The sequence below is a fragment of the Calliphora vicina genome, chromosome 2 (genome assembly GCF_958450345.1).
Source record: "Calliphora vicina chromosome 2, idCalVici1.1, whole genome shotgun sequence".
NCBI classification, from domain to species: domain Eukaryota; kingdom Metazoa; phylum Arthropoda; class Insecta; order Diptera; family Calliphoridae; genus Calliphora; species Calliphora vicina.
The window spans coordinates 1,041,047-1,113,135 of record NC_088781.1 but is presented as its reverse complement, the minus strand read 5'-3'; the positions used below and the strand labels follow the sequence as shown (position 1 = coordinate 1,113,135).

The 72,089-nt window shown below is 28.1% G+C and overlaps 1 protein-coding gene across 2 annotated transcripts; it reads left to right on the top strand.

The window, feature by feature from the left end:
• Positions 1 to 44,577: 44,577 nt before the first annotated feature.
• Positions 44,578 to 57,764, top strand: LOC135951724 (protein FAM107B). 2 transcript variants are annotated; one of them, XM_065501417.1, is made up of 3 exons: positions 44,578 to 44,803; positions 56,084 to 56,345; positions 56,938 to 57,764. In XM_065501417.1, exons 1-3 carry the CDS (start codon positions 44,749 to 44,751, stop codon positions 57,218 to 57,220), a joined length of 600 nt encoding a protein of 199 aa, XP_065357489.1. In that variant the 5' UTR covers positions 44,578 to 44,748; the 3' UTR covers positions 57,221 to 57,764. The 2 variants fall into 2 exon arrangements, with proteins under 2 accessions (XP_065357489.1, XP_065357488.1); XM_065501416.1 differs by having other exon boundaries at positions 44,603 to 44,803; positions 56,929 to 57,764.
• The last annotated feature ends 14,325 nt before the right edge of the window (positions 57,765 to 72,089 follow it).

Sequence of the window (72,089 nt, the reverse complement as noted above, 5' to 3'; positions counted from 1 at the left end):
AAAAAAAAAGGAAAAAAGACGAATATGACTTCGTACTGGAAAATGGTCTGCAAATAATTCAAAAACCGTCGAATGAATACCAAATGTTTTGCGACTTTGTCGCTTCAGAACTTTGAGAAGGTTTGAGAAAAGCTGGGAGCAAGCATAAACTTAAAAGATTAATTCAGCAGGCTATTCTAAAAGTGACGGACGAAGACGATGAGGCCAACTCCGTCAAGCAACTACTTAGTTCACATACAACTGGGCTTGAAGCTCCAATACATATACGCAATTAAAATTTTTGGAAAATATTTTTTATATAAATTATTTTTATTTTAATATTTACCTTCAGAGTCATGTTTATACTGTTTATATCAACCTCTACTGAAAGCTGTACTCACATTGTGTGGAAACACGTCTGCAATTTCTTGCAGCAAGTTCGTCGCAATAACTTCAACAAACTACTTCTGGATTTTTATTAAATTTGTTTATATTGAAGTCAGCTGTTTTATGACTTCTCAAAAATAAACCACTTAACTAACTGTCTAAAATGCTGATGTAAACGGTATAGTTTGTGAAAGTAGCTTATGATCATAAACTAGTTTGAAAATTACAAGTGTAAATGCACTATTAGAAGTTAAAGATTTATTTTCCTCTTTTTTTCTATACCACTGTGTGTCGCTTACGATAAAATTCTGTAAAATGTAAACATTGACTTACGATAAAATCTTACCCCCTATAATTTTGAAGTAATTAACAATTTTGATATTCTGAGAACGCTAAAACATCAGTCGCCCCATAAAATTTTAATTTTTGCAATAAAAAAAATTTAGAAAATGTCGTTTATGATAATTTGGCGCTAAGGGCTTGATATACATATTATGAGACCTATGAACAAATATTGTTATATTTATAATCATGATATGATCACAAATACATACTCAGGTCATGTCATCTAATAGGTTTAAAAATTATATTATGATTGAGCTGGAATCATAAGATCGTTGGCACCAACCATAATATGATTGTACTACAAACATAATGAGATTCAGCTATGGGACACAGTCTCAGGCACAAATATAGACATAATTCAAAGACGCCAAAAGCAATTTCTACGGATGTTCGCAATTACATTGCTTAATAGAATTACGTATTTAATTTCGATGACGATATTGTTTGAAAATTAACTTTCCCCAAATATTGAACCACCACTGTTTTTGTCAGCATCAATTCGTAAACAAACGAATGTACATCGTCTGTGCTGAAAGTGTGATGTGTACAGTGACGTTAAAAATTAATGAGCACTCTCAATGTCAAATATGGAAACTAAATATTTCAAACGCAGTTAAAAAAACACACTAAAGCGAGTACGAAACTTGCTCTCACCAATACGTTGTTTAGAAAAACAAGCACAATTAAAGCGATAGCGACTTAAACAAATTTGTAGTGATTATTTAAATAAGTTTAAAAATAAATGTATACTCTGACACCCAAATTCATAACCTTATTTTAAATAAAAAAAAAATTATATATATGTTAATACATATTAAAATTAGATTAAGAATGTTAAATAAAAAATTAATAATAAAACGATAATTAGTAAAATATTTTAATAATAATATCAGATTCAGCCTGCTGTTAATCAATAATTTATTTATGGCGAATCATATCCAACATACTATAATTTAATTCCGTGCTAACTATAAAAACAATTTCATTTAATGATTCAATAAGGTATTAATTATATAAATTATATTATAGGCATAAACTAAATTATTATAAATACCTTGATGATTTAGAATATTGAATTAGGAATTAATTTTTGTAAATTAAATTAGTATTTGATGACATTCGGAAAAAAGTTTAAGCAATTTAGAAAAATTACATTTTCAATGAATCGCCTTTCGCTTTAATTTGTATGCATTAAACACACTCAATGCATTAAACACACTCAAGACAACAGGCTACACGAACACAAATACTGCTGGATTCAGTTGTAGTCGTGTGGCAGCTACTGAATTATTTTAAAGACGACAGCTACAAAGTAAACAGCTGATTTATAATTCAGTGGTGCCACTTTAATAAAAAATAACCGTACAAAATTTCAAAGTAATTAAGATTTAAACAATTATTTTTATAAAATATATATATATGGTTATAATTAATTATGTACCTGTTATTAATTTATTTCAATACGGTTATCAGAAACTTCTCTTAATAAGTAAAAAAAATATATTTTTATTAGCACTAATTAGATATTCATATTTTATTATAATAATAGCAACACTATTTCTGTTTTGTAGTTGACAAAAATAGAAATTAGCCTAATTCGGCTACATGAGTAGTCGTGTGGTCGTGTAGCTATGCTGTCGTCAAAATAATCGTCTTCATATAAATGTGTGTATTTTATTTTTGACAGATTGAAGTTGGTAGCCTGATGTCTTGAATGTGTTTAATGCATAAATCCAAAAAAGAACTCTCTTTAAATAGGAATGTGAGCAGTCAAGGCGAATTCATCCAAGGTGGTGTCAGTTCTACAAAAACAACGATTGGTCTTAACAAATGTCAAAAAACCAAAATGAAAAATTAAACAAATAAATATTTAAGCTTAATATAATGTACATAATTGAATAGTGAGGGCTTTACTTATTTATGTAAACAATAAATATTTTGTTAATAAGCATAGAATATGTAGATATTTAAAAAGAAAAACATGCTTTGACAGTTGTTAGAACCAAAAAGCGAAAAAAAAATTATCAGCTGTTTGACTGACTCCACCTTGTATAAATTCGCCTTGTGAGCAGTATTACATTGACGTTTACAAAAGAAAACGAACGATAAAAAGTAAAAATCAAAACAAAAACAAAATAAATGAGAGAAAGAAGATGAAAGAAACTGAAAAACGAGGACAAAAACACCAAAAGAGAGTTGTTTATGGAAAAATACAAAACTAAATGACTGAATACATGACATGCACTCACACAAATCCATTCGAATACACAAGACATTTCGGTTAGAAAACAATTTCAGAAATATGAAAGAAAAAAAATACTGAATCGAAATGAAATGAATTGTATATGTGCGACGGACGACACTAGATTTGGAAACGTTGAAATATGAGTTTTTAGTAAATATTAAGACAGCAAAGTGAACACATTGAGCTGAGCGTTTTGCTTAAAGGCGTCGTGCAAAATTGAATGTATGGAAACTTAACGGCTACGCGATTTTGAATAAAACAACAAAAAATAAATAGAAATTTTAAATACATATGTACATATGTATAAAACAAATTAAACAGAGTGAAATTTTCGAATTTATTAAATATGTAAATTGTGTATAGAGAATATGTATATGTATAAGCTCTTATTGGGAATTTAAAGAAAGAAAAAAGTTGTAAAACCACAAAATTGTTGATAAGAAAAATATTATTTAAAAATAAAATTCTCCCGCCTTAAAATTGTGTAGTTTTAAAAATTTTAATTGTGTTGAGTTTTCAATTAAAACTTTAATTATTAACAACAACAAAAAATAATTAATTAAAGTACGTGTTCTTTATAGTGAAAACAATAAAAACTTAAATTTTTATTGTAAAGTTATTCTTTGATTGTAAATACATACATATAAAATAAATTAAAAATCTACTATAAAACCTGAACCAAAACATTTGGACGCCATTGTTGTTGTTTTCCTGCTTAATTGCAACAACCCCTGCCTGCTGCTCCATTCATCATCATCATCAACAACAACAATTTGTTCTTTTGCTACAGATTCTAAAGGATTTATTCTTGTGACTTCTTTGTGCATATTTGCCTTGTGGAAAAATAAAGTAAGTTTGTCCTGTGTGTAAAATAAAATCAATTTTTGTTTACGGCATCTTTGTGTGCGCATTGGAGTTCCATAAACAATAAAATGTCTAGACAGTGTTAAAATATGCTACTTAGCAGGCTGCCTAACTTAACTGCCTGGCTGGCTTCAAACAGCTCGCTCGCTCCCTTTGAACCTCTTTTCAAACTCTAAAACCTAAATCCTGTTTGGCTAACCCTAGCGGAGCCTGTTTGAAAACATGGTCGTTAAAAAGTTATCTGTTTATTTGAAAAAATCTGTTTAAACTCGTTTACTTACTTCTTCTTTTCTTTTTCCAAATATCTTTAAGTACTGAGAAGTTCTTCTCCTTTATGTATTTATTTCCTTCTTCTACATCTTTCCATATGTTTATCCATCAAATCCATTTTTGTCTCAATGTGTTTTTTTCATCTTCTTATTTTTGGCAGAACATCCCTATTTTAAGGCTTCTGTTTATTTTCTTAAAATTTTGGCTGTATTTAAAAAAAATCCCTAAAAATAAAAATCTCCTACTTATTTTGTTGTTTGTTAAAGATTTGTTTTATTTCGTTCTTCTAACTCTCGAATTTCAATTTCTCAACGTTTCTTGCATTTTCTTAGTCCCTTGATATTTTTTCTTGTTTCTAAAAGTATCATTTCATTCATTCGCACTAAATCAACTTTCGAAAACAGAAACAAACCACCACACCAATTTTTCAGCTCGTAAATTATCCGAAAAGACATTGTGGTTTTATTTGTCAAAATTTGAAACTTATTTTACCAGGCATTCAGAATTTTTGGTTGTATTCCATATTTCTCTTACATTCTGCCATTCATTGTTTTTCATTTCAGTACTATAAGTTTCTCACCATATTTTTTTTTATTACATTGGTTTCTGTGTTTTTTGTTATTTTCCTGTATTTGTTGTTTTGGTTGGGATTTCATCCATCGCATTTTCTGTTTTGGACACGAGTTTGCTCACAAATAACAAAAGAAAAGAGAGAACAAAACACAATAAATTGAAAAAACCTCCACAAAAAAATATAAACAACATGCATATGTGAAATTACCTACAAACCCCAGAGCCCCCACCCAACCAAACTTTCAGCATTTTGTGTACAGTCCAAACAGATTAGAGAGCACTGTGGATTTGTAGAAAAGTTTTTGTATACAAAAATATGGATATATTTTCCGAGAAACAGTGAAGTTCCAAAAGTTTTTTTTGCCCGTTCTAGGGTTTCTAATCGGGACAATTTTGCCGCTAATTTTTTTCTGGAAATTGTTTGTCTTTGACGAAATTTTGAACCATGTTGTGGCGTAATCTAGCCTACAATAAAATATTTGTTGGCCGTGTTGGCTATATTGTTCATAATTTCCCGAACTTTTTCCACTGGAAATCTCGATCTGAATATTTTAAAAGATAATTTGAAAGCACTATCAGTACTATCGGACTATCAGTTCTCCCAGACAACGACAAGAATGGTGCAATAATGGTGCAGAAACTACAGAAAAACTGTCTTTTTGCTGCTAAAGGATACCACATTCCATATTAAGGACATCATCATAATATGCATTTAATAAATAGATATCTAAATTTATTTAAAGAGTACGGATAATTTTTTGAGTTAATATTTTGAACTATTTATAATTTTTTGTTAAAAATAAATGTGAATCTTTTTTATTTTACTACTACTATTAATTGGCAATTTTAATAATCACTTGTTGGACTTTTAAAAGACATTTACTTTATTCGAATCGGTTAAATATTTTTTGAATCATAATCAAATGTAACCATAATCAGCTGTGCGTTTATATTTTCCGGATTTTTCGATCTATCAGGAAATTTTACAGCTTTATGTCGCAGACTGTGATTCAAAAAAAGAAAATGGAAACATAAAATTGTCCTATCCATTTTTGGCGCAATTATTAAAGGGATCGAACTATTCCATATTTAAACCTAGGAAAAAATTATTCCTCAACTAAAGACGAGTGCTGCATATTATAAAATGAAGCCACAACTACATAATTTCACAATATCCAATATTTTAACACAAGAATTGGACAATTATGTTTGGGATGAAACAAATGGATGTCTAGTAACTTCCGTTTTTGGGACGTGTCTTATTAAAAACTTGTAATTGTTTACTCAGATTTGTGCAATTAATAAAGCAGGTACGAAAAGTTCCAGCACCCTTACAAGCTCAGCATTTGCACTACGACTATTTTTTATCAAAAAAGAAAGTTCAATTCTGATTTAATCCTCTTATTTTCATGAATTATTTTCTTTTATTGTTTAAACCTCAATTATTATAATAATATCTCATTTTCAACTCAGTTTCAAAAAGCCCTAATTTAATTTTTTCTTCAAAAATATCAATGAAAAAAGGGCCTATATTAGATAACTTCATGAAAATAAAAAAAAAAAAATTTTAAATGAGAAACAAAATGTGTTGTCCCTTTTTATTAAAAATTGCATCAAAACTTTTTTTGCATCTAAAATTTTATTGATTTTATTAAGTTTTTTCCACCTCATGTATATTAAGCCATCGATATGTATGTATATAGTAGGGTGATCGGCCCGATTTTTAATAACCGGTTTTTTTGGTTAAGTCGTTTTCGGTTTTTTTGAAAAGCTCACATTTCGAATATCGAAGAAACCGGGTTTTTCTCCTCGAGTAACCGGTTTTTTTCCAAAAGTGTGTTTTTATCAGTTTTAGTGTATTAAAATCTTTAAAAAATATTCAAAATCCAAAAAACTTAAATAAAAGTCGTAAAATATCAACCACTCAAAAAACTCAATTTTATTTTCAAAATGTGTCAAATTTGACCCGAATATCATAAGAAAACAATAACTTTGGTATTTACAAGGGCATCCCAGTTTTCATACAAATATACAGCCCAATTATGAAAAAAATTCCCCGGGAGTTTTTTTTTCCCTTTTGGTTTTTTTAACATGGAATTTGAAAAATTAAGAAAAGGGAAAAACTCCAGGGGAATTTTTTTTCATAATTGAGCTGACAATGTTTAGCAAGTATGATGAAAAGAGACGGATATATGTTAGTGCTACCAAAGCTCTGAAAACATTTAACTTAATTGTGTGTAACAAAAATTTAAGATTTTAGCTCCAGGTCAAATTTGACCAGATTTGTGATTCTAAAACGTAGTTGTTGATATTTGAAATTAAATAAAATTCATAAAATATCAAACACTCACTTTTAGAAAAAATTTAATTTTAATATCAAAATGGGTCGAATTTGACCCGAACCTTGTGAACGTTAAAAGAAGTAATCAAAATTATAATTAAAAAGTTTTTAAGTATTTTAAAAAGGCTTATTTTTTCTAATTAGAATACATGTATATTCTTTATCATAAGTGAGATGAAATCTTTAATATAAAATAAAACTTATTTTCTTCTTATTTCTAGGCGTTTTAATATTTTGCCAAAAAATCGGATAATCGGTTATTATTAAAAAAACCGAAACTGAAACCGGTTTATATTAAATTGCAATTTTTCGAAGAAACCGAAAACCGGTTTCTAAAAAATGTCGAAAAATAGATCACCCTAGTATATAGTGAAGGTATAATAAATAGTATAACAAACTTATGTGTCGATTATGGATGGCAACCGAACCTCAGTTGCGTTGCCAGAGGGCAACCACAAATTTCTAGTTTCCATTTGGCAATAGAAAATGATGATGACAACGCAACTGAAGTTCGGTTGCGATCCATAATCGACCCATTATACTTTTGTATCGGTCACTTTGGATCGCTGTCATTCAAATAGCGGCCATTTACAAAAATATTGTTAAATTTGCAATATTTCTTTTAACTCGGTAAATTTCTTTGTGTAGGCCCCATTAAAAGCTTTTTTTGTTTTAAACACATAACTACAAAGACTCTCCCAATTTTGTATGAACTCAAACTACTGTTGCACATTAGAGCCATAAATAAACAAGGCCACAGTTACGCAAATTTCTTTATATTGACTGACATGACAAGCAGTAGACGGACGGCCTCAAAATGGACCGTCAGTTAGACAGACAGACAGATAGACAAACAAGCCAATATTACTGGGTTCATTATACAAAAATACGGCACAAGCACAGTCTGCACAGTGTGCGATGTGTAAATCTCTCGCAATACCTAAATGTTGTTACATTTAAAACATTTTTTTTATATGATATGAACGAGTTTGTTTGTACATTAACTAGATGTTTACGTTCATACTTACTTACGTATTTACATACATACGTCTAAATACAAACGTTTGTATGAAAGTATGCAGGAAAATATGTACATCTTACAATAATATTTACATAGTAATAGAGCTGTCATAATTTACACATACATTTATTTGTTTTATTTTATTTTTTTTTTGTTTTAACTCTACATTCATACTTATTAACAATTTACTTTTACGGGGGAATAAACATGTTATAAAAAAAGTACCACTGCGTAATGAAAAACAAACGTTAGGTACATATATTATGACGTTAGGTCGAAATTTCGTTTATTTCCGCTTTCATCATTGTCATCTATTTTCCAAAATTTTACTATTTCGTTCATAACTTTAACATTTTATTTTTCGGCACGGGTTGCGCTTCTTAGAACAAGCTAAAAATTTGTTTGGTAGTATTTAATATTTTTTTAATTTTAATAGAAAATAGAAAGAATTTCTGAACAGCAATATTATGAAGATCAATAAAACGCAATTGTTATATTGTTATATTAGTATTTAAAATTGGTTTATAATTGAATTTGCTGTTTTGGGCAAGGCGAATTCATACAAGGTGGTGGTAGTTCTACAAAAACAACAAATGGTTTTAACAAATGTCAAAAAACATAAATTAAAAATTAAACAAATATGTATTAAAACTAAATATATTGTAGATAATTGAATAGTCACGGCTTTACTTATTTATGCAAAATATAAATATTTTGTTAATTAGCTTAGAATATATAGATATTGAAGTATAAAAACAAGCTTTGACAGATGTTAGAACCAAACAAGCGAAAAAAAAAGTAATCAGCTGATTGACTGACTCCACCTTGTATAAATTCGCCTTGGTTTTGGGTTTATTATAATTTATTTCTTTTGTTGACGTTTCGCTTGCATTTGACACACAAGTACTGGAAATATTCCAGTAAGAACAGAAACGGGCTACAGGATATTTATAGATAGGGATATTGATATGATTATGTTGTAGCTTCATTTATTTGTAACTAAAAAAACTGTCGATTTAAAAACCAGTTGAATTTTGAACTAAAACGAAGAAAATATAGATTTTTTTTAATGTTGTATTTTGCTTTTCAGCATTTAAATTAGTCCAGTTCACACATTAATTGAAAGAAGTGGCATAAACTACACAAAAAAAAAAACCAAAAATGTAGCAACGTCACAGATATAAAAAATGCATGTAAAAACAGTATATGGGGAAATACACATAAACTCTTTTGTACTGCTGCTCGAGTATGCAGTTGTTGTATTTGATTAAAATTTTATTTTAAAAAATAACAATACACGTACTTGTATGAAACATTAATTATGTTATTAAATTCATGATGCATCTAATCGCTAGTGAGCCATTACACACAATACAGGCGATGAGACGCCGACGTTATTATATTTTAACACTTCAAATACGGTTTAACGCTTGCAGCTTATACTGTTATATAAGCTAACTATGTCATACTCTATAAATGTTGTTTTATTTTAATAATTTAAAAATTACTTGGGATTGCCACATAACATTACAAAAATGATTATAATCCATTTAATGTTTAAACCCGTGCGCGCATATTTAATTTTGGTGATTTTTTCTACATATTTAAACAATATGTAGGTACTTAAATATTTAAAGCAAAAACGAATTATACTTTAAAGTTCATAAAACTAATCGTATTTTTATTTTTTTTCAATGAGTTTATTTTATGTATGTGCGAGCAGATTTTGGCTCAAATAGTCCCAAATATGTATATTTAGAATAAAACCGAAAACTACATGTGCAATCATTTTGTATTGTTTTGCATTGTGCGTCTTCATATGCTATGAATAAATAAATTGAAATAAAAAAGGCAAAAATGTAAGTATGTACTCGCCGTTGGGGTTTTTCGGCATGAGTATTTGTTTATTTTTTCAATAAAATAAAATTTTTGTTCATATATGGTCATGTTTAAAAGCGAAAAACTGGCAGTAAATAAAATAATTGAGAGGAGCGATGACGATGGCGACAACAACTATGACAGGAAAATATGTATAAAAAAAATAAATAAACTATAACAGTCATACACTGTTTCCAAAGGAAGAAAATATAAGGAAAAAATATATAATATAGTTATGATAATTGATGATTTAATTTCGAGTAAATACAACATTTGTTCTGGGAAACAGTGTACTATAATGTTTGACCATAAAAACGAAATACTGTATAAATAACATTTATTTTTAAACTTTGTATCCCCTCATAGTTAGATACATATGTATGTATGTATATTAGGGTGGGTCGATTTTGTTCACGAAAAATCGTATAGCAGAAACGCAACCTACTGAAAATTCCCCAAGAAACCATAGGTCTAAAATCAAAGCCAATGATATTTCTGTATATATAAGAGACGAAATGCGCAAGATAGGATTTGATTTTAGACCTATGGTTTCTTGGGGAAAATTTCTTTGAATATTCAGTAGATTGCGTTTCTGCGTCCATATAAATCGACCCGGCCTAATGAATATACATTAGGGTGACATCGTTTGTATGGAAACAAGGAAATATTTCCAACTAAAAAGAAAACCTTGAACATTTTGAGCAGTGGCAATAAAATTTAAAAATAAATGTGATTAAAAAAGCTTTGGTGAGTTATTAATGATTACAGTGACACAAATATGCGACATTGAATATTTTCAAAAATCTTGTATAAATTTTTATTTTTATTAAAGAACATACAATTTCCTAAATATTGGTTGATATATTCCTTATATTTTCTTTATCTACTAGTCTCATTAATGATTTCAAAATGCATGTTTGGTAATGCAGTACTCGTCAATGCAGTGTCGAAAAATATATTCCAAAACGGCTTCATTCTAGTATTTATTGGAACAACCCTAATCTATATACATGCACGAGAATAATACTATGAACGTTAAATATTTAGTAGAGTAAAAGAAATTCCACCCCAAACAATAACAACAAAAACAGTAACAATAAACACTTTCGCTAAAAATATTACTTATCAGCTGATTTTTGTATTATTTAATAAAATAAATGGGAGTAAAAAAAAATAATAAATACATACATACTTACAAAAGAATGATAATAAAATTGAATAAAGACCGAAATGTGAATGCCTTAATAAACATTTTTAAAAAAGAAATTAACATACAAAGCCACATTTACAACCATATCATAAATATGGTTGCCACAAACATATATATGTTTACTGTAACCATATATATGGTTGAGACAATCATGTGAATCGTAAGTTAACCATATTATGGTTACCACAATCATGTAAATGGTTACTGTGACTATAATATAGTTAAAAAACTTGTAACACTATATAAATGGTTACAGTAACCATGCCCAATTATATTTTTTCTCTGCGTGTATGACCAATTATGTACCGATCGCCATGAAATTAGGACGCGTAATTTATTTCCATATGAAACTAATTTGTGATGAATTCTGTCGGGATACCAACACTTTTAGAAGTTAAAGTAATTTTTAGGTGTGGGCCCTATATGGGAGCTATGGTGAATAATGAAACGATTCACACTCAATTTTTAGGTGTGACATATTTATGATTGTAGTGTAATTAAATAATATTCATCCTCTGGGTAATGTTATAACAGCATTAATATTATTTTAATTTAACTATTAATTTTGAAACGAATCCAAATAGAATTTCTCAAATATTTAAAATTTGGTAGGTTGTGGTAGTTTTTGATAGTTTTTAATCAGAAATTTGGTAGGACAAATATTTTATGAGTGGCAACGCTGGATGTGGTAGTAAATTTTACACTCTATTTTTTAACTTTTTTGAAACTAAACCAATGTGTATGGGCTATAGCAATCGGCTATGTATTAATTGTATTAAATCTGAATATGACGAATGATAATTTTATCTCAAAAGATTGATTGTTATTTTTTTATATATATATAATACCTATATATTGAAATATAATAATGAAATTTTTTTTAACCTCCATTTTCTTAAAGAACAAGTAAATGATATACCTATTTTTTTGTTGGTGTAAAAGAGGCTTGTGAAATAAAGTAATTTTTTTTTAATAAATTTTAAATTGTTTCCTTGTTTTTGTTTTATTAATTATTTTAGAAGCAATCAAACTTGAATAATATAAGAATACAATTATGTATTATAATATATACCCATTCAAAATAAGATGTAAAATCAATCTGGTGTATAATTTACACCACATCTTAATATACGTTAAAAAATTTCACGTCATAAGTTAAAGGTTAAAGTGTATTTCTTCGTGGACTTAGTTCTTCGTGGATAGTTTCTTCGTTTATTAAATTATTTACTGGATTTATGTAAATTGTGTGATTATATATCGATGTTAATACAGTAGTTTTGACTTACCTGCCTTTCACTTAAGAGCATTTTGCATAACTTGTGTTTTGTATATTTATTTACCAAACTCCATATAAATTCGTTAATGTAAGTGCATTGTTCATACCTGCATATTTAAGATAAGTGCATAATAATAAGTGCTATAACTGGTTTTCATGAAATTTCATTTAGCTGCCTAATACAAAATTAAATCAAAACAAAATAAGGAAAATACGATTTTGAAAAAATGAGAAGTTTGCAACTTCTTAATAATTTTTAAACGTAGCTAAAATAACAAATTTGTCGTTATGTTTAGACGGAAAAATCACAAAGCTTCATGTGAATTATTTGCCGTTAGCTGCTTTTTTGGGCAGTAAACTTAAATGCACTTACCAGCATCAATGAGCACGTAAGTGCATTAAGGTTAACTGCATTTTTATCTTACCTGCACAAAATATCGTGCAAAGTTGGTTGTGCAGGTAAGTCAAAATTACTGTATAAACTTTAGGATGATTTTTTGGTCTTAGGTAATTTATTTATGAAAATAATATTAAATATCTAAAAAATGCCAAAATAAAATTTGTTTATTTTTTATTTGACAAATTCAATTTTGACAAAACCTATGATGCACTTGTCAGCAAGAAATATTGTGTTTGTTGTCGAAACGCTCTCACCTTAATTATTACATCATGATACATATGTATGTATGTATGTATGTAGTATATGTATACAATATTTATTTTGAAGCCTAATACTTAATTTATTTTACCCAATGCGGACTGATTTTTTAACATGAATGTCACTTATAAATTTCAATTTAGCCGTGACACTTTAAACAAATAATAAATCGTCAATCCAGCAAAAAATTGTTGTTTAAGCAAAACAAAAAACAAGCAAGAACCTAAAACTATCAAAATTGGTAAATTGTACTAATGAAATTTACATAATCGGATTTAGTTTTATTATTAAAAATTAAAAATAATTTCAGACAAAAATAGTCGCTCGTATTAAAGGCAAAATGAAAACTAATGAACTTTTTCAACAGTAACCACCAGCAAAATAAAACAGTTTTGTGCAAAAATTCCAACAAAAGTAAGCGTGTAAGCAGAAAATCAGCAACAAAAAAACACAAAAACTCACACAATTTAAAATTTATTACAACCCTCGGAAAAAATACAAGAAGATAAACAATTGTTTAAACGTCATACATATGTACATATATATTTAAAAGTGTGTATCTGTAGCTGTATCTACATCAGCATCAACATCTGTATCGGTATCTATATCTGTACTCTGTACGAGTATTTAGGTGCCATGCCACACACATGAATTGTGTGTGAATTAGTATCTACCTTTTTTACTGAATCGTACATCGATGTACGTACTGGGTGTATAGCGATGAGTGTACTTGTAGTTTGAGGCTGGGAACAGGGGAAGTGAACGAGAGCACAATACAAACATTTAAGTTCTCCAATTTTTATCTACGCCATCATCATAATCACAATCATCAGCTTTGCCTGTGGCCATCATATACATTTTCATGTTTTTTCCTCGATTTTTTAACGTAACTCAACTTGCTGCCATTTGCTGTTTCCCTAATCAATAGTGGATATATTGACGTCAAAAAGGAACTGTTGCATGCATGCATGTATGTGTAGTTGGTTGGTCGGTTGGTTGGTTGCTTAAATGTTTGTTATTTTACTAGCATTAGTTTTTATTAGGGATGCCAAACGGGACTGGGTTTTACAAATCCCGGGATTCGGGATTTTAGATCCCGGGATCCCGGGATTTTTCGGGACTTCGGGATTTTAGTTAAACGTCAAAAACATCAAATTCATTAATAAAAACTATTATTTCATTAATATATTTAAGTAAAAACATAACAAATCAAAAACTAATGTGTTAAATTAAATAAAATGGTCCATGATTTCCCCTAGCTCCATACAATTGTCCCCCGGAGTACTGTTTGAGCAGTCATAAATATCTTGATTATGCGGCAATCCTTATAAAATTTTGCACAAAATAAGTTGTAAGTACTCTGAAATTATACAGTAAAGTACTGCGGAAATCGGGCTACATTTGCCCCTAGTCCCCTTTAGAAAATAACTTGAACATAAATTTCGTAAAAGTGTAAATTGTGTAAAAGCCTGTTAATGCAAGGGAGACGTGCTGCTCTTAGATTCAAATGAAAAAATCTGGCTGCGTTTGGATTTGAAGCGAGATTATTATAAATATGCTGAAATTTAGCTTTCTAAGTATTTTGGGTGCTTCAAAAATCTTCCTAAAATATCAAAAATCTCATAATATTTCAGGATTTGTTAATCCCGAAAAATCCCGGGATTCTTTTTCACAAATCCCGGGATTCGGGAAATCCCGATCCCGAAAAATCCCGGGATTTTCGGGATCGGAATTTCGGGATTGGCATCCCTAGTTTTTATTGAGCATTTTTTTCCTTCCTTATAAATTTAGAAAATATGTATGTATGTATGTTGTATCGCTAACAGAGTTTATTTTTATGAAAGTTGTTTGTTTTTTATTTTCATTTTAGATTCTCCAAGTTTGTGTTTTTTGTATATTATTAGTGGTATGTTTCTAAATTAAACATGTTTAGTATTTAGTAGAAAACATCTATCTATCCTCTTATTTTATTATGCATACATACTAGGGTATTCATTCGACTAATGATCGTTCGATTAATCAAATAATTTCTTACGAATAATTATTCGAACAATTTAAAAATGGCCATTTTCGAACAAGGAATACTCCGAACAATTTTATGTCGAATAATCTTTCAAATTTTTAACTTAGGACTTGAACCAATGAAAATAAATGGAACGGAATAAATGGCATAAATGATGGCTTTATTCTACCTTTTACCCTTTTCTGTGTTCTTTTCTAAAAAAATGTAGTTTGGTAAGGGTATAACGTGTTTTTTTTCAAATAATGTTGCCCTAAAACCCCGAAGATATGCTATACGTTTCACCCTCAATTTTATCAAAGGGTTAGAAATGCAGCACTTGTATAGTTTTACAACATTTAGAAGGTACATAAAAGAAAATTGCATAAATGGTAATGGTTTTTGTTCTATTGTGATCGTTAAAAATGTAAAACATTATGAGGGTATGGGTAATATTTAATAAATGGTACAAAATATGTTGGCAACATTTTGTGTCAGAAAAGAAAACGCCATTAGATTAAAGTGGAGTTGAATGTGATGGAGAATGTGATTTTGAAACGGTCGTCGAAAGTGATATTAAGGATGGCATTTATAATGATTACATTGAAATAGATGAAGGCCATGATCTTAAAATATATGTATGTATATAAGTGATGTTATTAACCGCGTATGTAAGTGTACCAAAATATTTAATAAATCGAATGATAAACACAAATATTGCAAACTAACGTTTCGTTGCAAGAGTTCGTCATATACATGATTTTGAACATCTTTGACTGACTTCAAATTAGCCACGTTCACTGACAATGATATCAAACTTTGGACAGATTCCCTTTATTGTGTAATTCCCCAAGATCACTTTATTAAGCAAAGATTCGGCAACGTTGATAGAGCTTGATGTATAATACAATTTGTTATAAATAATAAATAGAAATAGTGAATAATTAATTTACTAAAGAATTATTAGTTACTCAATTTAAACCCCGAATTAATGAACGACATAAAAAAGTTCTTAATACGTTTATATTGTATTTGAATTCAGGATCATGTCCAACTAGCTCAAATTTTTTAAAGCATAGCTCCAAAACGGAAACTAAAGGATTTGCTAGTCAATTGTTTTGTAGATTGTTCGGGAGTTAATCTGATCAGAATATTTCTGTTGAAAATTTAATGATGGACTTTGTTTTCGAATGTTTTTTAAAATTATCAATACTTGAATTTTTAACTTTAACGTTATTTTTTGTTTTTCTTTAACAATAAAATATTAAAAAACCAACATCATAACTTCATTCTTTACTTTTTTAAATTATTATTTAAATTATTCGAATAATTCGATTACTTTTAAACGTGTGATCGAATTATTCGAACAAGTTAAAATCTCTTATTCGAATTATTCATTTTATTCGATCACGAGAAAAATCGAATAATTCGAATACCCTAATACATACGTAATTTCGTTTTACGGTAGCAGTGTTTCTCATAATGCTTAGACCAATATCATATGTATATAATTTCTGACACTATAGTGCCTCAAAAATAGAAAGATTATTTTCCTTCAGTTCCAAGCATATCTGTATAAAGACCACAATTGTAACAATTAGAGGTGTCAGAAAAGACAAATGGAAAAAGCTATAAACTAAGTACCAAAATGTATCATCCTACTGTCATCCCAGTCATCCATAATATAAGTCTTAAGTATGGTTTAATTAACAACATCATTCACTAACAACTCAATTACATTCATAGTTTATAATACATACATACATAGTTCTATGTCCCCTAATTATGTAAATGTCTGACAGAAATCGCTTAAACTATATTATTTGTGTGTTTGTTCTCAATAGTAAATATTTGTAGGTAGAAGCTTCAGTTGCAGACTCTGTATATTGCAGCTTGTTTGTAAACAAACAAGTTTGTTTTTATTGCAAGTTGCAACAGAGTTGGTAGCAAGCAGTTCTGTTTTACTCATGAAATTTGTTTAACAAAAATTAAAGAAAATAGTTTTTCAAACAGGATTTTTCTTTTGCTATTTTTATTTTTAGTTTTTAACAATAAACTTGTATTAATGCACATAGCCAATATGTTTACTCTATTAATAAATATGTATGTATGTACTACAATACTTGAGTATGTACATATTTCAGACATTACAAATACGCAAACAAACTAATCAAAATATAAAGAATATTAATCTTAAAATTAACGAGGTGACAGTAAAAAAAAACCAAAAACTAATTGAATTTTACATATCGTAAAATCAAGCGTAATAACTGAAAAAAATAAAAAATCAAAGATGAGTTTTTAATAGATATTGGCACATGTCTTCACAACTTTTTATTAAAAATAACGTCTTTAACCCTCCCTCAGTCGCAACTGTTCTGGTTGATACAGCACCATCAATTTTAAGTTATTTTTTTGGTAAAAATATATTTTTACTGCTATTTTATTTAGATTACTCTTTTAAATACTTTTAATTTAATATTGTTTTTATGTTGTCGTAATAAAAAGTGAAGAGATTATTTTCAGGCGCGGCTTTATTTATTGATATCAATTTGACACATTGCGACTAGTCTCGATTGAAAATGATTGCGACTAACGGAGGTTAATAAAGAAAGAAATTCATATTTGTAAACACAACACTAATAATTTTATTAAGTTTTTTGTCTCTCCTGTAAATTTAGTTATGATAGGTCCTTTTACAGTTTAGGTGACGATATACATGTTGTAAACAAGTTAGGGTACTATAGTCATAGATAAATGTGTATAGAGTGGAAACTATCTTGTCAAAGACCTAAGTGGTGCGAATGTATTCGTAAAAAAACTATGTGAAAACAAATTTCCGCTCTATGTGTATGTATTTGTCTATAACTATAGTGGCATGTGTTGCATTTTGTAAACTCTTTTACTTAGAAAAATAAATTATTAAATTATTTGGGTACACTTGACTTTTATACTTTTACATAAAGTGTAAATAATATATGTATATTTTTTTGGTGGATTTTATTAGTTATCACAGACTTCAGTTTCCAAGTATTTTATTTTTATCACATTCTAAACAGAATTTCTAAGAAACACATATATACACTATCCTGTTCTAAATGTACCTTGAACAAAACCTAAAACTATGAGACCATTTGTCGGACAAAAACTTTGCATAGTTCATGTCCAATTTTGTCCAAGTCCAATCGAACAAATACTATCTATTCTCTAGATTGGTACAAAGTTTTTACAAATTTAGTGTATAACAGGATTTTTAATAGAAAATGTTGTGTATAGCTATTAGGGTATTCAATCGATTAAACGTTAATCGGTTAACCGATTAATATTGGTCGGTTAACTGTTCGAATAATTCGAAATTGACGATTTTCAAATAACAATAAACCGATTAATTTGTGTCGATTAACCGATTAACCCAAATTTATTTTTTCGTTTTTTGAAGTATAGTACGAAAACTGACACTATGGAATTTGGAAATGAACCTTTTTTCTAGAATATTCTATGATGAACTTTGTCCTAATGAGTCGGAGGACGATATGGTAATAGACGAAACTGAAGACATTACAGAAACGAGTCCCATGGTATGATTGAGGATTTTATATGCTTAGAAAAAACTAAAAAAAGAACTGAGTAATTGGATATTCTTTATCATGCCTTACTTTCGATTTCTCCAACATCTACAATCAGTAAGAGTGTTTTTTCAAGTCAAGTTTTATTAAAACTAAAAAAAAATCTTTTAAAAAGAAATCATTTAAATTATATTATTTTTTTAAAAGATTATTTCAGAAGATCTCCCTAAAATAGTAAAAAAAGTTACATGATTGTTTATTGTTTTTATGTTTTTGTTCTTTTTATTAACAAAATGCTTGTATAAGTACACAAAATTCTTGTTTATCTTTCCAATTTAAAATTAAAATGGAAATTATTCGGTTAATCGAATAATTTAAAATTAACCGATTATTAAGCGATTAAATCTAAACCTCGATTAATTACACTAGTTTACAAGGTTTTTGCTCATGAATTGAAACATATGGGGATTTGTGTATTTAGGTCTTCTAACTTCTGAAAAAATATTTAAAAAAATCCTGGACGTCAAACTTTTGAGATATTTATTAAAAACGAAACATATAAAAATTTACATTAAATTAGGACAAAAAAATTAAAAGTGAAGTGTTTTAATCATCTTTTTATAATTATTTTCATTTGTCTCCCTCACGACACTCCAACAGTAGTCTCCTAGCATATTCTGATCCCAAAAACCTTGATAATTCCTCTCGAAAAACTTCAAATCTTGATGGAAACGCTCTCCATGTTCGTCACTCATGTGTCCGAGGTTTTCCGGGAAAAAATCCACATGAGAATGTAAAAAGTGAATTTTGAGGGACATATTTACACCCATCAGTTCAAAATTATGTAATAAATTTGCAACAATATCTTTGTAATTTTGACTTTTTTTATTCCCCAAAAATTCTTGAACAACAAGTTTAAAAGAATTCCATACTGCTTTTTCAACATCGGTTAATAGACACTCAAATTTGGTATCACCCAAAATTTTTCTTATTTGAGGACCCACAAATATCCCTTCTTTTAATTTAGCCTAAAAAAAAACATGGGAACATGCTGCATAAATATTGAACTGCTGGTTTTGTCTTATCTAAAGCTTTTACGAAATTTTTCATTAAACCTAATTTAATGTGGAGTGGCGGCAAAACAATTTTTTGTGGGTCAACCAAACTGACATTTTTAATGTTAATTTTACCTGGAATATATTCACTACAATTTGTGCAAATCGAATAAGGGGCCCACTTTTTATCCTGATTTGAAACGGCGAGTCCAAAATAATGTAAATAAGCATTTTGCAGTGTTTGTGTTATAGAAAAACCTCAATTTAACTGAATAATTTTTCCGCAAATAAAAAAAAATGGTCTAGGTTTATTTTACACTTTCTAGAAGACATTTTAAAATAGTTTGACTTTAGAGTTTTGTATTTAATAGCGATTTATTAACGTTTATCTACAAAAAACATGTACTTTTAAACAGTATTTATTTTTTTTCTGTTAATTTTTTTTTGGAATTTGTCAAAAAAATACAAATCTGAAAGTACCTAGTAGCTTCGCCAGAGTGTTGAGTACCCAAAGATGATGTAAATACCTAATTACCACAATTCGATACACTACAGTATGCATTAGTAGTACTCAGGGCAGGTGAAAAATAAAAACCCATATATCTCAAAATTTTGACGTATAGGTGGGAAACAAAAAATGGACAATTAGCTAGCGTCCCTAGCTCTTCTCAAAAATATACATTTCATTCCATGAGCAACCAAAAATGTTTGATTTGTAAACTAGTGTTATTTGCTCCATTAACCGATTAAATCAGAAAGCCGATTAACTGAATACCCTAATAGCTATATTTTCTCTATAAAATTTTGCATGGTAATGTGAAATTATTTGAGAATTTTGATGTGAAATAGTGCTTGTATTAAAAAAAAAAAAAAAAAAAAACAGAACAAACGAGTATTTTAATATACACGCTTCCAACAATTTTTAACCACTAACCTAGGCGATAAATTGATCAAAATGAGCTATAATTTTTTAAATTTAAACTCAATAGTAGTTTTTTCTATACAAAAATTTGCATATTTATAAAAAGATTTTTAAATATAAAACAAGTAAGAAAGTATGGTCGGTCAAGCGCGACCATATAATACCCTACACTAAGTAAAAGAGTAAAAACATTTTTCTTTTAAAATTTCAATAATTTATATTTTTGAGTGATTTTTGGAAGTGGGCCTTATATGGGGGCTATGACCAATTATGGACCGATCACCATGAAATTAGGTCGTGTGATTTATGTTTATATGAAAGTTTACTATGTGGAATTTTGTGAGTATACCAAAATTTTTAAGCGTTAAAGTGATTTTCGGAAGCGGGTCTATATGGGAGCTATGACTAATTATGGACCGATCGTAACAAAATTTGGTGACATGAATTTTGTATATATAAAATTTATTTGGAGCGTAATTTGTGGAGATACATTTATGACCGATAAAGTCCAATTTCGAAAGGACATTTGTATGGGGGCTAGGCCAGTTTCAAAAAAATAATATGTACCAAATTTAATCGACTCAGAAAGTGATTCTAAGTCGATCGGTGTACTTTAAGGTGGGTGTTAGACTAATATATTTGGGCGTTACAAACATCTGCACAAACGCATAATACCCTCCCCATTATGATGGAAAAATATCAAAAACCAAGTAACAAACAACAATAATACCTACAAAATATTCAAAACTTAATTTTAAAAGTGCAAATAAAATACAATACTCACTCACCACCTATTCATCAAAAAGACTCAATTTTATGACAGTATTTCCTGCAAAATAAAGAAAAACAAGTAAGAGAGCTATATTCGGCTGTGCCAAATCTTGTATTTTGAAGTATAATTTGGTGAAGGGTATACCAAATTCTACTTCAAAATACAAATTTTAAATATTTTTAGGTAAAAAAAAATTATTTTTTTTCCAAAGTTGTTTTTTAATTTTTGGAATTTTTTTTTTTCGAATTGTTATTTTAAAATTTTCTTTTTTAAAATATATACATACATATATTTTGCTGATTTTAAATAGGAAACTTCTTTGAATTATTGAAAATTGGATTCCGAAGATATCTGGGGTCTTCAGAAAATTGATTTCAACAGACGGACAGACAGATGTCTGAACATATGTATTTTATAGGGTCGGAAAATTATATTGTGGAAATTACAAACGGAATGACAAACTTATATACATACACGTACCTTCTCACGAAGGTGAAGAGTATAAACAAGAAAACAAACAATGACAACAAAAAAACAAACATTTAAAATTAATAAAATATTTTTTATATTGTTTTGATAAAAGGCTAATAAAATTTAAATCAAATCATAGCAAACCGTTTTTAAATTGTACTCCTCGTTTATTTCCTTATATGGTTAAAATTTAAAAATACATACAATTTCGCCAGTTGGTTGATGAAATCTTAATTTTTCATTTTGCGTTTAATTTATGGCTGCTTATCAAAACAATATACATAAATAAAATATTATTTAAATATGTGCAATAGAGTAAGTAATTCCAATTGTTAACGGTCTCATGAACTTACCTCAAGGTCAATAAAAATTAATCTTTAAACTTAAAACAAATAATCAACAAAAATATACGTACATACATATGTACGAAGAAATACTTAAATACGTACATACATACTATATACATACTATGTACGTATAATTTAATCATGAACATTTTGTAGTTTGAAGGCAAATCCAAATGCGCGATTTTTTAAATTTAGATAAAATTATAAATTGTTATTATCATTCCCCTACACTAGACCTATTATGATGAAATAAAACTAAAACGAAATATAAATTACATTAGAAATCATAAAAGTCAGATTTTAAATTTTACACACGAAGAAATATGTGAAAAACTTGGTGTTTATGTTTTTAACGTTAAATTATCATTATAGCATTCCCACGCACTGGTTTGACCCGTGTTCATTGGACCAAGGGACTCAGCAATCACAGATGTTTTAAAATTATGTAAATCTGATCATGCATGATTCTAACTTCCTTTAATTTGTTTAAATAAACAAGTTTCCATACATGAATTCAAATCTCCCTCAGACATTCGAGGTATTCGATTGAGATGAAAATAAATAATTGAATTGTTTGGTTGATCGGAAGGACGAAATCTGTTTTCACTTCTAATACATTTGTTGATATTTTACTGAGTGTACAACTATTTTATTTGATTATTATGATTATTTAGTTAAATTTGTTTACTTAATAAAATAAAAATAAACTTTGTATGTATGTAGGTTAGACATGCCCTTAAAAAATAGATTTACTTTGGATGGGTCTTATTTTGTTCATTAGCAGCTAAAACTAACTACTGTAAAATTTAAGTGTAATCGGATAAGTAGAACAAAATGAGACCCATCCAAAGCAAATCTAATTTTTAAGGACACCTCTAATGTAGGTACATACATATAACAAAAAGCAGACACATATCCAAATCATACGAGTACATCAAAAAACTAAACACATGCAGCATCTTTTTTATGTTTTTATTAGATTTGTTCATTGTGTAAAATATTTTTTTTTTTTTCAAATATAAACAATTTGAAGGAATCCATATGAATGGAATAATAACGATGGGCTTTAACATTAAATGTTTAAATAAAAGAAAAACAACAAACAGCATTTGTATACATTTGAATTCTTTTTTTTTAAATAACGTATTGTTTAGTTTATACTCGTACGTATGTATATACATATATATTTTGATATTTTCTGTTGTTTGGTTAAAACTTTATGGATAGAGCTGAATTTTGATAAAATAAATACCACAAAAAAAAACATGCTCCCAACAGCAGACATCAAATTTTGCAATACACATAATTTTTTCATTTGAATTTCGCTGTATTCAGTCATCTAATGATCTTCGTGATAAAAAGTTCTTAAACAAAAAAGTAAAGTCCAACATTTATACGGTGTCTATAAATAAAATGTAATGTCAGTTTGATTTATAATAATAAATATAAAAGGTGTTAAGAGAAAACCGATATATTTAATTCGTTTTTTTATCTTTCAAATTCAAATTAAATTGAAATCTGTTAAAAAAAAAGCATTATACCCTGCTGACACCTATATACATATACATAAAAAAAAACAATATTCAAACTCATTATCATAATAATTGATAACGCAACGAAACATACAGTCGGTCGGGCCAGTAACAATTATTTCTTTTGTGGGTATTCAAGCAGTAACTAAGTGGTCAAGTTGTATCAAAAAATATAGCAGGTAGAGTATTTATGCTGGTACATTTTTAATTGTATTGAAAGTAATCGTATCTAATCAGTTTAAGTTAATTGTTTTAGAAAATCATTTTTATGCCTTACCATACCTTCAAATTGAGATCTTGAGCTAAATGCTCAAGAACTGAACTGACCACAATTTAGCTAATAAAACCAAATAAATAACTTTGTTCTAACACGTAATTGAAATAACACATCGAAAGGAACTGTTTACTTCATTTATTCAAGTAGGTCTACAGGTCTAGTTCTGTTCTTTTAGCTGTCTTGAACAAGTTGGAAAACTCTTAAAATCAGGAATATCTGGCTACATTTTCCATCAAAACATATTTTGTATAAGAATCAAATTATATTTCACAAACATTAATTCGACATGATCCAATTTTCAAAGATTTGAATATATAAATCCGAACTAAATAAATTAAATTGCACAAAACCCATGTGGCAATAGCAATGCAATCCCAAGAAAATAAAGTTGCATCATTAAACATTTAATTTTTTTTTTTTCACACACCAAAACTAATAATAACGTTAATACTGAATTGAAAAGAAACAAGTAAGAAAGAAAAAATAAAAAACACGTTTTATATAATTTTCCTAATTAGTAAATTTCTTCTTATTTTTCTTCGCATTTATTTAAACTGTAAAGTGATTTATAAATCCATGCCACCACATTTGGATGTACTGTGACGAGTGTAAGTTTTTTTTTATTGGATTATATGAGTAGTAAGTTGCACATTTATATTTATTTCGTTGCACTATTGCGCAATTTACAAATGTTGTTGCCGCTGCTACTGACGCACACGCATTCCCATCAGGTTTTTCAAGGCAACTATTTTTTTGTTTTTATTTTCATCCAACTCGTGTTGGCCGGCTAATGGAAGAGAAATATGAATTTACCACATTTTCAAATAGCAAATAAAATGATGATGTTAATGAAGAAGAAAATAAAATAAAAACAAAACAAACAAGCCGCAAACACAAACAAAAAAAACTTGTGATTAAATGTTGATGGATGACTTGAATGATGAGAGCGTTAAAACTAGAAAAAAACGCATTTCCTGCAACTACTCTATGCTATATTTCAGGGATGGAAAATACACAAAATTTTCGATAGAAAACGCTGTTATAGGTACAAACAATTTTTATAATAATAATTGTTATATACAAACATTTTGATAAAAATAACTTTTATACACATAAGTTTTGATAGAGAAAACTGCTATATAGAAAATGATGGATTAAAAAACTGTTATACACAAAATTTTCAATAGAATATACATAATTGCCTACACAGAAAAATTAAATTCATATTTGGAATGAATTTTGTAATAAATATTATTAATCGAACATGACTTTTTTACTTTTTTACCCAAACTTTTTTCATTCAGATTAAGAACTATACATACATAATATGTATTACATATATAGAACATATGTTACACACACAATTTTCAATCCAAAATACTATTATACACAAAATTTCATAGAGAAATCTTCTATAGAAAAAACTGTTATACATAAAATTGTCTATGGTAAATACTGTAATACACAAAACTTTGTATCAACTTTTCCACGCCAGCTATATTTTTTAAAGATGTCATTGCAGATTAGAAAGAGCTTAAGAAAGGAGCACAGCATGCAGTGAGATTTGGGCTTTCTATTGAAAAAGAAATGTGTATATAAAAACTAATGATGCTTGCCTGAAATTCATAAATTTATGATGCTTTTTACATTTAACCATTAATTTTAATGCAATTCATCATTTAGCTTTCAATGGAAATTAAATGACTTGAAAATTTAATTATCTATGACAAAATGTTGTAAATATTGAAGAAAATGTAGTTATAGTTATTTAAATGTTTGGTTAAATTTTATTGTACATATGTATGTATGTGTATAAGTATGTATATACAATTAACTTTCTTTCAATCAGCAAAAATTGTGAAATTTTCTTCGACATTTTGGAAATTTAACGAGTATTCTCTGATCAGATAAACTTTAATGTTAGAGGAAATAAAATTTTATTTTGCCTCGATTCTTGAAGATTTTGGAAAAATACGGGAACTCGAAATTCATTTTTGAGCTATGGTTTCTTCGGCAAATTTTCTTGGAATGACCAAGAATCCTGATATCGCGATATATCGATTTTATCAATTTCTTTCAGTATAGAGATTTGAAGGTTTTTTTATTGCGATGTAGTCGAATTTTAACCATTTGATATTTGTATTTATGGCTCTTTGGTAAACAATGATGCATTCATGTAGAAATGTGGAAATATTTTGCGTTTATTTTGTTGTAAACATTTTTGTGGCACATTCTCTACTCCAGCAATAACACAAACAATTAATCGATACAATATAAATATTGACAGATAGTCTGTTTGTCATTTGCGCCAATATTTACTCAATAGAATTCCCTTTTTGGCCCCGAAAACAAAACACAACAGAAAAAAATTGCATATTGTTGGTGTTTTTATCGCACTTGTGCGAATATTTTCTTTTACACAAATTTTATGAATAAAAATGACGCATTATTTGTTAGGCAGTCATTTGTAAATAGGGTTTGTCTTTATACATACATAAATATTTATGTACATATGTATAAAGAAAAATACAAATTTTAAAACTACTTTTTAGACATGCTGGCAGTGGTGTTAGGTGTGAAGATTTTACGACATTTTGACGATTTCTTTTGTAAATTCGCTAAAATACCGACGATTTTTTCACTTAAATTTTATTTTAGAAATTAAAATAATTATATAAAAAAGAGAGGAAGTTTTTCTTGAAATATATGTATGTAAAACTAAATATTTCTCAATGTACAATAGAAATTTAAAATCAATTTGTTGTAGATACAAATAAGAATAAACTATTTTTCTGGTAGGTGTTGTCGAGTACAATAAAAAAATGTTTTAGCTTGAGGAATATATTAAGATTTCTTAAGGTAACTTAAATAGCATATATACCATTCGATAGGCCTCAGTTTCTTCTTTCTAAATCCGCTGAGAAACTAAAAATCAGTTGATATTCAACTACCTACTGGCTTATAAGCAGGGGCAAATCACCGCATTCGTGAGCTATCGTGTCGAACAATAATTTCGATATCGAATACCATAATCGCAAATAACAAAATTACGATGCATTTTACTAGATATCGAATGCGGTAATTCGGTCCAGAGCTTCGAATTAATTCAGTGTGAGCTTTAGCTCTTTTCAAAAGCTTTTATTTAAATAGAATTCTTTAATCGTTAATGTAATGTCATAATGTAACTAAATCTAATCAAAATCTAATTGAAGAAAAATGTAATCATTCAAAACATCTTTAAAGCTATTTTGTAATGGATTTGAATTAAGGAACATTTTAATGATTCCATAAGGAATTGATTCTCATAGGAATGAATTCAATAAATTTGAAGGACAAATGAATTAAGTCTATGAATTAATTCATAATGAATCCATTACCGGAATGGTTAAGAGATACAGTTTAATTTGAGTTCGAAAATGGAATTAAGAACTAATTCTAATTTATCTTTGTTTAATTCGATGTTTTTAGTGTTGTATTGATGCTTTTTATTTAAAGAAATACAATTTTTATAAAAAAAATTTAATTGAATGAATACAACATGATTTTAAGTCTTGACGATTTTATTTAATTTTTGTGACGAATTTGACGATTTGTTTTCATAGTTTTGACGATTTTTCCAAAAAAATCCTAACAGCACTGCATGCTGGTAGTATGTATAAAATACCTAGCTAACACTGGTTCGTTCATCTTGCCTGGTGCGGTGCGTTCATTCCCTCTAAAGGTTTATATACTTATATGGGACGACCCATTCACTCAATTACTTTGCTATTAATTTGTCGGTTTTTATAGTTTTTCTATTAAATTGTTCCTTTTTTATTACAATTCGTTTATTATATTCGTATGATTGCTTCATACTCTTATGGAGCTTGTTACGTTGCGTTATTTGACTGATGATGTTGGCCATGATGATGATGACAACATGTTGCAGTGTTTGTTGTACTTGTATTCGTATTCGTACTTGTTGTATGTTGTTCGAGTAAAATTAAATTTTTATGGATGTTTGGCAGTCTTTGACTAGTTTTTCTTCCATTTTATTTAAGTTTTTTGCTGTTTGTTTTTAATTTTCATGACATGTCTTATGGCATAATTATTTTTTACTATAGTTGTATGTATAATGTAATAAATATCTGTCTGTGGGATGGAAATTGCCTTTTTTCTTTAATGCACTTAACAAAACGGTGAAATCATATTTGAAGGCAAGATACAATAAAAAAAGTTAAATAATGTTAACCAGTCTGGCATAGATAAATACATAAACGAGTAGTTTTTTATATTAATATTTTAAATAATTTTGTGTACCTTGACAGGAAAGATTTTGGTTCCTATTTTAATGACAGACCCAGCTGAAAAAAAATCCTAGTAACACATGGACATTATTCGTGCAACCCAAAATCTATATTGACCAATTACTTTTCCGAATCAGATGATTTATCATAATTTCTAATTTTGCTTTTATGCGCATATAGTTTGCATATTTTACAGTTTTTTTATTTACATTCAAAAATTTAAGCGTCTATGTATCAATTTAATTTCCCGACCTTTTTTGATTTCCGGGAATCGGTAAAATTTTTCTCTACATTCCCGGGTACCCGGCTATTCCGTTTTAAAAGTGGTCAAATTTCGGCCACCAGGCGATTCTAGTATATAATAATACTGTCAACTATGAATATTATAGCAAAATTTCATATAAAAACTTAGTTTTAGTTTAATTAGTGTTTATAAAAAACTGACTTTTTAAAAAACCGGTTGTCGGTTAACCGAAAATTGGCGTTTTTTAGAAAACCGGTTTTTCGGTTAACCGACATCGAAAAAACCGGTTAACCGTCATATATGTGTAGAAAAATAAAATGTCCTATAAAGTATACTCAGCTTTAAAATTTGAAGTTTTTAGAAGGAATGGTTAATATTAAATAACTATAAATATACAAAAGTGCTAAGTCCATTTTATTTTGTAAAAATTTCAAAATTATTATCTCAGTCAAATGAAATTGAGTTTAAATATGTTACTAAATATGCATATTAGGGTGACCTCGTTTGTATGGAGAAAAAATAAGGTATCGATGTTCCCGCCTAAAATGAAAATTTGATTCATTCTAAGACTACGTTTTGAAATTTTTTCGTCCTGGGGTCAACGCATTCAATTGGTTATTAGAAATTTAAAAATTTTAAAAATGTTCGACAAAATTTTAGTTTTTTTTTTAATTTTTTCATAGAATTTTCTGATATGAAACAGAAAATGTTACAATTCCCAAAAAAAGGACCTATAATATGCAAACGCACTTTTTCTTAGCTGTGATTATTTGTCACCAAATGATTAATAAAACTCCGTTATCAGATTTCAAAAATATTTCAAATCATGGATTTTAGAACGTTTCTCCTGTAATATTTCTGAAAAGGACTTTGTACACTAAGTCGTTAGCTTAGTGTACAAAAAATGAACGAATAACGAAGAAAACAAATTAATGAAGTCAAATTTATTGAAAGAAAATTTAAATTCAATTTAACGTTTGGTAAAATCATCACCAAGTTTATAAAGAATCATTATTAAGATTTAGCTTAACTTCTAGAATTATGCGAAATTTAATTTATAATAGTTTCATTATGTGCAATTTATTCTGAAAAACTTTTTCAGTAAACTCATCGTCCTCTAGTATTTAGAAACATTGTAATTCTTAAAAATATTAATCTAAAGAGGTTTGTTTCTAAATCAGCAGTTTAGATTTCAAATCAGACCAATAATGTGTATACAATGAATATAAAAAATGCACAAAAACATGTGATTTATTAATTTTAGTACCAAATTTTAAAACATTTTAAATTAACCGGTTCGCAAAAAACCGAGATTTCGAAGAAAACCCGGTTAACCGGTTTATAAACACTAATTATAATTCAATTTGAGCTTAATTCATTAAAATCTTAATCCGTTATTAAAAAATGTCAGTCTTTCATTTCATAAATCCATTTCCAATATCTAATTCTTTAGCTTCCTTCAAAAGCTTAATTTAAATTGAATTAATTTTGAAGTTTATTTAATGACAGAATTTATTAAAACTTTGAATGATTACATTTTTGTTGATTCAAATCTACTACAAATTGAGTTAAAAAATTTTTTCTTCATTCAGTATTATTTAGCGTTTAATCATTTTCAAAATGAATTGAAAAAAATTTCTTAAGCCTTTTAGTAAGAGATAAAATTTATGATGTTCTCGAAAATTTCCAAATTATTGAATTCAATAATACATCTGCAAAACACACTCACACGCTCTCATTGTTACCAAAATGGTCAAAATTAATTCTATACATGAAAATACCTTTGTTCTATTAGTGTTTTCTGGAATAATTCGCACCGGTCAATCTTGGCATTAAGGATTATTCACCTTTATTCCTAGATCGTGCAGTTTTCCATATGTTTTTTTAAATGTTCATTCGAAAAACCCAAAAAAATCAAATCATCTGCAATCACATGATTGCCTCATTTTACTTAAATTGTATTGTCGTAAATTGCCGCAAAAAGGTTTAGTGACAAGATGTTAAATTTTGTTTTGTTTACATAAATATAACAAATTTTAATCTATTTGTGAAAAAATGATTTGTTCACTAAAAAAAAGAAGAAAATTGAGTAGGCTTTAATTATCGTGTGTGGACTTGATGAAGAAAAAAATTAATAAAAGAAAAGAAGAAATGTTAAATGAAGTATATGGGTCAAATAGTGGCTCACAATAAGAAGCACTGATGGCCTTCTTCTGTATTGCCCCTAACACCATATCCCTTTTTTAAATTATAATTATAATAAATACAACAGTGAAAACTTCTTTTACTTTCGAAAATAAATGCTGTTACAAATAAATATTTCATTTAAAAGAAACTAATATTGCCGCGAATTGTCTTCATTAATTGTCCCACTAGAAGACAATCAATATTGGTGTATTTTCAACGTTTTTGTTGCATGGTTGCCTCTCAAGCCTTCACGTGATTGCCGCACCAGCTTTGCATTTGATTGGGCCAAATAAGCACAATATTGTTGTGGTTTGACATACATATGTATGAGCCAATAAGTTGTGGAATCACACGATTGAGGTATAAAATAGACCAATAATTGGTGCTTTGCGGCAATCGTGTGATCATACCTTTAGTTGCTTTAAATAGAAAATGCATCAACAATTTAATTAAGAATTTTTTGGATTTTGAAATTTTGTGATTAAAAAGACTAATTTAATAATATTTTTCTATTTTCAGATTATAATTCAATTTAAAGTGAAGTAAGTACATATATTTAAGAAATATTAGTAAAATACTGTAAAAATAAATTTTGAGATGAAATAACTTTACAATAAATATTTTATTTAGATGCAAGAATCCTGTCGTTGTATAAAAAATAAATATTGATTCAACTTCAAACTTCATTCTTTAATAGTTTAGTGCATTCCAGTGGTAAAAATCAGGATTTTCAGGACTTCGTAGGTTTTCTTAAAAGCTTACTTTACCTATAGATCCAATTCACATTATAATTTAACTTCCGTCGAAGGCCTTTTTAAAGACCTCTCTCTGCTTTGCCTTCTAAAAGATCCGATATATATTTCAAGTTCTTGACTTCGTAGCTTTTCATTTGTATACAAATGTGATTAATGACATAGAACAATGTATCTACTCCAAGGTCTTGTTTAAGCAGGTGGATAAAAATTAGCCAATTATCGACATTTACAACCTGCTACTGGGTAAGCAGTTTTTGTCAATATTAAACATGTTTGATATTAGGTCTGTTCATTTACTTTCCCAGTAAATACTTGCAACGAGAGAATAAAATCAAAATTACTCTCTTAAATTCTCAAAAATAGTAAAAAGTTAATAGTAAGAACGTTTTTCCAGTAACAATTGTTTTATACACAAATTTTATTATTTTATTCCTGCAGCTTGAAGAGTGTCTGCCCATGGAACCTATGTACCGATTTGTCCATATGTAAATATGAAATTTTTAAATAAGCTTAAACATGATTTTCTTAATCCAAAAATGAAAATTTTGTCGAATTTTTTTGTTAATGCTATGAGAGTTTTTATTCACACTACACTAAGAAGGTTGTTCAAGAATGATCCCTTAAATAATGTCACCCTTTTAAATTATGTTTCCCTTATATATAGTACAACCCCTATTGTAGGGTATTCGAATTATTCGATCTTTCTCTTGTTCGAATAAAACGAATAATTCGAATAAGAGATTTTAACTTGTTAGAATAATTCAATCACACGTTTAAAATTATTCGAATAATTAAAATTTTTTAAAAAAAATAAAGAATGAAGTTTCGATGTCGGTTTTTTAATATTTTATTGTTAAAGTACAAACAAAAAATAACGTGAATGTTAACAATTCAAGTATTGATAATGTTGAAAAACATTCGAAAACAAAGTCCATCATTAAATTTTCAACAGAAATATTCTGATCAGATTAACTCCCGAACAATCTATAAAACAATTGACTAGCAAACCCTTTAGTTTCCGTTTTGGAGCATGATCCTGAATTCAAATACAATATTAACGTATTAACAACTTTCTTATGTCGTTAATTTATTCGGGTTTTAAATGGAGTAACTAATTCTTTAGTAAATTAATTATTCACTATTTCTATTTATTATTTATAACAAATTGTATTATACATCAAGCTCTATCAACGTTGCCAAATCTTTGCTTAATAAAGTGGTCTTGGGGAATTACACAATAAATGGAATCTGTCCAAAGTTTGATATTATTGTCAGTGAACGTGGCTAATTTGAAGTCTGGCAGTGCATGATTGACGCATTTACAAATACGCAAAAAGTTTATTACCATGTTAGACAAAGATGTTCACCGATGTTCAAAATCATGTATAAGTCGAACACCATGCTTTTCTTGCAACAAACCGTTAGTTTGCAATATTTGTGTTTATCATTCGATTTATTAAATATTTTGCCACACTTACGTACGCGGTTAATAACATCACTTATAGACATACATATATTTTAAGATCATGGCCTTCATCTATTTCAATGTAATCATTATAAATGTCATAATCAATGTCACTTTCGACGACCGTTTCAAAATCACATTCTCGATCACATTCAACTCCACTTTAATCTAAGTTAATATTTTGATTATTAATTGCGATTCTTCTACACAGAAAAAATTATATTTCAATTCAAACATTTATCCCATATTGAACTGGTTTCAATTATTTCATAATTAAATCAAGTATTGAATTTTGAATTTTGAGTTTGATTATTTTGACAATTGAATATACAATTTTCGTTATTGGTTGAATTTCAAATACAAAAATTATTGAATAGATAATTTTCGATAATTAAATATTTTATTCCGCACCTTTTATTTTCATTGGTTCAAGTCCTAAGTTAATAAATTTTTTAAAGATTTGTTTTTAGAATTGTAACTTTTTTTAGTAATATTTATATATTTATAGAAGGAGCTATCGGAACAATCATCTGCAGTGATCGAAAGTCCCTTTGTCTTTAGTTATTTGTCGAATTTCAGAAACAATACAATTTTTGTGAGTCATTATTACTTCTTTAAATTTGAAATTATGAAATTTTTTTAAAAATTTAATAAATTTAAATTATATATATTTAACATTTATTCGTTTCATTGGATTATTCTACATAAAATTTTTCGAATTATTCCTTATTCGAAAATTGCCATTTTTAAATTGTTCGAATAATTATTCGTAAGAAATTATTTGATTAATCGAACGATCATTAGTCGAATGAATACCCTACCCTATTGTAACAAGCTTTATTTAGTGCAGCAGAAAACCTTCCCTAAAAAGTTCAAAAAAAAAAACGTTTGTAAAGCATTTTTCCGTGTTGACGTTTAACCCTTGTTATAGAATAAATATTTGTAGAGCCGAACAAAAATATATTTTTAACTTTATTATTATTTTCAACCCCAATTTTGGCATGTCTTAAATAGGGTAACAGCAAATAGAACAAGATATAATTTTAAGGTCAGGTCATGCAACCAACGACGGACAGAGATTCCCCACATACCGACATCATACATATCAATATAGGAATACAATGACAAAAACAACATCTTAGAGAAATTCTTTGAAGTTTTTTTCTTTTTAAAACCGGAAAAAAGAATTGTGTAAATGAAAATTCCAAGTGAAATTCTAATGAAAATATTCAAATATGCAGAAATTCTTACCTCTTCATATTTGCTTGTGGCTTATGAGCGCCTGTTGCTATTAGACAAACATCAAAGAGTTAAAATTCCTTTTAATCTCATAGTTATAAATGCATCAGACATTCATTCATTCATTCGTTCATATTTCTATAAGGTGAAGAGGTGAGAGTTGACATCAAATGTATATACATAACTGTTGTAATAAGTAAATATGTATAAAATACATATGTACATATGTATGTATTTCTGCATTGTTTCATTTTCTATGTACATATGTATTATTTTACACTTGACCTTTGGGTGTGTTTTAATTTTTAATGCATTATTATTGTTGCGATATTCTATTGTGTTTTTCCATGGCAGCCATTTTGCCATGGAGCCAACTACATCCAGGATAACAGAATCTTTGAACAGCATGCACCAGAGTATATGGCACCATATTTCACACTATGTAGTTTAACTGCTGGGAAGGAAAGTAAGTTTCACCACCATCATCAGCTAACTAAACTTGTTTCTCAATTTGGAGTTTCGTGCAATGCCCTGCTCGTTGTTGTGCATTGCGAATAGTTTTTATTTCTCTTATCCATTTTATTGCAATATTTTCCTTGCTTCTTTACTTATCTGATGAATTGCTCTTCTCAGTGCAAATGTTAATGCAGGAATTGTTTGAAATTGGGTCAAGGTTTTCATTTTGTAAAGTTTTTGTATTGAGAGATTTTCGAAGTCATGCTGCACTTTTGCACAAAAATGTCAAATGGCCTGGTTCTCTTGGTGCAATAGTTGCTGTTTTTGTTGTTCACTGCTTTTACAATGTAGTTTGAAAAGTATTGAGAGCATTTCGAAAGACCAAAGTTGGAGTACAGACGTAATTGAACTCAAATATCTACATACACATTTAAGGTTAAATTGAGTGGAAATACGCAATAAATATTGTTCAAATTACAATTTGTGTGTATACATACAATTTAAATATTGAAATAATATACATAAATGTGTACAATCCCAAATAATTAAAATACTGAACTTTCACCTCTGTGGTAAAATGGTTAACGTTAACCGATTTTATTTCCGTGTATGGATTTCAAAGTAAATTTTTAATTAGGCTGGCAACTATGCAATGTTCTACACAGTTATAAATGTTTGTGAAAACGACTTGATGGTTAACAACATTTTAATTTAATAATAACTTGAATGTCACTATATGGTTGGCAGTAAGATGTTATGTTTAAGAAAATGGGCAACAGTATATACATATATCCATAATATAGTCATGTAGCTACAACTATAATATGTTCATGTCACGGAATAGGTTTAAAAATAATCATATTATGATCAACATGTCTTTCCACAACTATATTAAGGTTGAGGTGGAATCAAACAAAATTTACCATAATATGATTATTTCATCATATTTTAACATAATCATATTATGGTTAAGGTGGAACCATGATATTGCTGATATTGTTACTATAATAAAGTTATCGTTCAACCATAATATGATGAACAAGGGATTAAGTTGGATGGTACCATAAAATTGAATTACACAACCGTATTCTTTCTTTAAGTGGACTGATCACTTATGGTTAAGGATATAAAAATGCAACATACTAATTTAATTAAGATTAAATATATCCATTTTTTGTTTCAAATAATCATTTTAGAATCAATTCATATTCAAAAAAATTTAAGCTGCGCAATTTAATTTATTATGGCCTTGGCCATTTTACACTTATTATATAAATACATACATAGCTTATGATAAAGGTCCTTCGTGTAAAGGACATTTATAAAAAGTAATTTGTAGCTGCAATCAGCATTGAATTACACACATACATCATGCATGATGGACAAAGAGGAAAAAAGCACATCATATATTGTAAATATTTATAATGCTGAGAGATACATACATATTCATACTTATATGCAGTTTCTCTTAAACAATACATTTTAAATAAAACTAAACTAAACAAAACACAACACAACAAAAACACTTGTGAAATCATTGACAATATACAACACTACACATCTTTTGACAATATACATATTTATATACAATACAATACAATACAATACGTGTAAACATTGTAAATGTTCATATGTGCCAGTAACATATATGTAATTACCCTGCATCTCTTGGATCCAGTCACACGTCAAGGAATGTGTTAGCCAGTACTCTCCAATACTATTTATTCAATAACCTGCTTGTAAGGCTTTCAACTCGCGCTTATCATTGGATTTTATTGGCACATACTCTATACAATTTTCTATTGAGATTGATAGTAAATAATGGTTGCTTGGAGACTTGTTTTGAAAAAGTAAAATTTTCTTTAAAATGTATAAAACATAGTCTGTCGTCTAAGTTTGATATGTCTGAATCCCTGTCATTACGGTTTTGCTTTATTCAAAATGTATTTACAATCTATGCATGACTACTTTAAACATTAGAAATAACTAGTCGTAATGGTGCAAAGTTCACAAATTAAACTTTTAAAACTGCAGGGTAAATATAGAGTGTATGGTATACTAAATTTAAAACCAATGCTCCCAGTAGAAATGAATTGTCATTATCGTTTACTAAATACAAATCTTGTTATAATTTAGAGACAAACAAATTAGAGTTCTATATAAAACTTGATAAAAATATTGGCAATTGTGGGCGTGGCATGTTGTAAAGTCAAATATTTTATGTTATTTAATAAAAAAAATTGATTTTTGTAAATTTGATCAGCTGTAAATTATCATTACTCGCAAACTATTTTCAATAAGTGGATGATTTTTTTTGTTATGTTAGTAGGATAATAGTCTTTAAGAACTGGTATGATTTGTCACAGGACCGTTAATAACTGCTGTGTTTTTAAATTTTTCTCAGGTACTATATTTTAGTCAAATTTTAATTTCAGTGGAATAAAAGAGCTTAGGGTCAAAAGAAATTAAACAAATTCTACTACCAGGAGAAAGGCAAAAGTGTCCTCTTTAGTTCCATATATACTTGTTGACCAGTTCTGATCTGTTTGTTGAACACTTTTTTCATTTGAATGAAATTACTACCAAATTGTATTCTATTTTTATAGACGTAAATCACACCACTAGAGTGGTCAAACCAGTTTTCGAATTATTCGAAAAACCGGTTATTTTCCAATTTTCCGGTTTTTTAAACCGGTTTTTACAAAAGGACGGTTTTCGAGTTATTCGACAAACCGGTTTTTTTGTCTCGAATTATTCGACAAAATCGAATATTTTTTTTTATTTATATTAAGATTCTGCGATTACTTTTAATAATTAGCGATTACTTTAAAGAACACTTTTCTTCAAAATGTGTGTTATGATTTCATGTTGAATGCCATTAAAAAGTTATACATCGAGGACTAGTCGCAGTCGCGCGTCATTGTCATTATTTCGCGCGTCAAAACATTTTTGTTTTTTGCCTTAGAAAATTTTGCGTCTCGTTCTGGCGGGTGTTTGATTTAGCTTCGTATAACTCAGTTTAACAATAAAAGAAGTTCGAAATCCTCACAAAAAAACTAGTATTACAACAACTGGCGACTTAAAACCAGATTTTGATTACTTGGACAAATTTTCAAAAACTTAAAATAAAGTAGTTAAAGTTAAAATAAATCTTTTATACAATGCAACTCCAACTATAAGTGAATGTGTTATTTCTGTTACTTTTTTAATCGAAAACAAGTAAGAGAGCTATATTCGGCTGTGCCGAATTTTAAATATTTTTAGGTAGACAACATTTTTTTTTCCAAAGTTGTCTTATTTCACTTTTTGGAAAAAAAAATTTTCTAATTGTTATCATGATATAAAAAAATTACAAGGTAGTTTCATTTATATTTTTTTGACAAGAAAGGGGATTTTTGAAGTTTATTTTATTTGTAAATATTCAGTGAAGCGTTGCCACATTTAGAAAATTGTTACAATACTCCGACAATTTTCAATGAAATACATATGTGTAGTAAGTAACAGTTCACAATACTGCAATTTATATTTCAAATAGATAAAAAACGGATTAATATAAGACGTGTGCCTTTATATCACATAGGCCATGACATATAAGAGACTTTAAAAAAATTGATGTTTTTAAATTTATCAGAGGAATTCTAACGCTGTCTCAATTGTTGTATCAAAAGGATTTTGTGGTCGACTTTCTTTTATAAAACTAGCCTGTGCTACAAACGTGTTACTGCAGTCTTTACTGGAACTACTTTATGTGTTGGCTAGAGATTTGAGAGATAAAGCGATTCGTAAAGGGACAATTCCATTGCATTGCAGGAGACTTTGCAGTTTATTTTAGAATCTTTGGTGGCGGATAAGAAGATAGAACCACAACAGAGCCAGATGTTGAATGATATAGTGGAATATCGTCATCTATTCCACAGTATCATTCATCATACCAAGTATCGGAGAGTTGTCCCAATGAAATTGTCTCTCAAATCTTATTAAGAGATTACACAAACGGTTGTACATTCGTAAAATTGTTCTCTTATTCGTAGAGGTGCAAGAGGTTTGTGCCGGCAAACAGCTTTGTGATTTAGTTGCAGATATAACCACAATCAAGCACAAACTAAATACTTATATTAACGATACTCAGGAATTGGAAACCTTGGCCAGAATTGTGTTGCTGCTCAATGCCTTGGATAAACGCACAATAATATTTTGAATAAAATATTTTTAAATATACTTCAATAAAGGCAAAAATCGGATTAGGTTTAATGAATATGGTAGCTTTGTTTTAGACATAAACTTCAAATCCCCTTTATTGTCAAATGCTTAATTAGGTTGACATAAAGAGAAAATGAAACTACCTTGTATTTTTTATATCATAATTTTTTTTTTTTTTTTAATAATTTTTTTTTTAGATTTTAAAAAAAAATTTTCGTCATTTTAATTTTTTTTTTGGTGAAAAAAAAATTCGGGTTACAGTTATGTCCCTGATCTACTACTCCATTATAATGTCTTAAAAATATAGAATAAATTATAGGAAAAGTTCGACGATATTAAAGAATATAATTTATGAAGGATATTTTGCATATAATTTGAACATGAAAATATTCTAAAAGTCAAAAATATCCTCTTTCATTTGATATCCGTATACAGTACATCACATAATAAAAATCCAGAAATTTGTTTAACAAATATTAAAGTACATTAATATTGTTCAAATATTTCACGAAATAAGCTTTAACAATATCTTAAGCAGCTGTTTACTTGATTATTCATATATTTTGTAAGAGAAAAAATCAAACAATATATATATAAATTTGACTAAAGCATTTCTTTATCAAATTAGCAACAGAAATGCCAAAAATGTCCTTTAAATTAAACGTTGAAATGTAATCCTTTGCAAGGCTTTTACTTTAAATTCCAAAAAAAACATTTTGGGACACTCTAATGTATATATGTATTTGGAAAAACTTTTTTACATTCAATAAACGAAAAAAATGGAAAAACTAATTTGAAATTTGCAAGGCTTTTTCAAATTAGTTTTTCCATTTTTTTCGTTTATTGAATGTAAAAAAGTTTTTCCAAATACATATATACATTAGAGTGTCCCAAAATGTTTTTTTTTGGAATTTAAAGTAAAAGCCTTGCAAATGATTACATTTCAACGTTTAATTTAAAGGACATTTTGGGCATTTCTGTTGTGCTAATTTGAAGTAAAAGCCTTGCAAATTTCAAATTAGTTTTTCCATTTTTTTCGTTTATTGAATGTAAAAAAGTTTTTCCAAATACATATATACATTAGAGTGTCCCAAAATGTTTTTTTTTGGAATTTTGGAACGCATACCTTCTATTTTTTTTATATATCGCACTCGTTCAACAATACTCAAAATTTTAAAATGTTCAGTAGAGGCCAAAAACTGTTTGTGATTACATTTGAAAATATATTTACATTGTTTTTCTTTAAAATATTTGCAATTATTGCAAAATACATCTATTTTTTGAGTTAATACCATTTTTCTGAAACTTCTCGATATTTTTTTGTATTAAATAAATACAACCAAATTTAAATAAAACAATTTGATTATTTTTAACTTGAATAAAGGCTCAATTCAAAATAATATATTTTTTTATGAGAATATACGATGTATTTCTATTTAAATTTTTGTATTAACTCAAAATAATACCTTTTTGTTGATACAAGGTAGTCACTAATTATCACGAAAATGGTCTCAAATGTGGTTTTCGAGATAAAAGAGTAATCGGAATACGTTGAAATTTTTACAGTAGATAGATATTGATGTTGTTAGTTGATTTCTTGCAAAAAATGAATTTTTAAAAATTTTGAGTTAATACAGTATTGTTGAACGAGTGCGATATATAAAACTATAGCTAAATATGAAATTTTGTCTTTCTATCATGATTGCAACCCGTGCCGACTTGCGATTTAGTTTTGAGGTGCATGGGGAAAAAAATGCAATTTTTTCAGTTTTTGTAAAAATTTTCCCATTAAATAATTACTTTTGCAATTTAATTTAAAATAATCGAAATGTACGTAATTGTCGTTCTAATAAGATATAAAACTCAAAAATTGGTTATAAAATGTTAAAGTTATTAAAAAATCGCCAGGCAATTAACTTGTCTCAGGCCACTAGACAAGAAATATAGGATCAAAATTAACATATTTTGAGAAATATTAAAAAAATCTTATTTTTAATACCGTTAACCAATTCGTAGGTATAGCCAAAAAAAAATTATTTTTTTAACGGCAGTTTCAAAACTCTATTTTCAAATTTTTAAAAATTTTGTTAAACAAATTTCAGAATTTTTTAATAATCACATTGGGATTTATTGAGAACATAGTAGGGAATAAAAATATGAATGAAAAAGTATGACAATACCTCCTATAGTTTTTCGGTACCTGAGATTTAAATTTTGCGATTTTCGAGAAAAACTAATTTATTGGCCATATTTTGGCGAATGAGCCGAATTTCTTTACTGTTATGATTTTTAAGTAAAAGCTATTCAGAATATTATAGTCCAGGAAATTTTAAATATAGTCTGAAAGTTTTACTAAAATCGGAAAACGTTAACCCTTAAATCGTGAAGGTAAATTTTTTCAATATTTGGAATTTGTAATGGAAAGATAGCGATAGCGATTGATTGATAACATGATGTCTATCTAAATAAGAGATGTTGATTTATGAATTCTATAGAAGGCATTTTGATATATTGATACAACCAGTAAATATATAAACTTTTAATTTAAACTAATAAAACTACATACATATTATGTATTTGAAAAAGTATGTAATTTAAATATGTAATATTAAAAATAAGAAATTCATTAATTTAATCATGTCAACAACTCAACCAGCCCAAACGTGCTTAATATTCTTTTTCTAATTCATCGCTATCTCAGTCATTTCCCACAGGGTCTGGGTGGAAAAGGAAAGTGAAAATCCCATTCATTCATTCATTCATTCATTCATAATGAAAGGATTATACTAAAAAGCAGAAACAAAAAAATCATGTATATGTAGTAGAGAATGTATCTGTAGCTTTGTCAGAAGGGGTCGGTAGTGTGGCTCAATAATAGAGAATTCTCGACTCGAGTATCATTTATACCCCGAGTAAGTGAGTGAGTGAATGAGTATAGGAAAAAGATTAACCGATTATGTCGGTTAGACAAAATGTAGGTCATCAACGATTATTTTAGTTTTGCTGCTTTCGAGTGCTGCAACATTTTGTTGATGGTGTTATTGTTGTTGTTATATTTTGTATTGTTTCCTCTATATTTGTATGTGTTTTGTTGTTATTATGTTTTTTGCATAACATGCAACACCCACATTTGCAGGCAGGCAGGCACAAACACTTTTTGTGTGTTATTCTTGTCAATACAGAAAGGAAATGCTAAAAAAGACTACAACAACAAAATGAATCAACAACATACACAACTTGAACACAAGCAAAAATCGACCAAATGTGGGGGCTGTTGGGCCTCTAACATAATTATTTTTTTCATTTTTTGTGTAGATGTAAGAATGTGCCATATTATCAAATCTAAGGAAATTGTGTGTATTCAAGTGGCAAGAATCTAGGTGGCAGTGTTGGTGGTTGTGGTGTTGATGGTAGTTTTACCTTGTACACTTGTAGTGTAGTGTTTTTTTTTTTTGCAGTTTTTGGAATGAGTTTCCTAGTATTTTTTGTTGTTCTGCTGTTATGTTCTGGTTTTCGTTGCCAACAATTTATTGATTTCTCACTTATTTTGGTTGCATTTAGTGGCAAATAGGTTTGATAGAGCGAAACAAAAAAGTAAAGGTACCTTGAAACTGAAACAATAGAAAAGGTACTTTTGCTTTACTTTTATTTTATTTCTTTTTTATATACTTTTTAACATTACAATTTCTTAGCAGAATTTCTAAGAATAATTTTGGTTGTAAAAAGTACTGTTGGATGTAATAGTTTTAAAGCACTAAACCATAAATGAGTTAATGCTACTTTTATATAAATAATAATGTGGCAAAAATTATAGAAATGTTATTTAATTAGTTAGGCTTTTTGGAATAATAATAATTTCAAGTAAATTTCTTATTCTTTGGCTGCTTTCGATTTGATTGTAGCTAACTTATGACAAGTACCGACATTTACATTTTCAGTTGAAAATTTCTTATTTGGTATATGGGAAATACCATATAAAATCAAACATGGGTTGGCTTGACCACACTCATTTATATGTTAATAAAACTTTTTACACATACTGTAAACTATACCAAAATAATGAACTTTTAATACCTAGGCCTTGAGGTCCTTGAAATATAGCATTTCATAAAGTGAAATAAATAATCATAATAAATTTGTAGAGTCCGACCAAATGTTCGGTTTCAGATTAGGACAAAAATAATACTAGTATGTATTAAAATTTGCCCGAATACCGAAACCGAAACTTTTATAACAAAATAACAGAGAGTATGAATATAAAAAATCCAAAAAGTTATACATATTTTATTGTAAAATGTTTAAGCATCCAGTTAAATCTGTTCCCTCAAAAAAACTTAAGTTCGTTAAGAAAAAACTTGATTTCTGATTTGATAAAAACATTGCCAACTGAAAATAACATTTTTAGCGAAGAAGCTATAACAAAATCGTTCAGAATTGAAATCATTCCGAACTAAATGTGTGGGATATGTATGTGGCCTAACTTCTCGTCAACCAATAAGAGGTTCAATTTAATAATTGGCCCTAGTGTATATAGAAAAGATAATAGGACACGACATAGAATTTTTTGCCTATTATAAAATGGTAGTTCTCATATACATACAAGTAAATACATAACTAAATACATATATTTCTTTCTATAAAATATGTTTTTAAATACTTGGAAAGGTAAATTTTTTTAAAAATATTTTTGGAAGTAAAAAAATATTAACGAACGGAGTCATACAAGCATTGCGAATAGGCATATAAACTAGTTTTAAACATTATCCAAATATGTACTTTGACAAATTCCTGAGAGGCTTTTGCATATTTAACGGCAAAAAGTACCAAAAACAAATTTACATGTTTTCTGGTATTTCAACAGAAATAGCAGAGAGAAGGAGGCTGACTGTCAGAAGACTGGATATTTTAGTTAAAGTGTTGCTGCTGTTGTCTTTGCTATTGCTGTTGCAGCAGCTGTTTCTCTTGTTGTTGTCGTCGTTGTTGTTGCAATTTGTTATTTTTGGTATTACCTGGCGCATGCCGCCTGCATATTTGGTTGTATTCATATTGTTGTTTTTGTTACATTTTGCACTGCATTTACACAGTACAGATATAGATAGTATATCTGAGTTGTTCAGTTGTTTTTGTATTTGTTTGTGGATGTTGTTGTTTTTTCTGTCTGTTTTTTTTCTCCAACAGAATCTAGTTGTTTTGGAAAACACATGTGTGTAAGTTCACGTATTTGGCAACCGTGAAGTACAAATACAATTTAAAAAAATTCGTTAAAAAATTCAAGATTTTGTTGTTACAAAACGTATGACGCGACGCGTGCTTTAAAAGGAAATAAAACAAAATCTATTAACAAAAAATTATAGAAAAAATGCATTAGAAATACAACAACAATTGCTGCAACAATAAGAAAAAACAAAACGCAATAACACATTTTAGCTTCGAAGTGTTGTTCTCAGGCGTTTTATTCTGCAATTGATTTTTTTCCAATGGATTTTAGTTTTTTTTTTTTGTTATATATTTCGGACACGAAACAATCTTGTAATAAAAAATTACGTTGTTTGTTTTGCTCTCGTTGTTGTTGTTGCTGTTGTTGCTGTTGTTGAATTTTCCAAATTGAATTAAAAATGTGTTACAAGAGTATTTAATTCAGTGTTTGTAATTTATTGAAAGTGGCCACATCGTTGAACAATCAAAAAACAAACAAACAAATACAGAAATCAACTATTTAATTTAGATCTTTTGTTCGTTCATTCTATTTTATAGATTGTGTTGGTTGATTTCTATTGATTTGTTTCTCATTGTGTTTCAATTTCGTTACTGATTTTCAATCAAGTGTTTCTAATTGAGATAAAAAATAAAAAAAATACATTTATTTGTAAAAATAATTTAAAAACAAATAAAGTAGTAATAGTATAATATAAAATCTAAGCAATAATTATGAATCGTTCCAGTATTTCAACGGACATTAGGAATCGCATCAAAATGTTTGAAAGTGAGTGTGAAATTAAATTCATTAAACTAAATATGTTGTAAGAATTTGTTTGCAAAAAAAAAAATATCAATTTTTAAAAATATGAAATTATATTTTTATATTTGGTTTCTTAATACATACCTATCTATATAAACGTTTCATAGGTCCTGAATAGCAAATTGTTGAATTTTATTTCTAACACATTCTTGGGCACATAAATAATGTTAATTATTTTTATGACCAGGGTTTTTATGAAGCCAATTATTTTGTTTGGTGAACATCCACTGGGTCCCACATTTTGAGCCACTTTTCTTTACACGATCCTAATATAGTTTTCAGAGTTTCATTGGCGAGCGAATTCCGACTCAACCCAATAATAAATAGTCCCTCTCCACCTCAACAACACAACTAAAGATGGAGTAAATATCTGCCTGGAAGATTTACAGACAGGTATCCATGGAAATACCCACCACTGATTCTTATCACAGTCTCACCTCATGGAAACCTGAGTTATTTGTTTTTTTCTGTAATTCATAATTGAACAGAGTCTACAGGAGAGGCGATAATACAGCACATTGTGCACAGCCTCTTGATGTCGGTGTGGTCTTCGATGACTCCAAACAATTCCAACCTAATAAATCTAGATTCCAACATCACCAAAATTAATTTCCTTATAATACTCTGCACAATAGCCGCTCGTTAAAGTTATCTCGCTTTTTAAAAAAAGCGCTTAGTCCAATTTATCACAATTTATCTAAGTCCCTATAAAAAGTACAGTTTAACCATTTCTATCAAATTGTTCAATGTCATGTATTAAAACAAGTAAGAAAAAATGGTCTGTCTACCCTACACTAAGTAAATGAGCAAAATTATTTTTCTTATTTGGGAGCTATGACTAATTATATTTGCATTGCATTTTATGTGTATACCAACATTTTTAAGAGACTTATGCTCGTTAAAGTGATTTTGGGAAGCGGGCCCTATATGGGAGCTATGACTAATTATAAACCGATCGGCATGAAATTAGGTGATATGATTTCCATAGTATAAAGTATTTCGGGAGGACATTTGTATGGAAGCTAGGGGAAATAATGGACCGATTTCAGCTAGTTTCAATAGGCTTCGTCCTTGGGTCTAAAATTGTTTTTAATTTTTAAAAAATTAAAAAAAAGAATTTATGACAAAAACAATTTTTTTGATGAAAAAAAAAATCGAGTTAAAGTATATTTTTCCTGATTTTGAAACATTGCAGGTCCAACTTACTATAGTCTTATATACATCGTTACAATGGACTTTGAAATTTCTATCATTAGACACCCATATTGTCTATATTAATGACTTAGTAATCCAGATATAAAAACTAGTAAATAAGAAATGAAAAACAAGTTGTAAGAAAAAGACTTAAGTCCATAAAAAAATACAAACTAAGCAATAGAAAAAGCTCTAAGTCCAAAAAACCTTTTATCTCGGCAAATACTTATTTGATCATTTTGCTTTTACGCACATAGAAAACAAAGAAAAATACAAAAAAAATTGCGTTTACAGAATTCAAAAATATTTACGCAAAAAAAAGTTTGAATGTTTTTTTGTCTCTCCTGTAAAATTTTAAAATATGGACTTAAAGCCTTTGCATGTTAAGCCAGCGATATGATGAATGGCAGTCACCTTGGATTTTCCAGATTTTCCATAGTCAAACCGAAAGCGAAGTATTGAATTTATCTAAAAATAGGATTCCCTATTGAAATATTCTAATACATTCTCTATTGTTTTTAGGAATGCTGACATTTGTCAAAAATACTTTGTAAAATATATCTAAGAAAAAACCACAAGATTTCTAATTTTTGTTTTAATAAAAACACATACATACATATTCTATAAAAAAAATTATCGGATTTTTAATTTTCTGTGTGCAGGATATATAGAGTTCGGAGCTTAAAATTTCAGAAATATAATTGTAAATTTCTGAAATTTAATTAGAAATTTCTGAAATACAGATGGAAATGGTGTAGAACACACAAACATCTTTATTTTATAAAGAATCTAACTGCGACTTGAATTTAACAAAATTTGCGTTTTTTCGGGATTATTTTTAGTTCTTTTTATTATAAACATGCATTTAAATGGAAAGTAAATTCAGAATGAGACCTAGAGAATGTTCTTTTAATTGCAGTTAAAATTTTAAAAATTTGCGTTGAAACAATTGTTTTTGTTATAGAATCATTTTCACTTAGTCTGCTTTTACACACAGCAAGTTTACTTGAAGCAAGCCTCTTCGATTCCCTTATAAACTTGCTCGTCTGTTTACACACAGCAAGCCAGTGTTGAATTTTGTATGTCAAAACCTAATAGACGCCATATTGAAAATGAGAAAACAAAAATTAATTGAAGAGACTTGCCAGTACAAGCAAGTGTGTACCCCTCTTCATTCTTCTTGTCACTCCCCTATAAACTCAGACTTGCGGCAAGAAAACTTGCCCTGTGTAAAAGCAGACTTAGTTAAAAAAAAATCATTTTTATTTATGGCCCTAATTTTGTAAATCACGTCACAAAGTGATATTTACATATGTATATGGAAAGCAAAAACAAAATTTAAAAAATTTTAAAAATTTGTTTTAGTTTTATGCTATGTTCACACTTGGGCTTTTAAACGCGTTTAAGCAAAATGTTGATTAAGTTAATCAAAGCCGTTCACATTACATTTGAGATGATTAAGTTGACACTAAAATGATTAAGTTGACAAATAAAAAAACAACAAACAAATTTATATTTCTTTAAGGCATTAAATATGGAAATAAATACTTTATTAAAGATATCAGCAAATTATTTTAAATTTTTTAATAATGAAATTGTGAACATTGATGTTTTATTTAAAGTTTTTTAAAGAAAAAAAAAAAACTTCTGTCAAAATTTATTTATCGGTACTACACTAAAAGGTGGCCGATGCTACATCATCATCAGTTTGAGGTATGTTCAGTTGATCCTACGTGATTAATGAAGTGATTAAGATTTAATCATGTCAATTTGAAGTGATTAACAAATCATTTAAATGTATGGATAATCATCTCGATTTTGAAGTGATTAGAGCTTAATCACGTTTGAGATGATTAACTCTGCAAATGTGAACATAGTATTATATAGAAATTCTTAACAGAACAAAGGCACCAAAATACAAGCCATGATGTAATAAGTAAGGTGAGAGCGTTTCGACAACAAACACAACAAACACAATATTTCATGCTGACAAGAGCATAGGTTTTGTCAAAATTGAATTTGTCAAATAAAAAATAAACAAATTTTATTTTTGCATTTAACTAAAAAACGGCCGTTAAATTTAAATTATTTTTGAAAAAGAACAACGGTTTAATAGTGCTTTATCCAAATTTCATTATATGAAATCTTTTTATTCACATCTTCATTCATGTTTTTTGATTTAAATTTTTTTTTTCTTTGAAAATAAAATTTATTATTTTTCAAAACAAATTCAGTTTGACAAAACACAAGCACTTTCTAAATAGATAAATAAAAATCAGCTGTGTTGTTGATTTCACCTTACTTAGTGCATCCTGATACAAGCCTTTCATAATTTGAAAATTTTATACATACATACTACATATGTATATGAAACAAATTTTTAAAATTTTTGAAATTTTGTTTTTGCTTTCCATATACATACATGTAAATATCACTTCCATATACATAAATATCACACAAAATTAGGTCCTATACTTATTTTCGAATAAATAAATTCTATAATTAATTACCAGCAATACTACAGTTCGGCATTTGCGCGTCATCCATCTTATGCAAAAGAAAATTTATTTTCAAAGATCGAATTCGCTTACTGGAAAAATTGGATTAAGAATTTCAAGAACATAAATTAATTAATTGTCATTAACCCCCCAAGACCCAAAACTACAGAAAAATATTTGCATTACAGACGTCTTAAAGTCGAATGCAACAACTACAAGCAACAACAACAAAAAAACTTAAAAGTAGTTAAAAAGAAAACATCAATTAGCCGTAATGTAAAGCTACATACATATACATTAGTGTGTCCCAAAAAAAGTTTTTTTTCTTATTTTCATGGGTGCTCAAGCATAATTTGAAAGTTTATAGGGTAGAGTATTTTTGAGATTTTTTTTCAGATTTTTCGGAAGAGCTTTAGAGGTCGCTCAAGTCGAGTTTTTGCCAAAAAACGGGTTTGTCGGCCTTTTTTGAGTTTTATTCATAACTTTGTCAAGACCCACGATTTTCATTACTTTTGAGGACACAGTTTAAAAGAAAAATGTCCATGCTTTATTTTTGTGTGCAAAAATTTTTAGTTTTTGTAATGAATTGGCTGATTAAGGTGCCCTACATTATAAATTTTCGAAATTTTCCATAAATTTTGTAAATAAGGCTTTATAACTTTTAAAATTTTTATGAAAATGAAAAAACTAATAATGCAGTTTGAGAGGCCAATTAATTCTTAATAATTTAGAGACAACAATTTTTGAATTTGCTTTTACCATTCCTGAGTTATATAAAGAAAACGAAAGCTTTTATGTACACAAAATGATTTTATACCCTTCAAAGCTAAAATTTGGTACAAGCTTTTTTATTGACACATGAAAGAATCATATTGAAGTTGGATGGAATCGGTCCATTATTTCTACTAGCCCCCATACGATTGCCCTATCTAAAAATAGATAAGCTCTCATAAATATCTTAGTTATAAAGATATCTAAACCAAATTGAGCACAAATAAGTTTTATATAAACTAAACTCGCGCTTACCAAATTTTGTGACGATCGGTCCATAATTAGTCATAGCTCCCATATAAGGTCCACTTCCGAAAATCACTTTAACTAGCATAAATCTCTTAAAAATATTCGTTTTCAAATAAAAATAAATTTTATCCACATATGTTATATATATACAAAAGTCATGTCACCAAATTGTATAACGATCGGTCCATAATTAGTCATAGCTCCCATACAAAGCCCACTTCCCAAAATCATTTTAACGAGCACAAATCTCTTAAAAATGTTGGTACATTTTAAAAGAAAACTGTTAAAAGAAAATTGTTGTCCATAAATTATTAAGAATTAATTGATCTTTCAAACTGCAATGTTAGTTTTTTTAATTTTCATACAAATTTTAAAAGTTATAAAGCCTTATTTACAAAATTTATGGAAACATTTCGAAAAATTGTAATGTAGGGCACCTTAATGAGCCAATTATTGCAAAAATAAAAAATGTTTGCACACAAAAATAAATCATGGACATTTTTCTTTTAAACTGTGTCCTCAAAAGTAATGAAAATCGTGGGTCTTGAAAAAGTTATGAATAAAACTCAAAAAAGGTCGACAAACACTCGACTTGATCGACCTCTAAACCTCTTCCGAAAAATCTGAAAAAAATCTCAAAAATACTATACCCTATAAGCTTTCAAATTAAGCTTGAGCCCCAACAAAAATTTTTTTTGGGACACCCTAATATACATAGCATTTGTTTCGTTTATAAGTTAACGACTTAAGCCTTAGAATTGGGGTTAATATGACAATTTAGCAAAATTATACTTTTGAACACAATCGAAACTCGAAAGTATTTACAAATGTTTTGAATTAACAAACAAAATACACAAAAAACCCATAAATAAACAACGTGAAAAATATTAAATTAAATATAAAGCAAGGCAAGCTCAACAAAAACAAAAATATGTAATGACAACTTAAGAAGAAAGTGGTTTTTCCTCTTTTCAGTGCTTTATGCCACCAACAGCACTTCGCCAAACAGAAGCAGCCACCGGCAACAAAAGACTAAAAAAACTCACACTGAAAAACGAAAAAAAATATTTTCTTAAATACCCCTGATAAAATTGACATAATAACCTCTTGTAAACAAACAATGACAACAGCAACAACTAATAATGAAAAAAAAAACATTCTTAAAGTTATTAAGACAGCAATATCAATGAGACAACCAACAATGAAAAATATATGTCTTTTATATACAAAACTGACAACTCAAACTACTTGCTTCTCTTTTCACTTTTTTACTTCGAAAATTGTTCAAGTTTTTTGTTGAGTTTTAATTTTTAAAACTATACCCTATAACAGTATAATCCATTACTCCATTCGTTTAAAACACATCGAAAAATTGGAGGATTTTTGCAATTATCTGTGATGTTCACCAGCAATATTTTATATTGAAAATGACAAAACTTAAAAGAAAAACATTTAAAGCAGCTTGCAAACTGATCGTCTAAAGATGCGCTCAACTCTATGTCGAAATTACTGTGACCATTTCATTTTTAAAAGATCACCACTGTACACACAAAAAATTAGTCGAGGTATTATTAACTAAGCTTGCATAGGTAATTTCTTTTTATATGAAAATAAAAAACAAAGTTTTATTATCTAAGCCAATATGTAACTTTTACAATACATTTTACCTAAAATCTATGTTAATATAACAATTGGAATAAGGTATCATCTTCGAATTTATTTGTATAATGTTTTCTTTTTCTTTTATTGACAATTGAAATTATTCTTTTCTGGAAAAAGGTATGTGTGTGTTTAAATTAATTTAAATAACAAAAATATTAATATAAATAAATTATTTTTTAGCAAAATAACACAAGAAACCGTTAATGTTAGCAATCACATCAAGCAATACATCCACAGTTCTAGCAGTGATCAACCACCGATAAAACAAGATATAAATGTGCTGATATGCTGGTAAAGAAGAAACTTGTCTCATTACTCTGGTTCATTTGCTGTTGAATAATAAGACAGGAGAGTTGTCATTAAAAATTGCTACAATCAAAGACAATAATGCTGAATATCTGAAAAACAAATAGGTCCTGTTCTTCTATCAGATCATAATATCTAAAATATACTTTTTTAATACCTATAATTTAATAAATATTATACACTATACAACACAATTTTATTGTTATTATTGTTAAATTTGCCCAATAAAATGGTAATTAATATAAGAAAGATAACATTCGTTACATTCATTTTATCGTTGATTTACCAAAAATTAAAATATGAATTAACATTGCCATCATTGTTAATTTTTAAAAGTTTTTAAGGTATTTTAACAAATTTTTTTGTTGATTTTTCGAACAAAGAAATTATCTAAAATGTTTGTTATATTAACTAAAAAACTTTGTAAATGCCATTCTACCCTTGCACTTAGTTAAATTTATACTACATTTTTAGGAAATATAACCTATGGATTATTTTGTGTGTAGGAAGTAATTTTTATGTTATTTGGTCTTATAAAAATCATGTAATATCAAATAAATTATTATTGTGAATGTATCTTAAATTATTATTTATAATTAGGGTTTTTCTCGCGGGAATTCCCGGTACAAATTTCCCGGGAATTTTACCAATTTTTCACTACCCGATTCCCGGGATTTTTAGTTGGGAATCCCGGGAATTAAAAACTGACGAAAATACATAGAAAACAAGTTAGAACTCTATTTTTCACCAAAATACAGTGAAAAGTTTTTTACAGTTTTTTGCTTATATCTCGGCAATAATTGACCGCTTATTATTACTATTATTTATTTAGGGTTTTTCGTATGAAAATTTAAAAAGTGAGTTCATTATTTATAGAATTAATCTCTTATTGAATCATTCTAATTTCTTTAAATTTCTTCTTCAAATCCATAACAAAATAGTTTCAAAAATTTATTAAATGATTAAATTTTTCTTAAATTCAAATCTAGTACAAAAAGGCTTAAGACAATTTTTTCAATTAATTTTGTAAATGATTTGATTTAACAAATATTTAATCATTCGAAGTTTGAATAAATTCTCTTATTAATTAACTTTAAAATTAATTCAGTTTAAACAAAGGCTTTGGAATGAATCTAAAAAATTAAATATTATGAATGGATTTATGGAATGAAAGGCTGACATTTTATTAATTACGGATTTTTTTGAATTTAGTGATTTTAGTGAATTATGCACAAATTTTATTAATTAATTCGAAGCTATGATATTTAATAATTATAATACTAAATTTTTATATGAAATTTGGCTATAATATTCCTAATTTACAGTATCATTATATATTTCGGAACCCGGTAATGTTGAACAAAATTTCCCGATTCCCGGGAATAAAAAAAGTTCGGGAAATTAAAAACCATATTTATAATAAAAAGGCATTGTTGACAAATAACACTGTCCAACAAATTGAGACTTTTTGATTGGAACAGAATAGCGATCCTATAATTCTGAAAGGGCATGTTGAGTAGATCACTTAGAGTCCACCTGGTATGAATTTTTTTTTACAGTGGGTCAAAGTTTTAATTTTTTGATAGAAGGGAGCAGTATACTAACTGAACAAAATTTTGTAAATTTTTTATTGTCAGAGTTATATTGTGGAATTTAATGGAGATAATTTTTGTGGAAGCTTTTAACCATCTAGCTCCTCACCTTATGGGTCAACATGAATGACCCTTTTTCGAGAAATTCAAAAAAAGTCCTTTCAAAAGGACATTTAAGGACTAAAATGTTCGACGAAAATGTTTGCCGGAAAACTTCAGTGGGGTTCACCAAAGATACCAAAGTTGTAGATAAAACTCTTTACGCTTAATTAGCAAAATTACACGCCACCTTGGGTCTCACATTTTTTTAAAAAAATCGCCAAAAATCTATTTATAATCCGACTGAGCTGATATTTAAAATATAAATAGTCCTAGAGAAGATCTACAAAAAACGTTCATACACATGTAGGCTATCACTTTTAGGTCAAGAGTTATTTAGGTTTATTTATTTTTTTTAATTTTGCTCGATCTTTTTTTAGTTTTTTAGATATGTCGAATACTACAAAAACAACTTGCTAACAGTAATCTCTTTGTATATGATCCAAAAAGAGAACCTAATGCAAAAGCGTGTAAAATAAAAATTGGCTATATCTTAGGGCCAGTTGACTGGACTCAAAAAAAAAGAATTTCCGAGTTTTACCCGGAGTTTTTAAATTTTTTTTCTTTACAAACCAGCTCCTGAAAATTTCGAATCGAATAAAAAAAAATCAGCCAAATCGCTCTAGCCGTTCTCACGTGATGACATTACATACATGGACCATTTAATTTTTATTATATATATAGATTTGTTGTCTTTTCCACCACAACTTCTATTAAAAATGCTGAGTTAGCAAAAGAGACGGAAAATGCTCTTGATTTTGCTCCAGAAGCTTTTGTTTTCCTCATTTCAAACATTTATTGACAGTAATATTTACAACAGCAGCAACAATAACATCATGACTGAACGAATGATCGCGAACAGATAATAATGTCAATAATAAAATTTTAATGATAATGTTTATTATCAATTAAGATCTCAATCTTTGGACATGATATGACACCCTAACATACAGAGAAAAACTGAGTATGAATTGATGATAAATCTAAAGCAAAAATAATAGTACATACGTCCATTTTTTGGCTAAATATATAATAGATGTGTTCGAGTATTCAGTAACTGTAATTGAGAGAGTAAACACAAATTTACTCTCAATCCAAAAAAATATGAAAAAGAGGATGCGAATATTCTGATTATTAATGTCCCAAAAAGCTAAAATTGCTGTTAAATCTCAAAGAACAAAAGGCTAATAATATAATGATTTGGATCAGCAAACGCATGTAAACAGTAAAAATAGCACTTAATAGTAATTAAAACTATATTTTTGCTTTAAAACCATAAATAAATAATAAAATTTAATTTTTTACAAAACCCCTAAATGGAAATAAATACTCCGACATGTATAAAACGCTAAGTTGGATCACACGTTAAGGACATGATTACATATGAAGAAATGTTATAATACGATTGCAATACACACCGTGTATACATAAATATGTAGTCAACCAAAACAGGACATACTTTAAATGAAATGGTTTTAAAATAAAAAAGCGACACAAACCTGCCGAATGAAATGTGTACTTTATTTTAAACTCATTGTCGAGAGTTTAATTGGTGTTTGTGTTCAGTTTTGAAAAAATAATGTTCGTGTCCCAGAACTGTGTTTGGTTCTCATTGATATTGATGTTATTAGGCCATATTGTCATAATGCATTATGACAATATGACTTAATAGGAGACCTTTTCAATCCCCCAAATATATTTTCACATAAGCTGAAGTCTCTCAAGTAATGAGAATGTTTCTATAACTGGTCCGACCTGCTGAGTTTCCCGATTGTAACCACAATTCCGGTGGCTCCATCCAGTAGTAATATCAATTTTTTATTTTGTCTCTTGTCTATTTATGTGGTTTTACATTTCAGCGATCGCTATGTAAGTCACTTAAGAGTTATTTTTTAACCTCTCGAACTATTGAATTTAATTCTAAAAAAATAGTTTTATTTGTAGGTTTAGTTTAATTTGTGACTTTAGCCATTACTTCTTCTTCAATTTATAAATACATGTTTACTAATTATGAAAATTTTCCAAAAAAAAAATGAATATTTGAAAGGGGACCAAATGTAACACCCGTATATTACTTAATTTAGTTTGTTTTTCGTTTTCTTAAATTCCAGAATGCACTTATCAATTAAGACTAATTAAATGCAATTGGAGGGGAAAATAAAAATGCATACAATTTAACAGTATTTTTTACATAATATTCTATCTAACTAAATATTCATTTCTTGTATAGTTTTAATTAATTTAAATGAAGATGTTATTTTTTCCTTTACTCACAAAATATAAGGGCACTTTGTTTTTTTTTTTACAAATTATTGATGAAAATAAATTTAATTGGTGATAATATGGAAAGACCTATATTTCTCTATTCCCAAACTAAATAACCTTTGCCATAAAGAAATAAATGAATTAACTACAATAAACATAAATTTTTATTTCAAAACATAATGGATGGTTTAAAAAACAGCCCATTATACTGACACTCTCACTAGCTTCAAGCAGTGACAGCCAGGCAGGCAGGCAGGCTATTTAAAATACTTAACAATCATTCAGTTTAAATCAATTCTATAAACAGAAAATAACATAAAAATCTTCATAAACAAAAGTTCATAGATTCATAACAAACTTTTACACTTATTGTTAAATTCTTGTTTATAAAGATTCCACTAAAACACCATAAATTCAACTTCTTTTGATCTTTTTTATTGTTTGTTCGCAAAGTATTTTTACAGTTTTGTGAAATCAGTAAAAATACATTTTAAGAAAAGAACGATCAACCACAGAAATTAAAAATCATTTGTCATTTTATTATTATTTTTTGTTATTTTTTGTTAATTTCTTTTAAATTTATTCTCTTCGTTTATTTTTTTTTGCAGATTGCGAGCAAAGAACAGACTGCGGAGAAGACGCTTTGGCCGCACAGAACTTTGGCAGTCAAAGTAGAATTGATACGGACGAGCTAGAGAACGGTTGTCAAATAAAAGCAACAACAATGATGATGCCAACGCCACCACCACCACCGCCGGGAGTACAAACAGATGCGAACGGTTTGATTTTACCAAAGAAATTGATAAATCCATGTCTGCAGTCAACCGATCGTAAACAATTGCATCGAGAATTAAAATTCAATACGAAAATGTAAGTAGATTTCAATTTAAGTGCAAGTACGTGTACAAATAAAGAGTGAAAACTAAAGAAATAATTAATTGAGATATTAAAATGCAAATGTTAAATAAGCCTGTCCCACATTTTGTTCGAAATGGTTTCAATTCCGTACTTTTTATTCCGATCAATTTCGTTTTAGGTTTTTCAGATTCCGTGTAATTTACAATTCCAAAAATATTAAATAATTCTGTATTTCCGGTTTTAATTTGACAGCGCTTGTTATTGTATATTAGAATAAAAGTGAAGTATTTGTTACAGAAATTAATTAAACATTTTAGAAAAACAAATAATTACATTACAAGAAATATAAATTCGATTTTTAAAACTGAAAATGGTTTCATTTCAACAGAAATTTTCGTTTTACTTTTTCTGAAGAAGCGAAATACGGAATTAATTCCACTCTCGATCGGAATGGAATTCTGTGACAGTCCTGTATATCTACAAATTCAAACTCAAGTGATTTCAAAAATTTCGAATTTACCACAAATTTATGCAAATTTGTCGTTACTAGGCTAATAATTTCCCCATTTCTTCACCCTCTCTCTCTCTCTCCCAGGGGCATCAGCGTGCTAAATCAAAAAACAGAACTGCAAAAAGCTTACGAGAAACAAAGAGAAAAACAACAGCAGCATCATCAGCAGGATAATAATCCGCAACAGACTCAACACTCACCCACCTTTGGCCTTAAAAGCGAACTGAATCGTGTGATAATGGAAAGAGCTCAAAAGTATGAACGTGCCCGCCTACAATCCGAATCTGAAAATGATGACGATAAACAATACGTGAATCCTGAATATTTAAATGCGAGAGCAAAATTAAGAGCGGGACAAAGAACTGAATTGAAATAAGTTTAAGGAAAAAACCAACCAACAAAAACAACAATAACTTTAAAACTCTAAGAATTTAACTCGAAATTATCTTTATTTTATATGTATTTGTTTTGACTATTAAAATAATCATTTTGTAATTTGACTATTGAAAATTTCTAACACTTCTCGTTAGAAGATGAGAGGGTTTTGTTTATTTAATTGTTAATTTAATTAAACATTAATACGAATATAAACAACAACAGAAATATGTACAATTTATTTTAATTATCATTATCATTATTATAGTTATAATTTTTTATTATTATTACATATTATTATTACGTATTATTATTATTTTGTTTAGTTTAGTTTAGTTTAATTTATATGTATGCGTGTGTTAATTAATTTTTTAAATAATTATTTTTTTTGTTTGTTTTTAAGTTAAAAACAAAAACTATTAATAATTGTCATTAAAGAAAATACACTTAGTTTAGAAAAAAAAAACAACAATATATAATTTTTTTTTAAATTATATTTTCAAATTATAAGTTTAATTAAAAATATATGGCACATTCTGAAAGACCATTTTTGCAATTTGAAGTGATTGAACTGCTTATTTGCCTCTTGAAATTATGAGTCAAGTGGTTGAGGTAGAACCCAAAACAAATACTGATTCATTACTAAGTAATGAGTTGCCATTACTAAAATTAGAGTTTATTTAATTTAAACGTATTTCACTTGATTTAAAAAAATTAAATCATTGCTGGCTATTTGTATTTCATCACCACAATGACTGACTAAATATTAAAATAAATACAATATAACGTTAATAACGTTCGTCATTCTAAAAATCAGTTGAGATACGTATGTATGTATGTATGTATGTGGTTTTTGATCAAAAGCTAATCACCCTTATTATGTATGTCGTTGTCGTTGTCGACGTCGACATCACTTTGTCGTTGTCACTTCGAGTCGACATCGACATCATCGGTATTTACTAACAATGTTGTGTTGATGTCCACTTGTTATGGATAATTTAAAAGAAATAAGTATCATCCCTATGCATTTAGTGACAGCTGTTCATTTTTATTTATTACTATTTACTAATGTTAGTTCTTCAAGTCTCTCCAACCCACATACACCTGTCTGTTCTTATTTATTTGCAAATAAAATATCTAAATTTGTACTGCATACTTTAGGGGGCTTTTTATTACAGTTGACTGGATTCAAAAAGACGGTTTTAGCCGCCATTTTTTAATTTTTTTCTATACAAACTATACAAAAATGCCTTTTTCTATTGGATTCCAGTGAAACAAACAAATCCTTAAGCTTCAATGTAATGAAAAGAAGCTATGATTTGAATATTTCGAACACCGGCTTCGCTAGTAAAAATTTCATATGCAGCCAGCACTCGGCCGGGCGAAATAATTTTTTACACTGTGGTAGTACGTGGCTGGATCATTTTTTTATTTTGTTTATCAAAATTTTTTAAGTGATTTGAAAAGTGTCAATATAACTGGGGCCGAATTATCGCATTCGTGATTGAATGAACTATCGTATCGAAAAATAATTTAGATATTGTAATTACACAGAAAAAAGTTTCAACATAAATAGTATGATTTGATTTCATTGATTTCAATTCATAACATTTATAAATAATTTCTTAAATTGTATGATTTTTTACATGTTTTTTGTTTTCATTTAAAATCTAGGAGGCTTGAAAAAAATATGTATTTCAATTTTCATTTATATTTTTATGTTGTTTAAAAATTTTTGAAATTTTCTATTTTACAGAAATATTTGAACTAAATCATTGCGTAATGCAATTGTAATGCTATTTATTATAAAATATCAAAAAATGTATGTGAAAAAAGCTAAAATTTCCGTCATGTACAATTTTATAATATGTATTTATGAACATGTTCTTATTCTGAATGAAATAGTTTGGGGAAAAAAGTCATGTTCGATTAAAAATATTTATTTCAAAATTCATTCCAATTATGAATTTATTTTTTCTGTGTATAACAAAATGTACTAAATTTGTAAATAAATTGTAGCTCTACGTTCTGCCATTACGGTTTCAAATTGCTTTCCATTGTTGATTTTATTCTTGTTAATTTCTCTAATCGCAACTATTTTTAATTTTTGTATGAGTCGTTGGGAAATTGCAAATTGCTGTCAATAGTTAACAATTGTTATCGATATTGACTTCGCAAATACCATTTTAGCGCCGTCGACGTGACTTAGGGCCTTTTCGGAAATGCATCACTGAACTAAAGAGGCATTCACAGTGTTCAAATCTTTGACGAAATAACCGTAAGGACTATTTTTACTAAATGTTAATTTGATCTTACATATCTTCTGTACGAACATTTGATAGATAATAGCGCACCTGAAATATCAATGTGTTAGTGGTCACGTTCATTTCTTTAAATGTCTTTTTTTATCCTCTTACTATTTTCTGAAATAAATTGTATACAGGAATATGTGTACCGCAATTCTGTAACTTTTTATACTTTCCTACCGATGTCGTTAAGTAACGAAAACTATCGGTTGCTTTAACGAATTTAATATTCACTATTTGAAGTTAACGATATCTCTCGGTAATAAATTTTAACGACGAATATAGTTAAAAATATAAATGTCAATATTTTTAAAATTAAAAAATCATAAAAATATTTATTATTTTTTCGTGTTTGCAGATAAATTCGTAGTCGTCTGAATAAATAATCGCATTTATATATAAAAATCAAGCATCAGCTCACCCAAATATGTTCGCGAAACCTACTGGAAACAAAAGAACAAGAGTTTTTTTCTAAAAATAAAAGTAACCCAGTGTAATACATATTTCTATGCCACCACAAATGATCATTAATTCAGAATTTAGATATGTGTTGTTATAAGGACAGTCGATAAATTCAGATGAATTTCCTTCTTAGAATACTGTCTTAAAAACGATTTTATAACTTTTATATAAGTTTATAATCGTATCACATCGCCAAAAATGGAAATTGAATATAGGGATAAACATTATACACTCCAGAAATGTGTTAATTATGGATATTATGCCCCAAATAAAAGTTGCTCTTAAAATTCGAATATTATTTTCTAAAATTAATATAATTGGTCAATTCACAACGTATCTTATCATGTCATATTGTCCTAATATTTCACAGTGGTTTGTATTGCTTTTCAAAATAAATATAAATGGTCAATTCACAAGGTCTCATAATGTCCTAATATTTCACAGTGGTTTTTATTGCTTTTCAAGCTAAAAAAAATTCCTAAAATAATACTACTATGTATGCTACGTTTATTGTGTTATCGTAACCAGCCAGCAGAGACCTGTGCCGAATGCCTAAGAGTCGGTTAAGCCGTGCCGCCGAGACGAGATATGTTAGGACATTATGACAATATGACTGATAAGAGACCTTGTGAATTGGCCAAATATATGTCCAAATTTATCTTAAAAATATAATTAAAGCATGTTAATTTTTATATTAAAAACCCAAATCAGTCCGTATCTAACAAACACAAAAAAGTTGACCAACCGTACTTTCAAAAAACAACTTATTTCTAATATTTATGTTACAAAGCTAACTCCTAAACAATTATCGTTATGGCTTAACTACAACATTTTATTTGTCGTTAACCTACCGACAAATTTCGTTATCTACCGACTATTTTTAACGAAAATAATCGGTAAAATTTAATTCGGAATATCTCTTAACGATAAATATTGTTAACTAACGAATTTTGATTACTTAACGACAAAATTTTGTCGTTAAAAAGTTATAGAATTGCGGTAATGAAGTAGTTTTGAATTAATTATTTTGATAAATTTCAAATTCATTGGCTAAATAGATACTCAGCCGTATTCATTATAAAAATTAAACTCTGAAAAACCAGTAACTAACTTTTCGACTCTTTGTTCAGAGTTTATTTTTTGTTTAATTTAAATTACTTTTCAACTGCTTCGAATAAGAAATTTTCAAAAAAGTCTTCAAATACTGAATGTAGACATGCATACGTTCGCTGATATCCAAAACCACAACAGTGGCCGGCACTCAGAGATGAACACGAATGTTTATTTAAAAAACACGAATGCCAACGAAGTTCATAAAAATTACAAAACAGAAGAAACAAAAATCATAATCAGTAGCTGGTATAACACCAGAGAAAGTGCATAATTCATGTTCTCCTTATGCTGGTCAACTGTACTATCTACATTAAGTTTGTACAGCCAAACAGCTCTACCGATTTTAATGATTTTTTTGGATTTTTCCTTTGAAAGTCTTCCTTAACATTTTACATATAATAACTCTTGAAAATAACAAAACACATTTTTACACATTAAACTATAATGGTATTACGTCTAGCAAATGCGTTATGTTAACTTATTTAGATACTTATAAAGTAACGGTAAAGCAATGTCATCGACATTTTTTTACAGATTTATATAATTTGTTAAGTACACAAAAACATTATTAAAGCAGAAAAACATAATTTTTTCAAAAATTGTGAATTTTGGCCAAAGAAATTGGTAAAATTTTCTATAGTGCACCAAATCGCATAACTACACATTTTTTACAAACATTGACTAACGTGTCGAGCACTTAAAGCGATGCAATTGATACTTGTTACACCTATGAAATATTAACGAATGATGTAAAGAATCCTAAATGTTTGATTTCATTAAAAAACAAAAATCAAATATACATATTTTTCGCTGTATGTCTCGTTATAATAGACAAAATCCATCAGAAAAACAACCGGAAATACAAATATTTAATAGATACATATGGGTCCGTAATTCGACCAATTCACTTCACCGAAAACATTATATTATTGAAGGCAAGTTATTACCACAAACATTTACAAATAGGGAGTTAAAGAAGTCATTACCTTATTCGCTTAAAAATAGAGACTTAAATAAGTTATTACTATTTAATCTATTACGAATTATCTTTATTTATTTATTATTCTTGAAGAATTAAATGAAGCTTAAATTAATTTTATTATGAATTAATTCTGAATTTCGTAAATATATCAGATAATATGTCAGCCATTACCAAACTCCTTCTAGTAATGCATTGAAAAGTAAGTTTTTCAGTAATTGGTATGATTTCAATTAGAAATTCAATACCAATATCTATCATCGTGATTTTCAAGGACAGTCCATTATATATTGAATTGAATTGAATAGAAACTGGTACATTTTGTCAACAAATTTGATTTAGATTTGTGACCGACTTGTAAGATTTTTTGCTTCTACTGTAAAAAGAGACAAAAATTATAGTTACTTGATTTGGCTGCTCCGATATCTTCTTCATAAAATAGGAAATCAAAACGAATTTCATATTTCTCTTAATTTGTTATATGAGCAAGCATAAAGTAAAATTTAGTATTTTCAGTCATAAAATTTTACTCTTTTAGTAAGAGTACTGGGCCTATTCAAAATCATGCCGGCTGTTCCAAAAGTATTCACTGTCTTACAATAGATCAGAATGCCAGTATTTTGGCCATCAACTAAATACTAAATCTATGCAACTAAATTCTAACAAATTAAACTATCGAAATTGTGTTACACTGCGGATTCAAATTTATGCGATTTTTAAATTAACGATTTCTTAGAATTTTAACAGATTTTTAAATTTTAGATTTTTTTTTTAAATGAAAATTATATTTTACCATATGATTATATGATCTAGTGATGAAAGTGACGTTGAACCAATTCCAAAAGGAGGCAGACAATTATTCAGTGATTCAGATTAATCATACATATTTACAGAATTTCCTTAAACATTTTTTTTAGCATACAGGTATGTTCTGCAAATCACATTTTATAAAAGTGGTTTGAAATCACATAAATGGTGTTCTGAGCACATAATTTTGTGATTTTAAAACGTTCAACAAAGTCACTAATGTTTTCAAATCACTTGGTTATTTCTGCGGCTATTGAATGGAAAATATTTAAATAAATTAAACAATATGTCCTTTATTAATTTTCTTATAGAATTACTTGTTTTATTAAAAAAACACCTACAATTTAATAAAAATCTAGAGACACCTTTTCTGCTGTAATAAGTTTATTTGCTTTTGTGATTTCTTTTGTGGTTTCAGGTTTGTTTTCAGTTGTCAGCTGTTTATGATTTTCGAAAATACATGGAAGCTTGCCGGACTAAAATTTTTTAATGTTTGTCTAAAATATGTTCAATATCTTTAAATTAATTATAGAATTCGTCATAAAATTTATAATATTTGTTAGATTATATTATAAGTTATCAATATGCGTTAAGTTTTTTGCGCAAATTGGAAAAAAAATCCAACAAAGTTGAAGCAAGTGGTAACCAAAAGCAATTGTGTACTGTGGCAGCTTTACTGTTTTGTTTTCTTTTTGACATAGTGGTTGAGCTTGCGCCATAGTTTTTGCAAAATTTTTATAAAATGTAGTTCCATTCTTTTTAATTCCATTAAAGATATAACAGAAGCTCCAGGCATTTTTTTATTTTCACTTTAATATTTCTACAAAATTATTAGCAAAACAAAACATTTAAAATAAACGAATCAGCTGTTTTCTTGTGCTTTCGAAAATTTAAAATCACACCGAAAAATATAATAACAGTGTGATTTACAGAACAGGCACAAATCACATGTGTGATTTTAAAACGGTATGTGATTTGAAATCACGTGGATTACAGAACATACCTGATAGTTTTTGGATTATTTTCAGTTTTTTCCTGTAACTAATGAATTAGTGAATTAATATTATATTCTTGTTTATTTTTTTAACGTGTTTTGTTTTTATAGTTTAAGTAAATGAAATAAATATATTTTTGTTGATTTTTTTATGCGATTTTGTTTGAATTTTTTAATTAAAATTTTAATTTATGCGGTTTATCAGAATTTTAGAACGAATCACTAGTTTTTATATGAAGCTAGAGTATCGTTTTATGCGAATTCAATTTATGCGAATTTTTTGGAACGCATCTATCGCATAAAACGAAACCAGAGTGTATTTAGTAATTTCAATTTATTAGCAAGTTTTTGTTCGTTTCAAGAGTTCAATGAAAATGTGATTTTTTACAATTAAATTCTAATGACCATAATTAAAACATATTTTACAGAAATAAGGCGCCAGTTGTTTATATTTAATAAATACATACATATATATTTTTGGGAATTCTGATTTATTTCATTGTGTGACTATAGGTAGGGCCACACATGGCAAATATTTACTCTAAAAAGCGTTACCACTTTTTTAGCACAAATTTCTATGACGTGTTTACTCTTATGTGTGTTTTGTAAGTTCAAACAACATCAAATAAAATAAAACTAAATTTTTTGTTCTGAATCATCCTAAGTAAAATAAGTTTTTGAAATAAATAAAAGAATTGAAATATACATACATATTTTATTTAGTGGTTACGTCTTTTTCGTCAAATATTTGCCATGTGTGACACCTACCTTAAGTATTATAAGTGTAGCTATTTTCAAATATTTAAAATTTAATAAAAGGTTTGTGTCTTAACTAAAAAACATTATAAATTATTATAACTTTTTTCTAACGATGTTTATATATGTATGTATGTATGTTAAATATTAATTTATACATTTTGTCATACTCTTTTCATTTCCAAGTAGTTCGATAATAAGTAAAACAAAATCCCGTACTTGTAAAAAGTTTGTAATTATTATAAATAAAAAAATAAATCTATATATTAAATAAAAAAAGAAAAAACAATATATAAAAAGGAAAGGAATACTAATTATGCAATATATATATATATATATATATGTACATATATACATATATGAATGATATGAATTGTATTAACCCAGATATGCCGACTGTACTACATGTAGTACATGTAGTTCTTGTTTACAGGATACGTCACGTTTATAAAAATACCATTTTTTTTTTTGTTCACATACTTAGTACTCACAAATACCTCATGGGAGATTTTGTGATCGCATTATATTTTGCTACTATTTTTGAGTTATTGAATTTTTAATTTGTGATATTTTCATAATGCCCATATTCAGTCATTTGTACATTTACAAGTGAATAAATACTATATTTTTTTGGAATTTATATTTATGAAGAGTAGCTTAATTGTTATATGCATGTATGTTTCATTATTGCGTTTTAGTTTTGTTGTTGTGACCCCAATGTTCTCTATCACAAAGTATACAGAGGCGACACGGCAAAAAAATATATTTGTCTCTTTCGCTCGAAACAATTTCAACTGGTTTGGTTTTGTGCTTATTTATATAGTTGTTTGTTTTAATGCACTGTCTTTATTAAACCGCAAATTTGTTTTCTCTTTTTATCGAAACAATTTCAAAAAAAAGCTGATTTTAGTGTTTTTGAACTGTCAAATTTGACACCTCTGTATACTTTGTGCCTCTATATTGGACGACTTAAAAAACACTTTTTTCAATTAATTTAAAAAAACCCCTAATTGCACTATTTTTTATTTCGCATTTGCTTCCAACATAATATAATAGCATATCTGGGTTAAAAACAGTAAAACCAATTAATATTTTAAAGCAATGAAAATTATAACCACTTTTTGTTTTAAAAAAATGTTTGTTAATTTTGTTTCTTAATCATTTAAAGTAATTTAGATTTTAGTTAAACCGGGTAGTCAGAGATCAAAGAAATTATTAATAATTAATGCAAAAATATTTAAAAAACAGAGACAGAAATTATATTTAAAATTCTATATATACATATATATATTAAAATCAAAATATATGAATTTCTTCAAATTTATTTACATAGATGTTATTGATATTTTAAATAGTTTATAATAAATAAAAAAAGAAGATATTTAGACTAAAAATAAAGAAGGAAAAACAAGAACAATTTATTAATAATTAATTATAATCAACAAAGTGAACAGAAAAAGAATAAAATGTTTTATTGTAGTAAAAATTAACAATAAAAAGAAAATTAATTCATATGAAGTTTTATTTTAATTGTAGAATTTTATAAATGTATTACTAATTCAGAAACTATTCGCTATCTCCCTGGAATTTGCATATTAAAGGAACATTTTGAATCATTTTAGATCATTCGGATCACTTTGGAAACCTTTTTGATGAAGTGTCGCTTGCTTTTAATTAATTTCAGTTCTAAAAGTTAGAGAACCTCTGACAACATGTATTGGCGTTTTGTATTCATTTGCAAAACTTTTTTTATTTATTGTTTAATATTCAATTGACCAATTGCTACTACAAACACTTCACAACTACTGCGTTTTTTTATTTAAAATTTTATTTCATTTATTTGTTTTTTGTATCAAAACTGACCATCACCATCAGTTTTGCGTTATTTTATTTATATTAAATCTGATTTTCAATTAAATTTCCATACGAAGTACTGAATGATGTATTGCATAAAGTTTTTGTTGTGTATTGATGAGAAGTCATTGTAGTTAAAGTTTGAATAAAATGTTAATTAAAAATAAAAAATAAATGACTACGTAATATCACTCTAATAACTTTGTTTTTTTTTTCGAAAGACAGTTATTAACCAAACGATCTAGCAAATACCTACATAGTTCAAATTAAGGGACAGAATACGACAATTTTCGACTTTAATAAAATAAATACCAAATCTTTGAAACTAAAAATCACAACATTTGGTATTGTCGATATTAAAAAAAAAAATGAAAAGATCAAAAGTTATGGATAAAATATTTGTTGATTCAAAAATTATACATCGAAAAATACGGACTCAAAATTATACCACGATGAAAGCATTATCAGATGAGATTAAAACGGAATTGTAAAATATTTCAAAGGAAACGATTGACTAATTAATTGGTTTACATGGGATGTAAGTATGTACTACGAGTACATAAAATAAAAGTATATACATATGTCTTAAAATATTCGTTCATTCTCTTTTTTTAATTTTTTTGTTGTAATAATACAATTTTGAAGATAAAAACTAATTTTTAGAAACACAAAATTATAATTCCGAAGTAGGTATATTAGATTGTGTGGATCATTCTTCCACAATGATTACACATTTTATTACTACATGGGGTTACAGGTTAAAAGAAAATGGCAAAAAAGGCATCGTCTATTATTGCAAATTTATAAACAATTATCTTTAAAATTTCCTGTTTTCAATATAAAATGTAAAAATAATACCTTAAAGTAGGTTTAAAGTAGTGTCGAAGCTACAATAAATATTGCAAATTTATGAATGGTTTATAACAGACTTATAACACTATTAACCCTGGATGGTTACTGTTCGTCGAATCGACGAAGCTCATTTACTATTTACCATATAACTTTTTTATGCGTGTTCAAATTACTCTATTTTTGTCAACAATTTTAGTTAATGGCGAAAAATCTAAATTAGCGGACGTACGCTGAATACTAATTTTTTTGAAGTTGAATATGACAGGTGTGTACTCGTCGGAACGACGTCACACTTTAGTGTGATTTTTTGGGCTCTAATCCAACAACATTTCTCTGGGAGATAGAGTAAAAGTGCTGAAGAAAACTGTTCATTGAACGAATCGCAATGGATAACTGGTTCACATCAGTTCCCCTTGCCAAAACACTGCTACTGGAACCCTATAAATTAACTATTGTTGACACTTTTATGAAGAGAGAAAATCCAAAGGAAATGCTCTATGCAAAAGGCCTGCGAGCATCCATACATGTTTTGTTACGACAATGAACTGATTTGATTATTCTACAAACCAAAACCAAATAAACTTGTAAGTATATATTTGATCAAGTTGCGATGAAAAAGTAACCATAAAACCGAAAAAGGAAAAACCCTACATGGTAGAATTTGACAGACAAAATGCGGTGTCGACACTTTAGATAAAATGTGCAGCATTGTCTCGCGTTCTCGAAAAACAAACAGGTGGACAATGTGTCTATTTTTGGCAATTTTAAATAGTACTTCTGTATCACAATATGTTCCATAAAGGTAAAAAACCCAAAAACCGACGACAGTGCCTGAAAGATTTCCAAGAATCACTCGAGGCTTTAAAGAAAATGTCAAAATATAATACCTAATCCGCAAAAAGGTGGAGAAAATGTTGATAAAGACCAAAAAATGTGTAAAATATGTCACTTCTGTCTATATCAAACGCAGAATGACGAAACTACATGTAATATATGCAAGAAAATTATCTGTGGTGAACACAGAGTTGAACTTTGCGTCTCATGTGTAAAATAAGGCAAATAATTATCTTTAAACGCTTTTTACGAAATAAGTTATTTTTATTTCTATCTTTTAAGTTTTTTCTGTTTTAAAAGGTTAATTAATTTGAATTTTAAGATAGAAAAATAATGTTTATTTATATATTACATTATTTTTCTTATTTTTTAATTAAAAATATTTTTTGTTTATTTTTTACTTTAAAAATAGTTCGTCGATTCGACGAAGAGTAACCTTAATGTACTAAAATGAAGAGTAACCTTCCAGGGTTAAACGTTCATGAATACATATTTTTGAATTTTTTCTTATTTACGACTTATAAAGCTGTTTTAAGTTACAGTGCACTTGCAATAATATGAACTAATTAAAACCAGGCCAGTTCACTTTTGCAAGATTGTTCATATTTGCGAATGGCATATAATTCCCGTCAACAACTAGGGAAGTCCAAAAATTATTAAGCAGTTAAATTAAAATTTAGCCACTACCATGTTGATTACAAGGCTAGGTCGTCTATCTGATATTACTTTGGTTTGGGTACCTGCGCACAGGGACCACTACGGTAATGAACCGGCAGACGTACTAGTCAGAATGGGATCTGCCTTAGATATCTCCAATGCGGTCTCAGTAGCAATTCCACTGCGGACTATTAAAGGTATCATCTTCAGACATTTTCTTACAAAGGCTGAGAATAGATGGCGTAATTTAGACACATGTACACTCATAAAAAAAAAATTGAGTAATCCGTACTCAATTACTACGGATTTTCTTAAACCGAGTACATAATACTTGATTCAAGTACGGATTCATCAAGCCCAAAAATCTTAATTTTAGCTCTCCCTAAGTACGGCCGAGATTGAATTAATCTTAAAATAAGCTTGATTCAAGAATTCTAAACTTGTTTTAAGCACGAATTCATACTCGATATAATCCAAAAATCGGATTGATTTAAGAATGTCCGAGATTGAATTAATCCCAAAATGAGCTTGTTTCAAGAATTCTAAACTAGATTTAAGCACGAATTCGTACTTGATATAATCCAAAAATCGGATTGATTTAAGAATGTCCGAGATTGAATTAATCGCAAAATAAGCTTGTTTCAAGAATTCTGAACTAATATACATATACATATTTGGGGTATTCACACGGTCTGCTATTAGTCATATTGTCATAATGTCCTAATATATTATAATAGTTGTTGTTGTGTTTTAAACAAAAAAAGTATTATTTTATGACAAAACAATAAACATAGTTCAAATAGTCTTATTAGTTTAGAACTTTTTTGTTTGAAACACAACAAAATTTTGATTAAAGTATCATAATATATTAGGACATTATGACCAAATAGTAGACTGTAGACCCCAATTGTATTTTATTTAAAATAAATTGAGAAAAAAATATAATATTTTTACATTCTATTTTGGTTACAATACTTATTACTTCAGTCCTTTTCACCGAATTGCTTTTTTAAAACAGTTGTGAGTACTATATAATTCAGCAATTGAGGTTGCGTATACCATATATTCAGTCACTCCAATCGAATTTTGTGATAGTACATGTAACCGACAAAATTCGATTGGCGACAAATTCGTTTGTGAACACGAATCTGTTTTCTCTGTGTGGATTGTGAGCTATTTGATTGAATATTTGGAAAAGTTTCCATTGTACTGTCAACCACTGTATACATATGTACATACATATGTATTTGGCATCTTTTATTGTATAAAATATATTTTACAAAAATATTAAAAAACATTTTCTCTAGTACCCAGTTGGCCAGACAGTCATAGACGAAATTTTCGTCGATGATGTCTTCAGGACATTTTATAATTTGTCGCCTACACAAAGCAATTGAGGAGAAGTATAAAACAAAGTCGCATATGTTGTCGTGATTAGCTAACGACAACTTCATGAACTTGTCTTGAATAAAATAATATCGAGGACAAAGTGAACGACACACACAGAAAAAGGATTGGTTGGAAAACGGTTACAACTATGAAAATTTAGTAGAATAAATCAATATTGTGTTGTAGTCATTGAAAATTTATAAATTCAACAGATTATCTTTATTTATAAGTGAAAAATCATATTTATAATAGAATTGAGGTTCGTATAACTGTATTATTAGTTAGCATAATCATTAAATTAAGGAATTCGGCAGAGACGACTGAAATTTTCAGTTACAGTAACCAATAAATTCGGTCATAAAATCAAAAAAATAATTCGGTGATTACAACCGACAAATGATGATTATAAAAATTATAAAATTTGTTTGACATTTTTAGAAAAATAAATAATAAATTAATTAGAAATTAAACAAAAATTGTGTACACACTCTTAAAAGAAAAATATTAATTAAAATAAATAAAAGTTTTCACAAGAGAGCGCAGTAACACTCGCTCTTGAACAGTAAGTAAGCCATTCGTGGGTAATTTATGAAATATGATTTTCACTTTTTTCACTGCATATTTTTAGAGAAGATTTTATAGACTAACACAAAATTGGCCAATTTTTGACCTGGGGTAAGGTAGGATTAACCTATTTCTTCTTATAAATAATAAATCATCCAGTTGGAGAATTCTTCATTAAAGCAGGTCGTTATACATACTTTCAAGTGCTTTTCCATGCTTTAATGTCTGGTAGTTATATGTCTGACTGGTTCCCAAGAGATGAAAGGACGAATAACGGTAAGGAAGTTATGAATTTGCTATATTGCAACCGTTTTGTTACAATCATTCACTTATTTAATGATTTAATTATTTTGTGAATTCTCTTTAGCATTATCATCAAGCATTTCTTTTGTAAATTTCGCCATTTTTCGTCAAGCCTCAATGTTGATATGTGGTATAAACTGAATTATTTGGAAATGTGTGTACCGGCGTCCATGAAGCTTTTGGAAATATACATTTTGTTATCAAAAGCATGTATATAATGAATGAACTGCAGCATTCAAGTAAATCAAATTTTATCTGAATTATGACATAAAGAAAAATGTGAACTTCTGTTCATCTCTCAGGAATAGTAAATTATTGTATATAATTATTTATATTTAAATTGCAATAAATAAATTATAACACATATTTAGTAATAATAAAAAATATTTTGTTTTTCATTGGGCCAGTCTAATGTTAATATATATAAATTGCTGGTTATTCCAACCGAATTATTTTTTAATTAACAGTTGTGAACAGAATTCGATTGGCGCCAAATTCGGTTGTGAATACGAATATGTTTTCTCTGTGCAAGTGCATGCATTTTGTCCTGTATCAAGCCACATCCACGACAAGATGAGCGACAATGTATTCATCTGAACCTCAGTAAAACTGTTGTGAGGACAAAATGAACGACAATTGCATGCATTTTGACGTCTCTGCAACTATATTGACGACCAGAAGGGCGACGAAGTATTTAACATTTCTTCATTTAAACTATATTAAGGACAAATAAGACACATGCAATAATTTGTCGTGTTTCTATCAACATAAAAATTTAAAACATTTGACTTGTTGTCATCTTAGTTTTTTTTCTTGAGAAAAAAATCCAGAAGTCCATATTGGATTTTTTTGAAAAGTTTATTTAATAATTAAAAGTTTTCAAAAATATCCAATATGGACTTTCAAAAAAATAGCAAAAGATCTGAAGGTTCATCGTCACACTGTTTCAAAAGCCATTAAACAGTATAAGGATGACTTGAATATTGAAAGAAAATCTGGA

Excerpts from the sequence above, each read along its gene's own strand:
- LOC135951724 (XM_065501416.1), top strand. The coding sequence starts at position 44,749 with ATGAATCGTTCCAGTATTTCAACGGACATTAGGAATCGCATCAAAATG. Across the intron at positions 44,804-56,083 it reads TCGCATCAAAATGTTTGAAA|ATTGCGAGCAAAGAACAGAC; the intron begins GTGAGTGTGAAA and ends TTTTTTTTGCAG. Across the intron at positions 56,346-56,928 it reads TTAAAATTCAATACGAAAAT|GGGCATCAGCGTGCTAAATC; the intron begins GTAAGTAGATTT and ends TCTCTCTCCCAG.